This window comes from Delphinapterus leucas, chromosome 1, assembly GCF_059928025.1.
Source record: "Delphinapterus leucas isolate spDelLeu-1000000601 "Yukka" chromosome 1, BTC_Dleu_Yukka2, whole genome shotgun sequence".
Classification (NCBI taxonomy): Eukaryota; Metazoa; Chordata; class Mammalia; order Artiodactyla; family Monodontidae; genus Delphinapterus; species Delphinapterus leucas.
In genome coordinates this window covers 184645549-184706532 of record NC_143129.1, presented here as the reverse complement: position 1 = coordinate 184706532, position 60984 = coordinate 184645549, and the positions used below count along the sequence as shown (strand labels likewise).

At 44.1% G+C, this 60984-nt stretch overlaps 1 protein-coding gene and 1 pseudogene across 4 annotated transcripts; one reads left to right on the top strand and one right to left on the bottom strand.

Moving 5' to 3' along the window:
- Positions 1-19145: 19145 nt before the first annotated feature.
- Positions 19146-35174, top strand: PARK7 (Parkinsonism associated deglycase). Of its 4 annotated transcripts, none has more exons than XM_089901863.1 (7): positions 19146-19210; positions 20310-20427; positions 21829-21930; positions 23760-23819; positions 24689-24758; positions 28598-28684; positions 34805-35174. In XM_089901863.1, exons 2-7 carry the CDS (start codon positions 20338-20340, stop codon positions 34963-34965), a joined length of 570 nt encoding a protein of 189 aa, XP_089757989.1. In that variant the 5' UTR covers positions 19146-19210; positions 20310-20337; the 3' UTR covers positions 34966-35174. The 4 variants fall into 4 exon arrangements, with proteins under 4 accessions (XP_089757989.1, XP_022454283.1, XP_089757988.1 ...); XM_022598575.2 differs by having other exon boundaries at positions 19202-19303; XM_089901862.1 differs by lacking the exon at positions 19146-19210 and adding an exon at positions 19214-19292.
- A 10248-nt stretch (positions 35175-45422) lies between these two features.
- On the bottom strand, positions 45423-48521 carry LOC149750840 (ferritin heavy chain pseudogene; annotated as a pseudogene).
- Positions 48522-60984: the final 12463 nt, after the last annotated feature.

Genomic DNA, 60984 nt, shown 5'->3' with positions numbered 1-60984 from the left:
GAAAGATAGACAAAATGAAAAGGCAGAGGACTTTGGACCAGATGAAGGAACAAGATAAAACCCCAGAAAAACAACTAAATGAAGTGGAGATAGGCAACCTTCCAGAAAAAGAATTTAGAATAATGATAGTGAAGATGATCCAGGACCTTGGAAACAGAATGGAGGCAAAGGACTTCCCTGGTGATGCAGTGGTTAAGAATCCATCTGCCAATGCAGGGGGCACGGGTTCAAGCCCTGGTCCAGGAAGATCCCACAGGCCGCAGAGCAACGAAGCCTGTGCACCACAGCTACTGAGCCTGCATTCTGGAGCCCTCGAGCCACAACTACTGAGCCCATGTGCCACAACTACTGAAGCCCACAAGCCTAGAGCCTTTGCACCATAACAGGAGAAGCCACCGCAGTAGGAAGCCCATGTACTGCAACCAAGTTGACCCCCACTCACTGCAACTAGAGAAAGCCTGCGCACAGCAAAGAACACCCAATGCAGCCAAAAATAAAAGAATGGAGGCAAAGATCGAGAAGATGCAAGGAATGTTTAACAAAGACCTAGAAGAATTAAAGAACAAACACCTAGAAGAATGAAAGAACAAACAAACAGAGATGAACAGTACAATAACTGAAATGAAAAATACACTAGAAGGAATCAATAGCAGAATAACTGAGGCAGAAGAACGGATAAGGGACCTGGAAGAGAGAATGGTGGAATTCACTGGCACAGAACAGAATAAAGAAAAAAGAATGAAAAGAAATGAAGACAGACTAAGAGACTTTTGGGACAACATTAAATGCAACAACATTCGCATTATAGGGGTCCCAGAAGGAGAAGAGAGAGAGAAAGGACCAGAGAAAACATTTCAAGAGATTATAGACGAAAACTTCCCTAACATGGGAAAGGAAATAGCCACCCAAGGCCAGGAAGCGCAGAGAGTCCCATACAGGATAAACCCAATGAGAAACATACCGAGACACATAGTAATCAAACTGGCAAAAATTAAGGACAAAGAAAAGCTATTGAAAGCAGCAAGGGAAAAGTGATAAGTAACATACAAGGGAACTCCCAAAAGATTAACAGCTGATTTCTCAGCAGAAACTCTACAAGCCAGAAGGGAGTGGGATGATATACTTAAAGTGATGAAAGGGAAGAACCTACAACCAAAATTACTCTACCCGGCAAGGATCTCATTCAGATTTGATGGAAAAATCAAAAGCTTTACAGATAAGCAAAAGCTAAGAGAATTCAGCACCACCAAACCAGCTCTACAACAAATGCTAAAGAAACTTCTCTAAGTGAGAAACACAAGAGAAGAATAGGACCTACAAAAACAAACCCAAAACAGTTAAGAAAATGGTCATAGGAACATACATATCGATAATTACCTTAAATGTGAATGGATTAAATGCTCCAACCAAAAGACACAGGCTTGCTGAATGGATACAAAAACAAGAACCATCTATATGCTGGCTACAAGAGACCCACTTCAGACCTAGGGATACATACAGACTGAAAGTGAGGGGATGGAAAAAGATATTCCATGCAGATAGAAATCCAAAGAAAGCTGGAGTAGCAATACTCATATCAGATAAAATGGATTTTAAAATAAATAATCTTACAAGAGACAAGGAAGGACACTACATAATGATCAAGGGATCAATCTAAGAAGAAGATATAACAATTATAAATATATATGCACCCAACATAGGAACACCTCAATACATAAGGTAACTGATAAGAGCTGTAAAAGAGAAAATCGACAGTAACACAATAATAGTGTGGAACTTTAACATCTCACTTACATCAATGGACAGATCATCCAAAATGAAAATAAATAAGGAAACAGAAGCTTTAAATGACACAATAGACCACATAGATTTAATTGATATTTATAGGACATTCCATCCAAAAACAGCAGATTACATTTTCTTCTCAAGTGCGCATGGAACATTCTCCAGGATAGATCACATCTTGGGTCACAAATCAAGCCCAGTAAATTTAAGAAAATTGAAATCATATCAAGCATCTTCTCTGACCACAACGCTATGAGATTAGAAATCAATTACAGGGAAAAAAACGTAAAAAACACAAACACATGGAGGCTAAACAATACATTACTAAATAACCAAGACATCACTGAAGAAATCAAAGAGGAAATCAAAAAATACCTAGAGACAAATGACAATGAAAACACGACGATCCTAAATCTATGGGATGCAGCAAAAGCAGTTCTAAGAGGGAAGTTTATAGCTATACAAGCCTACCTCAAGAAACAAGAAAACTCTCAAATAAACAATCTAACCTTACACCTAAAGGAACTAGAGAAAGAAGAACAAACAAAACCGAAAGTTAGCAGAAGGAAAGAAATCATAAAGATCAGAGCAGAAATAAATGAAATAGAAACAAAGAAAACAATAGCAAAGATCAATAAAACTAAAAGCTGGTTCTTTGAGAAAATAAACAAAATTGATAAACCATTAGCCAGACTCATCAAGAAAAAGAGGGAGAGGACTCAAATCAATAAAATTAGAAATGAAAAAGGAGAAGTTACAAGAGACACCACAGAAATACAAAGCATCCTAAGAGACTACTACAAGCAACTCTATGCCAATAAAATGGACAACCTGGAAGAAATGGACAAATTCTTAGAAAGATATAACCTTCCAAGACTGAACCAGAAAGAAGTAGAAAATATGAGCAGACCAATCACAAGGAATGAAATTGAAACTGTGATTAAAAATCTTCCAATAGGGCTTCCCTGGTGGTGCAGTGGTTGAGAGTCTGCCTGCCGATGCAAGGGACACAGGTTCGTGCCCCGGTCCGGGGCGATCCCACATGCTGCGGAGCGGCTGGGCCCGTGAGCCATGGCCGCTGAGCCTGCGCATCCGGAGCCTGTGCTCCGCAATGGGAGAGGCCACAACAGTGAGAGGCCCGCATACGGAAAAAAAAAAAAAAAAAAAAAAAATCTTCCAATAAACAAAAGTCCAGGACCAGATGGCTTCACAGGTGAATTTTATCAAACATTCAGAGAAGAGCTAACACCCATCCTTCTCAAACTCTTCCAAAAAATTGCAGAGGACGGAACACTCCCAACCTCATTCTACGAGGTCACCATCACCCTGATACCAAAACCAGAAAAAGATGTCACAAAAAAAGAAAATTACAGACCAATATCACTGATGAATATAGATGCAAAAATCCTCAACAAAATACTAGCAGACAGAATCCAGCAACACATTAAAAGGAACATACACCATGATCAACTGGGATTTATCCCAGGGATGCAAGGATTCTTCAATATATGCAAATCAATCAATGTGATACACCCTATTAACAAATGGAAGAATAAAAACCATATGATCATCTCAATAGATGCAGAAAAAGCTTTTGACAAAATTCAACATCAATTTATGATAAAAACTCTCCAGAAAGTGGAGTGGGCATTGAGGCAACCTACCTCAACATAATAAAGGTCATATATGACAAACTCACAGCAAACACATTCTCAATGGTGAAAAACTGAAAGCATTTCCTCTAAGATCAGGAACAAGACAAGGATGTCCACTCTCACCACTATTATTCAACATAGTTTTGGAAGTTCTAGCCATGGCAATCAGAGAGGAAAAAGAAAAAAAAGGAATACAAATTGGAAAAGAAGAAGTAAAACTGTCACTGTTTGCAGATGACATGATACTTTACCTAGAGAATCCTAAAGATGCCACCAGAAAACTGCTAGAGCTAATCAATGAATTTGGCAAAGTTGCAGGATACAAAATTAATGCACAGAAATCTCTTACATTCCTATACACTAACGATGAAAAATCTGAAAGAGAAATTAAGGAAACACTCTCATGTACCACTGCAACAAAAAGAATAAAATACCTAGCAATAAACCTACCTAGGGAGACCAAAGACCTGTATGCAGAAAACTTTAAGACACTGATGAAAAAAATCAAAGATGATACCAACAGATGGAGAGATATATTATGTTCTTGGATTGGAAGAATCAATATTGTGGAAATGACTCTACTACCCAAAGCAATCTACAGATTCAGTGCAATCCCTATCAAATTACCAATGGCATTTTTTATGGAACTAGAACAAAAAGTCTCAAAATTTGTATGGAGACACAAAAGACCCTGAATAGCCAAAGCGGTATTGAGGGCAAAAAACGGAGCTGGAGGAATCAGACTCCCTGACTTCAGACTATACTACAAAGCTACAGTAATCAAGACAATATAGTACTGGCACAAAACAGAAATACAGGTCAATGTAGCAAGATGGAAAGCCCAGAGATAAACCCACACACCTATGGTCAATTAATCTAGGACAAAGGAGGAAATGATATACAAAGGAGAAAAGACAGTCTCTTCAATAAGTGGTGCTGGGAAAACTGGACAGCTACATGTAAAAGAATGAAATTAGAACACTCCCTAACACCATACACAAAAATAAACTCAAAATGGATTAGAGACCTAAATGTAAGACCGGACACTATAAAACTCTTAGAGGAAAACATAGGAAGAACACTCTTTGATATAAATCACAGCAAGGTCTTTTTTGACCCACCTCCTAGAGTAATGGAAATAAAAACAAAAATAAACAAATGGGACCTCATGAAACTTAAAAGGTTTTGCACAGCAAAGGAAGCCATAAGCAAGACAAAAATACAACCCTCAAAATGGGAGAAAACATTTGCAAACGAATCAACAGACAAAGGATTAATCTCCAAAATATATAAACAGCTCATGCAGCTCAATATTTAAAGAACAAACAACCCAATCCAAAAATGGGAAGAAGATTTAAATAGGCATTTCTCCAAAGAAGACATACAGGTGGCCAAAAACACATGAAAAACTGCTCAACATCTCTAATTATTAGAGAAATGCAAATCAAAACTACAATGAGGTATCCCCTCACACCAGTTAGAATGTATATCATCAGAAAATCTACAAACAACAAATGCTGGAGAGGGTGTGGAGAAATGGAACCCTCTTGCACTGTTGGTGGGAATGTAAATTTATACAGCCACTATGGAGAGCAGTATGGAGGTTCCTTAAAAAAATAAAAATAGGGCTTTCCTGGTGGTGCAGTGGCTAAGAATCCGCCTGCCAATGCAGGGGACACGTGTTCGAGGCCTGGTCCAGGAAGATCCCACATGCCGCGAGGCAAGTAAGCCCGTGCGCCACTACTACTGAGCCTGCGCTGTAGAGCCCGCAAGCCACAACTACTGAGCCCGTGTGCCACAACTACTGAAGCCCACGTGCCTAGAACTCGTTGTCCACAACAAAGAGAAGCCACTGCAATGAGAAGCCCATGCACCGCAATGAAGAGTAGCCCCCTCTCGCCGCAACTAGAGAAAGCCCACTCACAGCAAGGAAGAGCCAACGCAGCCAAAAATAAATAAATAAATTAAAAAAAAAACCCCAAAACTAAAAGTAGAATTACCATATGACCCAGCAATCCCAATACTGGGCATATACCCAGAGAAAACCATAATTCAAAAAGACAGGGCTTCCCTGTTGGCGTAGTGGTTGAGAATCCGCCTGCCGATGCAGGAGACACGGGTTCGTGCCCCGGTCCGGGAAGATCTCACATGCCGCAGAGCGGCTGGGCCCATGAGCCATGGCCGCTGAGCCTGCGCGTCCGGAGCCTGTGCTCCGCCACAGCAGAGGCCACAACAGTGAGAGGCCCGCGTACTGCAAAAAAAAAAAGTTACATGCACCCCAATGTTCACAGCAGCACTATTTACAATAGCCAGGTCATGGAAGCAACCTAAATGCCCATCTGCAGATGAATGGGTAAAGAAGATGTGGTACATATATACAATGGATTATTACTCAGCCATAAAAAGGAACAAAATGGGTCATTTATGGAGACGTGGATGGATCTAGAGACTGTCATACAGAGTGAAGTAAGTCAGAAAGAGAAAAACAAATATCGTATACTAACACATATATGTGGAACCGAGAAAAATGGTACAGATGAACTGGTTTGCAGGGCAGAAATTGAGACACAGATGTAGAGAACAAACGTATGGACACCAAGCGGGGAAAGTGGCGGAGGTGCTAGTGGTGTGATGAACTGGGAGATTGGGATCGACATGTATACACTAATATGTATAAAATGGATAACTAATGAGTACCTGCTGTATAAAAAAATAAATAAAATAAAATTCAAAAGGAAAAAATGAGCATCCCCCTCTTGCCACAACTAGAGAAAGTCTGCACGCAGCAATGAAGACCCAATGCAGCCAAAAAAATAAAAATAAAAATCAACATGAGATTTAAAAAAAAATTAATCAAATCCCTCTCAGAGGCCTAGGATGCGATAAATTCTTGCATAATCTGTTATTATGCAGGAACATTCTGGAAATTGTAGCTTCCCAGGAGTCCCAAGTGTCTATTATCTTGATGCTACTTATGCTCCCTTTTGTTTTGGAAGTCCTTGTGAATTACCATGGAATTCAAAATAGTTGCACAAGAAATCTGAGGAAGGCTTTGCAATATTAAATGATTCATGCGACTGTTTAATCTCCACATATGTAGGAAGTAGCATGATAACTGTAATAGTGGTTCTTTACAGGAATTAACTAGAAGGACATTGAACCCCAGAATGGCAAACACTTTTAATTTTTATAAAAGTATTTAATAAAATTTAATTAAATTTCACAAAATAAAAAGGTCAGATATATTTAAACAAATTGGATATGTGATTTTTATCAAGTATACTATTTTAATTTTAATAGATAATTTTGAAACTTTCAGAAGAAAAATACTTTTTTTTTGGCTGCACCATGCAGCTTGCAGGATTTTAGTTCCCCCACCCGGGATTGAACCTGCACCCTCAGCAGTGCAAGTGTGGAGTCCTAACCACTGGACCGCCAAGGAAGTCCCAGAAAAATAACTTTAAAACAAACATGAAAAAATTTTAACTTAATTTAATTTAATATTATGGACCAAATATATACTAATTTATGAATTGTGTGTCTTTACCACCCATGCAAACATTTCTAGGCCATCAAAGAACGTAGACACCTGTAGTAATTAAATCCAGTCATCTTTGATATTTTCGTACCTTTGTTACATAAAAGCAATAATTTTTTTATTTTGTTATTTTGAAGATTTCTCTGTTGAAGTGGAAAAGAACACATTCAACACTGGCTGGGTTTGCCACTTATTTAGATGTAGGGTGTATGAGCTCCATTTCTACGCTTGCTCAAGGCCCACAAGTGGTGGTGAATGTGTTGAGAGGCACATAGTAGGCAGTCAAGAAACCTTTCTTGAATGAATGGAGTGATTGATTGAATGAATGAGTGAATGAATGAATGAATAACTCCAGTCTCAGAGTCTGCCTACTTCTTCACGACCTAAGGTTTTACTTCTCCCCCTCTTCCTTGGGAAATCGTTCTGGTGTGTAAACCCCAGCCAAAGCTGTACGGTTTTCCTTTCTCACATTTGCTTTTCTGTAAATGGCTCACATTTACTGAGGGTTTACTACCTGCGAGGCACTGCTTTATGTTTACATAGTCCCCTAAATTATACCTCACAGCATCCTTCATCCCTAGGGCACGAGAAGCTGGGTAGCCTGCCCAGTGTTCCCTGGCTGGAAAGGAGCCGAGAAAGGGTTCAAACTCAGCTGTTTGGCTCCACAGCCCATGCTCCTACCAAGGACTCTTAACCTTTCATCTTGTAGACCTGACGCTTGTGGTGTCCCACAGAATAATGTTCTTAAGTTTGTAAATATAATACAAAGGATTACAAAGGAGACCGATTGTATTGAAATATACTTACCAAATATTTAAAAACCGATTTGTGATGTAGTAATACATAGACTTCTTCATGATCACATACCTTCAAATTCACCTTTGGGTAAATGGTATTTGGGGATATCTGCAAGAACCGTAATGTGATATGAAAATAACTAATTTCTATTGGTGCAACACCACAGGTACTGTTTCTTTGTCTCTGTTTGTGAATTTTTTAATTCAAAATTGAAGGCTAGGGCTTCCCTGGTGGCGCAGTGGTTGAAAGTCCACCTGCCGATGCAGGGGACACAGGTTCGTGCCCCGGTCCGGGAAGATCCCACGTGCCGGGGAGCGGCTGGGCCCGTGAGCCATGGCCACTGAGCCTGCACGTCCGGAGCCTGTGCTCCGCAACGGGAGAGGCCACAACAGTGAGAGGCCCGCATACAGCAAAAAAAAAAAAAAAATTGAAGGCTAGGTTTCCATTAGAGATTAGTGAAAATGAAAGATGTAGTTGACCCCATCCAAATTCACACACACCTGAACTTTGTGCCCCTTGGGCATCTGCAGAGCCCCACATCACAACCCCTGTACCAAGGCCCTTTGCTGCCTTTCAGGCCAAGATAAATGTCTTGTTCTGAGACAGGTACTCAAAGCTTAAATAGGTTTAGCTCTGGGAATCTGCTCTGACTCTAAGAAGAGCCATTTGCACTTTATTTTTTTCAAATCCTTCCATGAAATCCTGTCACTGTATCTCAAGGCAAAAACTTTAACTATACAATTTCTACCCCTCATCTTCTTCACCAAGATGGTATATCTTTATGGCATATCATTTTCTCTGTTCCTCTCCTGTGATCCCATCACCACTGAATTTAAACAGATTGCAACTACTGATAAATAAATGTTTTCTAATCTTAATAATAGTAAATACTTATGGGTTGCTTCCTGCATTGCAGTAGTGTTTCAGCACATTATTTTATGTAGCCTCTTACCAATTCTAGGAGGTAAGAACTAATGTAACTCTTCTAATGCTAAAGAAACAGAAGCTGAGAGAGTTCAAGTAACAGCCAAGTATTAATGGCAGCATTTGAGTATTTATTCTAGGCCAATGTTCTAGCTTTGTCTTTATAAACTCTTTTAATCCTTATGAGAACACTTTGAAGTTATCCCTGTTTTATAGGTGGGGAATCCAAGGCATGAAGGATAAGTAATTTGCTCAGGATCACTTAGCTAGCATGGGGCAGATCTGGGCTGGACCCCAGACAGGCCACACTCAGAGCAAATATCAATACTTTCCCACCACTCATGCTGCCACATTTAAGGAATGAGGAAGCCAGGGATGGAATGAAGTCTCATTCCAAGGTTGCCTTAACATTTGGCCACCGGTTGTGACTAACTCAGGAACTGCCCGTAATGGAACTACTCATTCCTGTGAATGAATAAAAAGATGTGTTGACTCAGCAACCAAGACTGAGACCGTCAACTCAGTGGTTTGAGAGCTGAGTCGAAAACCACAATCTCATATACATGAATGATTGCCAAGAAACTGACAGTTTAAACTTTGAGAAATGTTACAAAGAGTGGAATCAATAGCCCATAGTAGCCACTTTTTAGAGGGAGCCAAACTAACCGAAATAATAGTAGTAACAAAATTCAAAAAAATTTTAAAGTTAAGAGCTTGTCATCAAAAACTATTAAGTAAACAAGTGTTCTGTATTTTTAAATTCTGCTGGAGAGAGTTGCCATGAGCCACTAAGGGTTGGGCTGCAAATGACAACTGTTGCCACAGCAATATCACTCCAACAAGCAACGTGACCTTGAAGTTCATGACTTAGAGCTAAAGGTCAAGTTCTGCCTGTAGGGTATTGGCTCCCTGCCCCTAGCGTTCCCTTTAGCCCTTGGGAAAGTAGGGGTTTTAAAATGTATCTGATTATCTCATAAACTCAACTTTTGTCAACTAACATTCAAATATTTTCCCTGCAAATAAAAAGGACAACATCAGGAGATGGATTTTGTTTCCTTCCTAAATTTATTTTTATAATTTTTATTGGAGTATAATTGATTTAAAATGTTGTGTTAGGGACTTCTCTGGTGGCACAGGGGTCAAGAATCCACCTGCCGATGCAGGGGACACGGGTTCGATCCCTGGTCTGGAAAGATCCCACATGCCGCGGAGCAACTAAGACTGTGGGCCACAACTACTGAGCCTGCACTCTAGAGCCCACGAGCCACAAATACTGAGCCCGTGTGCCACAACTACTGAAGCCCGCATGCCTAGAGCCCGTGCTCCACAACAAAGAGAAGCCTCCACAATAAGAAGCCTGCACACCCCAACAAAGAGTAGCCCCCGCTCGCCCCAAAGAGAAAGCCCGCGCAAGCAACAAAGACCCAACACAGCCAAAAAACAAAAAAATGTTGTGTTAGTTTCTGCTATACAACAAAATGAATGAATTAAACATACACAGATATCCACTCTTTAATATTCTTTTTCCATATAGATCATTGCAGAGTATTGAGGAGTTCCCTGTGCCATACAGTAGGTCCTTATTAGTTATCTATTTTATGTATAGTAATGTACATATGTCCATCCCAATCTCCCAGTTTATCCCTCCCCCCCTTCTCCCTGGTAACCATAAATTTGTTTTCTACATCTGTGACTCTATTTCTGTTTTCTACATAAGTTAATTTGTATCATTTTTTTAGATTCCACATGTGATATCATAGATCTTTCTCTGTCTGACTTATTTCACTCAGTATGACAATCTCTAGGTCGGCCCATGTTTCTGCAAATGACATTATTATTATATTTTGTTCTTTTTTATGGCTGAGTAATATTCCCTGGTGGTCCAGTAGTTAGGACTCCATGCTTTCATTGCCAAGGGTATGGGTTCAGTCCCTGGTCAGGGAACTAAGATCCTGCAAACCGCGCAGCATGGCCAATAAATAAATCAATCAATCAAAAGCACATTCCCTCCGAACTTTTTTTTTTTTTGCGGTACGTGGGCCTCTCACTGTTGTGGCCTCTCCCGTTGCGGAACACAGGCTCCGGATGCGCAGGCTCAGCGGCCATGGCTCATGGGCCCAGCCACTCCTCGGCATGTGGGATCTTCCCGGACCAGGGCACGAACCCACGTCCCCTGCATCGGCAGGCGGACTCTCAACCACTGTGCCACCAGGGAAGCCCCCTCCGAACTTTTTAAGAGCAATCGGTATTATCTACCAAATAATTCGACTCACTGGAGTGATGTCAATCCATTTCTTCCTCCAAGAAATCTACCTCCTCGTCTTCTGGGTTTCCATTCTAATGGAAGATCCCTGCATTAACCATTGGTTTTCACTAAGATTTTTTTCAGTGAAATGTCGCCACACTAAATAACAGTTCCAACGTATGTGTGTGCAAACTGTGAACACTTTATATATGCCTACTGGGTCTATCCCATCCAAGCCACCTCCAAGTTTCCTTGTTACTGTCGTTATTCTCCATCCCTTATCGATTTAATAAATTCAATCCAACAAGCATTCTTGAATGTCTAATGTAAGTGTGTCATGATCTAACCCCCTACCTTCTCCTGCTTTGAGTCCCACCACTCCCCTCTGGTCTGACTCCCTTGCTGTTTTTTAACATACTAAACACACTTCTGCTTCAGGGCCTTTACGCTGTTCCCTCATCTAAAATCTCTTCCTCCTGCTTTCTATATGACTTCATCTTACTCAGGTTTCCTCCTCAGGAGAAAAAAAAAAAAAAAAAAGGCTTCCTTGACCACTCTCTATTCCCTGTCATTCTCCATCTCCTTTGGAGGACATTGTTTTTTCACTGCTGTGTTCATGGCACCCAGAGTAGGACTGTGCACATGACAGGCCCTCAGTAAGTGCTTCTTGAATGAGTTTTGCTGTTTTGTGAGGCATAGAAAGATAAGGAACCATCCCAATAGCTTTTACAACCGAGAGAGGGAGGAAGAAGTTTATACACATTAAGTAAGGCCACACAGCCTTATAGATTCTATATTAGGAGGACAAAGTACTATGGGAATATAGAGAAAGTTTCCTGGAGGGATTGGCACTGCGACTGGGTTTTGCAGGATGGATAATGCATTGAAAGTATGGTTCAGAAGCATAGGGGCATTCCAGCAGAAGCATAGGGGCATTCCAGTTAAGAGGGAACTGCTATGTGGAAGCATGAAGAAGGCAAGTACAGGGTATATTCAAGGAACAGATAAAGTGAGCGAGGGAGAGTAAGAGGTCAGAATGTGGAAGATCAGGCAGAAAAGAGGTTTGAACCACAGTGTGGAGGGATTTGAACGTCCTTGGCAAACCTCCTATTGATTTTAATCCCCTACATAGCAGCGCACTGCCAGAGTCCACAGATCCATAGAATGTTGCAGACATGCAAAAGGTCTCCAGGTTCTCACCCTGGTGCAGCCGCAGTTTAACAATCTGTGGAGTACGTGGGCCTCAAGAAAAGAAAGGGATACAAGATGCAGTTAACAGGTAGGGAGTCAGGAAAGTTCTGCTAGGTTCAAATGTGTGTTGCTGGGTGGAATGTTGATTACTTTGCACGTTGAGAGAAACGTTGGCATAGCTCCTGGATTATATGAAGACATTACTGAAGCAGAATTAAAGAACTACAACAGGAAATAACAAAAAGGGACTCAACATTTCAATTCTTTTGAGCTTAGCGTTTTAGGTAAGAGAGATCTAGGGCCTCACCAAGCTATGGACAGGCATTACTATTCACATTTTACAACTGAAAAGGGTTTTTTAAAGCTTTGATAACCCATATTGAAACCCTAATCAGATCTTACTCTACTTCCAGAAATAAGGTGCCAGTAAGAGCAGAGCATAGCAGCAGCTGTTTTCCGGGAGAAAAATGAGAAACAAAAAACGGAGCCCACGGCAGAGCCTTGTTTTCCCACAGGGCTCTGCAGGTTTTCCAATAAGTTATCAATGAGGTGATGAATACATAGGATGCTGCAGAGCCTGGGTTTTGATTCTTCAAAACACCCATGGCTCCAGAGACCGGGGACAGGGTCAAGGTCGTCGTTCCCTCGCGCATCCACCGCCCGCTGCCACCAATCGGCCACCGGAGACAATCTGGGACGAGTAGGTGGGGAGCGTCGATTTCCTGCCTCCCCCTCCCAGAGCGCAACCTTCCCCGGAAGTCCGCAAGGTCGTTAAGGGGCAGCAACCCCAACGTGACTGGCCGCGTGGTTCAGGGCCCGTTCTTGCCGCCCACAAGGAGGGGACCTGAGGGGTCACGTCGGGCAGCGGCTAGACGTGGCCACGAACGCAGGCAGCGTCCCAACACCGCAGGCTCCGGAGCCGCGCGCCGCCCCCGCCTCCTCGAGCCCGACCCGCCCCGACCCTCCCACTGCGGTGCGGCTCGACCAATCCAGGCGCAGCACGACCCAGCCGACGGAAGTGGGTCTGACATCACTGCGGGTCAGCCGGCCCGTTTCCGGCGCTCGTCTGGCCGTGGGAGTTGTGCGCTGTGGCACACGGGTAGGGGGCTTTTCACACGGGGTGGGAGCAGAGGCGAAGGCATCTTTCGGGCCCTCACAGACCTCGGTGTCAGAATTTCCCCCTTTGAGCCAGCGCTGCTTCAAATGTCAGGGCTCGCCCACTCTTCTCCGGTCTCGCCAGCCTAACCTTTTGGGGGCTCGTAGGGGAAATTCGTGGTTCCTGTCGGACCTCTCTAGGGAGTGCCCTGAACCCAGCCTTTACTGGATATTGAAAAAATACATTTATTTGATGCCACAAATGGGTTCTTTATGCCCAGTAACTGCAATTAGAGCTTCCAACCCCCCAACCCTCCCCCGCCTTTCAGTGAAGAGAAAGCAGGTGAAAATAAAATGACGTGGGAAATAAGATTAAAATAGGAACAAGAAATTGGTTGAAATCACATCGTGAACTTCAGTATTCTACAAATGTAAAGTATTAATCTATAGCCATAGTCAAGGAAAGGAAGGAACGTCTTATAGGGTGAAATCAGGATAACACCTGCAAGAATTTATCGAACACCTGCTATGTGCCAGAGGCTGCAATAGATGCTAGGGATTCAGCAGTGACCAAGACAGGAAGGTCCTATCATGGCGTTCACAGGATTAAAGGGAGACATAATAAATAAGTAAACAAAAGATAAGAAAATGCTGAATAAGTGCTATCAATGAAATAAAAGGATACATTCATAGAAAATGAGTGTTATTAAGCAAGATGTAAGTGACCCATGAAAAAATAATAAATAACCTCGCAGCAGTTTCTTTGCTATTTATTGTGATATGGCTACTTCCAGGAAGTTGCTTTGTAGAACCAGTATCAGAAGGGCCATGGTTGGCTGTTGGCTAATGTAGGGGCCGCAAAAACTTTACCTTCTTAAGGCCTCTGGCTGGACCTGATAATTAAATTGACATTAAGATTTAGAAAAAGCATGCAAATTAATATAAACTTTACCATGACCTGAGAGATTTTGTAAGGAATTGAAGACCCAAAGAAGAAATAAAACCTAGGTGTATATACACTGGGTTGAGCAAAAAGTGGGAATTGTGGGAAAGTAGAAGAAAATGGGGGAAATTAGAGGAAGGTGAGAGTTATTTTAACAAAGTCTCTTTGTACAAATTCTAACAGACCCTTCTCCCTCTCTGGTGATAAGAATGTTTCTTTCTTCTTGGTATAGGGAGGGCAGTTCCTACATAAGAGCATCATTTGCTTTGGGGAAGGAGAAATGGGAATCAGAGTGCTGATTGTTTTTCATATGCCTTTAACTCAAAATAATCGATATGCTAAAGTGGCATACTTGGAGGTGGCACATCCTAAAGTCCTTCACTAACATTAGCAACACCATTTCTCCACTGTTGGATTGTGAGCTCCACAAGGCAGCTCAAGATCTCTTAAATAAATGTTTCAACAGCTGCAAGAAACTGACAATTTTAAGCTCCTTGAAAACAGGGAGAGTCCTTTAGTATGTACTTGCTCCAATGCCTAAAGACTTGTCAAATGTTGAATTAAAAATGCAGTGGATAGGATGGCATTGTTCTACCTGGAAAAAAGGGACTGAACTAAGGGATGTCTTCATTTCCAGTACTGCAGCAAGGTTTTTTGGTAAATGGTTTGATTTTTGGCTTAGTTTTGTAAATGTGTGATGAGAAATAGGTATGAACTCTAAGGTTGAAAGAGTGTTGAGTTGCTGACTTATTAATAAGTAATATTGATAGAGTCTATGGTGGGTAGAGTGTGAAATCTGGCATCAGAATATCTGAATTGGACCAAGACTCTGCAGGACCTTATACAGTCACTTCACCCCTCTGGACCTCAACCTCTGCATCTGTGAAATGAAAACTATGTTAATACCTGCCAGGAAGTCTATATATAATGTCTAAAATCAACACGTGAGAAATAACAGTATTAGCGTATTGTTTTAAAATTGAGATAATTACCAGAAGAAATCATTTAAAGAGCTGAAAATATTTGCCTCTGGAGAGCAGGGCTGAGGAGTATGAAGGACAGAGTCAGAAGGCTGCTGTTTTTTCCTGATGAGCCTTTGAAGGCAGTCATCAGTGGGCTATCACTGTGCAACAAAATCTGGGTACTGCATTCTGTTCCCTGGGGGACAGTCTCTTCCTATGGCAAGGCAAAAGTACAAGCGAGCAAACCTAATCCTCAGGTCAGTGCTTTTCAAGGCTTTGATCAGGTCATGTCTGTTAGACAAAGCAAGGACAAACCCAAAGTCAAGGGGCCGCAGGTGGAGAGGAAAGAGGAAATATTTCTGAAAAATAATCCAATCTACCCTAAGTAATAATTTGGGTTTTTAAAACTGTACGTAACGTGTTCATTTGGCAAAAATTCACACTGACTCAGGTCCATTTCAGCTCCTGATGGTGAGGCAGATGTCCCAGGAGTGTTAACCCAGATTCTTTCTCTCTCTCTTTTACTGAACCTTTGTCTTGCCATTTTTATTCTGTCCTGGTTGTCTCATGCTGTGGCAGGCCACCGGTATGGTTGTCTCCTTACAAGAGTTTACCATGGGCTCTAGAGCAAAACAGTCTGTCTTCTCTTAGTTTTCCTTCCATCCACCTAAATCCCTCCTTGGTTCTTTTTTTTTTTTATAAAACGAATTTTTTTTTTTTTGGCTGCATTGGGTCTTCATTGCTGTGTGCAGGCTTTCTCTAGCTGCAGTGAGCAGGGGCTACTCTTCGTTGCGGTGCTCAGGCTCTAGATGCGCAGGCTTCAGTAGTTGTAGCACACGGGCTCAGTAGTTGTGGCTCTCGGGCTTGGTTGCTCCACAGCACGTGGGATCTTCCCAGACCAGGGCTTGAACCCACGTCCCCTGCATCGGCAGGTGGATTCTTAACCACTGCGCCACCAGGGAAGTCCCTTCCTTTGTTCTTGAAGTGTGTCTGACCACTTGTCTCCTCTCCTTCTTTGTCTCTATTTCCCACACCCCTTCAAAATTAAAAGGGGGCAACTTTTGCCTGCTTTCTTCACAAAGAGCCAAAGGTGAAGTCATTCCAGAACTCCCCAAACATTTTCTTCTTAAAACGCAAAATGACTGGAGGCGCTTAAATTTTTTGCATGAGTGCAGTGCTGCCTAAATTAATATAGTTACAATTTTTAAAAATTAAATAAAAACCACTCACCACCATTGTAGGGATAACATGAAATATATGAAAGTGTTCTGCAAATAAAAATGGCGTGTTATTTCTTGAAAAGAAACAGGTTTTTAATATCTAAATCAAAACTTTAAAAACACTGACATTTAAAAATACTGTTTGATCTCATACATTAATGGTGAGAATGCTAAGTGGTTCAACTTGTACGGAGTTGCTCAAATTTATTTCCCACTTCTGGGAATTTACCCTCCAGTTATCCTTGCACAAGTAGGACATATGAACATGGTCAGTCAACGCAGTGCTTTTGGCAGAAAACGACTGGAAATAACCTAAGTGTTAACGATAGGGCACCAGTAAATAATCTACGAAACGTGTCCACAATGGCATACTATTTATCCGTGGGGAAAAAAATGAGGAACTTCTTGATATGGAAAATCTTCAAGATATTCTTAATATGGTAGTGGCAGCAGGTAGGGAAGTGCAGAACAATATATAGAGTCTGCTACATTTCTATGAGAAAGAAGGAAAATAATAGTATATATTGGTATTTGCTTGTGCATGCATAAATAGTGGAAGGATGCCCAAGAAACTAAGAACACTGTTACCTAGGAGGTGGGAATGGAACTGGATGGGGACCCGGATAGGAGTTGTCTGTTCAGTGTAACCGTATCATTTTGGATTCTGAAACCAGTAAAAGTATCACTAACCAGACTTTTAAAAACATAATTTGAGATTGTTGACCTTAAAACAAATAAAATAATAAGACCTTTAGCTAGCCAAGATGAGTTTACTTGGGAACAGCAGAGGAATTGCAATTCAGGACAAGCCAACTATGGTGAAAACCACAGGCAAGTTCAAGGGAAGGTCAGTTTTTACTAGATTTTGAAGGAAATTGGGGAGGGCTGTGGCGGGTTTTTTACTGGCTGCAATTACAGGCAGCTTGTTGCTGTGTCAGAAGGAAATTTTCTTTCTTTCCCTGGGGCCTGTAAGATGCAGTGAGTGACACGTGTGTTAGAACCCTCCCTTCATGGTTTCCCCAGCCCATTTTGATTTAGGTTTCCTTTGTGCATTTTCACAAGATTGTAATTTCAATAAATTAATTAATCAAATACAGACATACTTCATTTTATTGCACTTCACTTTATTGTGCTTCGTAGACATTTCATTTTTTACAAATAGAAAGTTTGTGGCAACCCTGCATCAAGCAAGCCTACCAGCACCATTTTTCCAACAGCGCTTGCTCCCTTCGTGTCTGTGGCACATTTTGGTAATTCTCCCAGAATTAAAAGTGGAACCTGAAGATGTAACTCAGTTGCTGCGATTTCATGATCAAACTTTACCTTAAGGAGATGAAATGTTACTTCTTTTGGATGCGCTAAGTAAGTGGTTTCTTGAGCTGGAATCTACTAATAGTGAAGATGCTCTGAAATTATTGAAACGACACCAAAGGATTCAGAATATGACATCAACTTACCCGACAAAGCAGTGGCAGGACTTAAGAGGGCTGACTCCAATCTTAAAAAGTTCTAAAGCATTTGGTAAAATGCTACCAAACAGCACTGCATGCTGTAGAGAAATCCTTCATGAAAAGAAGAGTCAATTGATATATTTTCATTGTTTTAGTTTAAGAAATTGCTACAGCCGCCCCCAACCTTCAGCAAGCATCACCCTATTCAGTCAGCAGCCATCCACATCCCAGGCTCCACCAGCAAAACCCTTTCATCAGCAAAAAGATTAGGAATCCATGAAGGCTCAGGTGATGGTTAGCATTTTTTAGGAATATATATATATATAAAAAAGCATATACTCTTTTTGGACGTAATGCTATTGCGCACTTAACAGACTACAGTATAGTGTTAATATAACTTTTATTTGCACTGGAACACCAAAAAACTCGAGCGTGTCGCTTCACTGTGGTGGTGGGGGACCCGACCTGCAGTATCTCTTTTTTTTTTTTTTTTTTTTAACGCGTAGGCTCAGCGGCCATGGCTCACGGGCTCAGCCGCTCCGCAGCATGTGGGATCTTCCCGGAGCGGGGCACGAACCCGTGTTCCCTGCAGTAGCAGGCGGACTCTCAACCACTGCACCACCAGGGAAGCCCTGCAATATCTCGTAAGTACACCTAGACGTGCCTGATTTACGTGCTCAGCTCCCTCCCTAATTCTGTGGATGCAGAAGCAGCTTTGGAATCTTTAAAAAATACTATTTTGAGAAACGAATACACCTGAAATTAGCCTCCGTAACCAAGTTAGTCACAGGGGATCGGGTGACAGAGCGCAGGGAGACCCTGAAGAGTCCTAATAAAGCGGGGGCGACGAGGGAAGGCGCTCCAGGAAACAGGAACAATGCAGAGGGAGGCCTAAGTGCACAGATGAAGCGTGAAAGGAACAATTCTACTGATATTTTGTGAAAATGAGTATTTAAAGGAAGCCGATGCACTCTCCAGACCGGCACAGCAAAAAACGTATGGGCTGCGGGAAAAAAAAAAAAAAAGGGTTAAATTCAGCGTGAGCCGGGGGCACGCCAGACCGTGCCTCGGACGTGGGAGATTTCGGCAGGATACGTGAGTCCACAGGCTTCCCGCGGTGCCGGTTGTTCCAAATGGAATCAATCTCAGGAGCACGATCTCCACGCAGAAGGGTAGGCGCCTCCCACTCGTTCTCCAGGGTGGGTTCGGCCGGATGTGACGTAACGTGATGCGAGCGACGTGCGTCTGCGCAGTGCGAGGCAGAGGAGCCGGGCCGGACGGCGCGCGTCTGCGCAGTGAGGGGCAATGGGAAGCCGGACGGCGCGCGCCTGCGCAATGAGGGGCTGAGACCGGAGCGTGGCGGCGCTCGTGCGTGCTGGTTTGCGTGCATGCGTGCGTCCTGGGTTAGTCCCCTTCTGCCTCTGTCGTCCTCCGGGTAGAGGTGCCGCTGGAACGGGCCGAGTCTCCGCGTCCCTGGGAAGAGAGGCGAGGTTCAGGTCGGGGTCTTGGGGAACCCGGCGTGTGCGCAGGCCGTGGCGCCGCGGGCAGCGAGGGCGCGCCGGCCGCCCGCTGGACCCTCGGGGGGTCCCGGAGGCGGCGCGGACCTGGCAGGCGTCTCGAAGCGTTTGAGGAGTGGGCGGCCTTCTGACATAAGCAGAGGACGCCGTTAGGCCGCCAGCGTAGTAGCAACGCTGAAGCTGCCGGAATTTGCGTGCATAGCATCCCACCAGCCGGGAGCTAGTTAATCCTGTGTGTGTTAGCATCGTTTTACCTAGATCAGTTCACGGAAGACAAACTCTGCGGAAAGAGAACAGGCTAAAAACTCTTCAGACCCTGGCTTAGCAGCCGTCGTTTACAACGGCGTTTGCTAAGTGCAGAGAGAGAATCTAGCTGCATTGAGCGTAGTGAGGGGGAATTACCATTTTTCTCCGTTATTTAAAAAAAAAAAAAAAGTATGTTCAAATATTTAACACTGTTAACCTCCCCCGAATTTTTAGTGCAGTTATTGGAACTAAAAAAAAAAATCCCCTCCAAAAATCTCAGGAGCTAATTGCTAAAGAGTGTATTTCGTTTCTCACCCAGGTAATAAAGTTTAGTCGTTTCTCTGTGAAATAGTACTTGAAAAAAGACGACTTTGTACCTCCCCCGCGTCGTGTGAAATGAAAGACCCATGTACTTGTGTCTTGGAAAATTTACATTTGCAATATATTACTAGGAATTGGATTTTTAAAAACATGATAAAAGAAAATCTAAACAACACCAGCGTGTTGGCAACCTTACTGAGTTTTCATCTCAAAAAACATCAATTGAAATGCTGTGAAAACCAGCGTTAATCTAAAATGCATTTTTCATGTTCAGTTGTGTTTGTGTATCAAAACCTTTTCCCTAGGAGGCACTTAGTTACTCTCCTTAAAAATGTTCCTAAGATTGAAGTTGTTGGCTCTTACAGAGTCGCAGTGAAAGTTTTTCGAAAATCTTTTTTTTTTTTTTTCTTTTTTTCAGTTACATCTTTAAAAAATCCAACATCAAAATGGCTTCAAAAAGAGCTCTGGTCATCCTGGCTACAGGAGCAGAGGAGATGGAGACGGTCATCCCTGTCGATGTCATGAGACGAGCTGGAGTATGTCCCCCAAAGTTTTCTAGCCCTCCTCTCTTTTAAAACGTTTTTGGATTTTTATAAGTCATTTTGAATAAAGTAATGTTCCATGTACTTTATGAAGTATTTCAAACAGACATGGCAGTACAGGGACTGATTCCACCTGTTTATCTACTGTGCATATTTACTACTTGTTAACATTTTGCTATATTTTTTTCTGACCTGTGCCTTGAAAAACAGGTGCTTTAAAGGAAGAAGGCATTGCAAAGCCCTCTTTGTAAATTTCCCTAATCCCTTTCCCTTTCTTGCCCCAGAGGCAACTGCTGTCCTCACAGTGACCTATGCGTGTCTTTAAAGTAGCATTAGAGTGTGGTTCTCATTTTGCATGTCTGTGGTATAAACCTATATATACACATATAACCATAGTGAATACTTAAATAGCATTTACTGAGTGGTAGGTATCATTCTAAGCACTTATATAAACTTTTTTAAATTTTATAACCTTATGAATTATTGCCATTCTCATTTTACAGTTGAAGGAACTGAGGCACAGAAACAATCAATAAAATAATTAAAGTGCCCACGTTGTAGTAAAAGTATAGATCCAGTTTGTTTATTTAAAAGTGCTGCGTAGAGAATTCCCTGGCGGTCCAGTGGTTAGGACTCCGTGCTTCCCCTGCAGGGGGCACGGGTTCGGTCGCTAGTTGGGGAACTAAGATCCCACATGCCGCGCATGGCATGGTCAAATAAAAGACAATAAAATTGCTGCTAAGTACTGCACTGTAGGGATATGCCAGTCTACCCATTCCTTTATTACACTGTTTCACAGCATTCTAAAACTGTAATATTCTTGTTCAGGTTTCATTGTTCACAGGTTTAGCAGTTTTTCTAGGCTCTATGCCTAAAAGGAATTGCTAGTTGCGTGGTTGATGTTACTAGATTTTGTCAGATGACTATCCAAAGTACTGCGATGTGGGCCCACCAGCAGTGAGGAAAATTCCCATTTTTTCCAGTTTTGTCAACTTTGTAAATTTTTGCAAGGCGGAGTAGTACTTCGTTGTTTTAACTTGTTTTCTACCTGAAGAAAATACCAGGAGGGTTGAATGGCAGCAGTACCTTTGCCAGGTGGATTGTTGATATGATAGGATGATCATATAACTTATCCCCTAAACCAGAGCACTTGTGGGAGAAAGGACGCTAAGCAGACGGGGTGCTGGGACAGCATCTTTAATTCATACTGTTCCAGGCAAAGTGGGACAGACCTAGTGATTAAGTATATTTAGCCATCCTAATAGCCTAAGGTCAGCATGGTTTGGTTGCAGTATTTCCTGCCCAGTTATTTTAAAACACAGGGCAGCTGTGGAAATGTTACTCTAAATTTATGTTTCAGTGTTCTTAAATACCATGATGATGTCTTTCTCTCAGATTAAGGTCACCATTGCAGGCCTGACTGGAAAAGACCCGGTACAGTGTAGCCGAGATGTTGTCATTTGTCCTGATGCCAGTCTAGAAGATGCAAACAAACAGGTTTGTTCCATATACTTGGAATTATTCCTTCCTCTGGCTTCTTTATCAGTTTCTTGAACTGTCTCTTGGCTACATCTAAGACTGTTGTTAGCACAGACTTATTTTAAGAAAGTTACTTTGCTTGGACGTCTTCGGCACTAAACTAAGCCCTGGGAAGTGAAGGACTTTGCCTTTTTCCACTGTGTATCCACGGAACCTGGCAGGTCCCTGATAACCACGTGTGCTCAGTGTGGGTGGATGGGTGGGACCCTTTCATCAGTGTTCTGGCTCATACAGGCAGCCTGTCCTCCGCTTATAATTATGTTACTTAATATAAAAGAGTCAAGTGGACATTTCCCATTCATTTTTTACTCTTTACTTGAAAGCTAGTTCTTATCTTTCCTTTATCAGTGACACAGACGTGGTTGTGTGATTCATGTTACATGGAACAACTCATACTTGATTTGTGGTCGGATTAAGGGAGGGGTAAGAGGTCCCCAGAAATTGGTCACTTTTTCATTATTGCGGTTCTTCCTTTTGAGGGGGACCACCACTTCCGGGAATCTGTCAAGAGCTGTGGTCCCTTTCCTCAGAAGCATGCCCTCCGCTACGTATACCAGACAACTTTGCACACGGTTTCACCGGGCTCAGGCTTCAGGGGCCGGTGTGACAGGAGTGTAGGCTGTACCCTGTTGGAGCAGAGCTGTGGCAGAAAAGCAAGCAGAGCCCTCTCATGGACGGCCATCTCTGCCCTCCTGGGGAACCTGGAGCCTGATTTCCCTATGCCTCACTCTCAAATGCATAGAAAAAAGTGTATTCCTTTCTAATAAATCCAGATATTTCAGATTTATTTGCTAGACTGTGGAGTCTAAGAATATTGGTATTTCACATAAATTGGTGAAACTTTCTAAATAGCAGGTTAAAAATGAGAGAGTAGGAGTAAATATTCCTTCCCTGTTCCTTTTTGTCCTGTGGCGTCTGGGTATTTTAGAACAGGTGACATCTTGTGTCTATTTAGTGTTTAGTTCAGTTTCCAAAAGGAGTGGAAAAAATTCTGTACTTCACAAATCTTGTTCTAAGTTTTGCTTGGTTTTCAAACAACATAGGACATTTTATAGTCTTTAAAAGTAACTCTAAATAGTATATGTTGGACTAAAAATGTAAATTTTCATTTCATTTGCTTAATGACTAAATTTTTAAAGCTTTTAACAATTTAAGATACTGTATTAAACCAATTTCTGTTTGTAACTTCAGCAAGTTTGAAATCATTAGACTTCTAGGGTGTTTTGGTATCTGGGATACTAAAATATTACATCATTTTTATCCTCCAAGTTCCATTTTTCATAAGGTTAAGAAAAACTTTTTGTGCCTTTTAGAGTTTGTTTTGTTTTTAGTTATTTATTACTATGTACATTCTTGTTGAAAACAATTCACGCGGTGTAGACAAACGCAGAGTCAAACGCTAAATGTCCCTTTCTTGTTCTTGCCCTCCCCCCACCCTGCCTCAGTTGGCGATCTTTTGTCCATGAGTGTCTGTATACTGTACACATGTATGTGGGGGCACTGAGAGGTGTGTACACACATGCATCTACATGCGTGTGTATATTTATTCTTTGTACAGGAATGAGATCATGATAACGCCTGCAGTTCTGCAGCATGGACATCGTTTCATGTTACTGTATACAGATTTTCTGCAGTTTTTACTAGTTACAGTATCCCATTATAGAGAAACCCCTAATTTAATTGTTCTTCTGTGAACAGCTTTTTGCTCTGATGTGAAAGTGTTCCTGCTTAACGCACACTTCAAGTGAAACATCTTCACGTCCTTTTTCATTTTGGAACTGTTACAGGGACCTTACGATGTGGTGGTTATGCCAGGAGGTGGTCTGGGCGCACAGAATTTATCCCAGGTAAAGCTGGGGGGCTTCAGCCCCTCGTATTCTGCTGGGTTTGCTGCTAAAATATTTCAGGAAGGAGGCTGTGAATAGATTAGGAAAAGGTGAAATTAACAAAGTGCTGTTCTAGCTTAATTTTTAAAAAAAGTTTCTAATAACATTTACTATAGAAGTAAGTGGAATTGGTGAAACAGTTATGAACAGATTCTGTGAATACAGTTCAAATGTAAGACTACTTGTTTTTTCCCCCAGCCGCAGCAGAATGATTAATTTTGTGCTTGTGAGAAGGGTTAAGCCTAGAAAGATAAGAGATCGGCTGTCTACTCAACCATCGGGGTTAGGGAGGTTGCAGGGGGCTGGAGCTGCCAGCTTGAATGAAAAATGGCATAAAAGAAGCCGCTGCTGCTGCTTTTTGTCTTGTGTGAAGAGTTAGCCTGCAGGAAGGAGAAGAGAGAGAGGTGGCAGGGGCAGGGCACACAGAAGCTCATGAGGCAGGTGGAATCAGACATTTGGGGCTGCTGAGCTCCGCTCCCTACTTTGCTGTCGGAAAACACCCAAAACAGCACATTTCCTCCCTTCTGTGTCTTTCTCCCTAGAGTACAAAATGGCAAGGGTTAATATGCCCAAGGGAAATTGCTTTTCTTATCTTGAAACATCTTTAAGAAAAGGGTACCTTTTTCTTATAATAAATGCCTTGATTGGGTTTAAGGATGTAGAAACACTACGCGTTTGGTAGGTTTTACATTGATGATTTAGCGGTATTGTTGAAAAATCGATTGAAGACCTTGTGGTTTAAGCTAAAATCAGGTTCTGCCAAAGTTACCAGCCAGAGATTGGCTGCAGCTTAATGACAGCTTGCTGTGTTTTTGGTTTTCTTTGACTAGTCCTCTGCTGTGAAGGAGATACTGAAGGAACAAGAAAAGAGGAAGGGCCTCATCGCCGCCATCTGTGCGGGTAAGTACAGAGCCGTCCTGTGTTCAAGTGTGGTGTTGGCTTTCTTCAAAAAATACGTGACGGGGTCGTCTTTAGTTATAAGATCGTGTTCCCAGTACTTCTTCCCCTTCCTAAGGCATGAAGGGCATCTGTATCGGTGTATTTAGTTTGGGGCATGAGGCTGATGTCATCTCAGAAATTACTACAGTTCCGTTTTCTGCCTCTCCCTGCCTTTGGTCTACGTTCTGTGAAACTTAAGTGTTTTCCCTGTTTGGTGGACCTGGAGGAGAACGTGGCCCCTCTGGCACTCAGTAAACAGCTTGTTACGACAAATCCCCGTGCCAGGAAGTACTTCTGCCCGCACAGGGTCAGCAAGAATTGGGCCAGCGTCAGAGCTCTGACCTGTGCTTGCCCTGGGGGGCTTCCTGCCTGGTCCCCAGTGTTGAGAGCTGGGTCTTAGGTACTGTATTCTCTGCCACTTAATTTAGAGTAAGGCTGTTGGTGCTTTGTCGATGTCTCCACATCTTTGAAACCTAGTAATACTTTGGCTTTTGATACCGTTTTAAAGTCCATCCTTCTTGCTCTAATATCAGGTGATATTCTGCCATCTTGCGTTTTTTTCATGGTGTAATTTTGGCAGGTGCTTTCCTTATTCATAGGTCTTCATTAAATGTTTGTCAAAAGGAGCAAATAGGGGCTTCCCTGGTGGCGCAGTGGTTGAGAGTCCGCCTGCCGATGCAGGGGACACGGGTTCGTGCCCCGGTCCGGGAAGATCCCACAGGCCGCGGAGCGGCTGGGCCCGTGGGCCATGGCCGCTGAGCCTGCACGTCCGGAGCCTGTGCTCCGCAACGGGAGAGGCCACAACAGTGAGAGGCCCGCGTACCGAAAAAAAAAAAAAAAAAAAAGAGCAAATAAAGAGATGAATGTATGGATGGTTAATTAAAATGATGTGTTGATATTTTCTTCAATACAATAGACTTTTTAAAAGAAGGTATAGGCCGGGGATCTGGGGACTGCATTACAGCAGTGGTTCTTGGAGTTTTTTCAGAGGGTTCGTAAGGGCAGAGCAGATACTATTAACACATTATTTGCCTTTTTCCTTCTTATTCTCACGAGAGTGCCATCAGAGTATGACGATGTCATCATTCAGGCCTGGCTTGTGCGTTCGAGCATTCTTATGTTGTAAACCTGTCCCAGTTTTAATTTCTAGCATGGCAGATACTGATAAATGTAACTCGTATAATAGCTAGAGGGGTCCTAAGACCCCTTTACATGTTTGAGAACCTCTGCATTAAAGACCGGGAAGGACTGAGGGGCAACCACCTGGCAAGCCCCGTCCTTGGGTTCCGGTCAGCACTGACCTCTGACCCGCCCTTGGGGCTCGGGGATTTCTGTCTGCTGAAGGACGCTGCAGCTCAAGCAGCCGCAGCCCCCCTGGTGGAGGAAGACAGAGGTGCTGTCGTTCATGCAAGGGCTTAGTCCACCCCCCTCCCCACGTGCTGACCCTCACCTCTGCCTCATTCTTAGTGCTTTACCTAAAGGAAGAAAGGAAGGGTTTGGGCTGGGTTTGTCCTCTTAGGACTGTGTTGCAAGTAAAAACCGCCTATCAGTTTGTCATTTTGTGTCACCAAAGGAGCAGAATTATCAGCCACATCTGGTTCAGGGTTTTGTGTTCAGGCAGACTTGAATCCCACGCTGCTAAGACACACAGGCCTTGTCGTCATTTACATCCACATTGTAAAGTGAACGGAGCTAGTGACCTGTTGTCCTGTTGAATGTCCTGCACTGCCCCTCTGGGTGCTGCACAAAGTAGGAGAAGCGTGATGGCGTGTGGAGGAGATTGCAGCGAGGTTGGAACGAGTGATGGGAGAGATTCGGGTGTTTAAATCAGCAGATGAGAACAAGATGATTCTTAAATGTTGCAGTTAGGAATTGGGAACGGTTTATTGAACTGAAGGAATGTTAACTTAACCCCTAATATGGAGTGAATGGGAGAGACAGAAATTGGAAGGGAGGCTGCCTTGAGAAGAAAATAAAACGAGATTCACTCTGGGTGGGGCAGGGGAAGGAAGCCTGGCGGTGAGGAGCAGGCTGCGGGCAAGCGCTGGGCTGCAGGTGCAAGCTGGGGGCGGTTGCCGGGCATGCTGTTCCCTCTGTACATCACCACACGGTGGCGCTGTTGGCTTACGCCTCTGGGCCTCCCAAGGCGATTCTGTCCACTGGACCCTCTCTTTTCATCCACCGGAATCTCAAGTAATAGGAGCAGTTAAGTGTCCCCTCGAGTTTTCCAGCTGGGATTCTGAAGCCCCGGCAAGCAGTAATTATGAGCTTACCGTACAGCTATTGATGTTATAGGCAGCCATTTTATCACCTGGAGGGAGCGGCCTAAAGATTCCTCGCTCACTGTATGACCTGCTGTCCTCATGTACGATCAGTCCTCGCTTGAAATTTGCTTTAAAATATATGATGTAGGAAATTATTTTTTCTTAAAATCTTACAAAATAAGAATTAAAGGTAATTCATGAATACATCAAATAAAAATTGAGATAATTACTCAATTTTTACACACTCCTAGGATTTGCTACCAAACATAGCTCTCATATGCAGCATACAAGTAAGGAGGAAGGGGGCGTCAAGTATATTTAAGAGGCTTTCCAGTTAAGATATAAGTGAGGACTTGGTATGAAACTGACACCTGACGTTAAGACAGAAAGCTTATGTAATTACGTATCATTTGTTTGATCTTCCTGTTAGTAGCAGGTAAGATCTGAGTAGCCTGTAGGTAGGTCCGTTATATAACCACTTTATCCTTGGAACGGTGCTGTAAAACGAAAGGTCATGAGAGCAAGTGCTTGGGTTTGCTGGAGTTAAAGTGTGCAGAGTCCGTCCTGGGATGTTAACCACAGTGCCCTAACCATTTAGAAGGCCACGGTGCTCTTCTGAAGTTTTTCTAGGTGTGACATTAGGCCTTAGAAAGTTTTTCTTCTGTTATTTTTTGGTGGCTTAGAGGAAAAAGGTAGAAAAACTACTTTTCCAAAAGTTTTAAGATAACAAATAGGGACTTTTTTGTCTTAGTCCCTATTTGAGGACTGTGACCTACAAAATATGCTTGTGATTATCAGTGAAGTTGACCATTCATAAAAATCTCAAGTTAGCAGCGGCATATTTTTTTTTAACCTTCATTTTAAGAGGGAGCATGTAGAGGACCACGGGGCATTTGCGCAGGGTTCTTAAGTGCGTCGTTGTAAGACAGAAACGCCGGTGCCTTTGTATCTCAGACGTGGGCATTTCACAGGTGTCTCCTTCGGGGCTGGGACAATGTTCCATTCATTTTAATAATCCTACCACCTGATACATTTGGATAGACAGATGGATGAGTGCTAATTTTTCATTCTCAAGTAGAAAAATAAAACTAGTTTCTACAATAGCAGTCAAGCCCAGGGGTTCAGAGAGTATTAGTTGCCTTTAATATGTAACTAAATCTTCCATGTGCAAAGGGTAAGGCGGGACGTTTTGCCCTCCATGGTCTCCCCCTCCTTTGTACCCTGTTACACTTGCAGCCTGTCCCTCGAGGGGGCATGTTCTATTTATCTGTTTGCTCCTCAGCTATAAAAGTAGATATTTTTGATTAAATGGTTATTGATATGTTTTAAGTTTGTACGTTTTTGCCGCATGTGCTCAGCAGATGGTTTATTATAAACATACTTTACCTCTCATACTAAGAAGTGTTTAGTTTCAGAATCATAAGTATATTTTAGGTAAGAGCCCCTGATTTTGAAGAATAGTTTTGCTGCTGTGATTTTTAAAACATGGGTTTTTCTGTGTCTACATTTAAGTCTTTTTATTCATCTTCTTTTTAGGACCTACGGCTCTGTTGGCTCATGAAATAGGTTTTGGAAGCAAAGTTACAACACACCCACTTGCTAAAGACAAAATGATGGACGGAAGTAAGTACAGGCTTATATTGTAATGTGCCAAAAGACCTATTCAGAAAGCTGTGCTATATAGCGTTGTCTCCCACTTGGTAGACAGTAGTACATAGGGATTCTCTGTGGGTTGGGGTGTGATGTGTTCCTCACTTTCTTTGCAAGTGTTTCAGTGAGAGAGACGGGCTAATGGTGTGGGTGTCTACGTGTGCACCCCCTGACGTTGTGGGTCTGCAGACATGCACCCTAACGGGAACGCAGGCGCTGAGCCAAAGGCCGGCCTGGCTCGGAGTGGCGCAAAATGCCAGTTTTACTCAATACTTTGCCAGCGGCCTGAGGGTAAATTTTAAACCTTGATAGCGATTTCAGAATGTGCCCTTTTGCCCACAGTCGAAAGTAAAATGGACATTGCTCTCTTCTTCCAGAGGAGGCCCGGGTGGCGGGCAGGCCTGTTCCTTCGCTTATGGGCTTCTTTTATAAATATCAGCTAGATGTTTAACTTTTATTCATTTATTTTTATGAAAACAATTTCTATTCATGGTAAAAAAAAAAAATGCAAACAGTACAGAAAGGGGTGAAGTAAAAGGAAGTGTTTCTCTTCTCTCTAACTTCCCCAGCACCTTTCTACTTTTCACATTTAACTTCTATTAAGTTTTCCTGTGAAACTCTAGAATTTTCTCTGCACATACTCATTATCCCTTGCAGTTTAATATTGTTACTCACATGAGATCTAGTAAGTACATCCTACAGCTTGCTTTTTTAACCTAATAGTATAACCTATAATTGATCAACTTTTTAAAAAATTCTCATATTGTTGCTTGTCACTTGGAGATTATTTTTAAAAAGCACGTCATCGTCTCTGCCCTCCAAGAGTTAACAGCTTGCAGAGACATGTGCATCAGACTTAAAAATATGAGGCAGTGTGTAATTAACAGCAAAACAATGTAACCAAGCTCCTGGATGTACAGCTGTGTAGCCGCTGCTTCTCAGTGTGACATTCAGAGCACCAGCCAGGTAGTGTCTTTTGTCAGGTGGTATCTTCCTCTGTCCCTGGAGTGCATATCACAGGGAGGCAGAGACCCTGGAACATGCAGAGAGAGAGGAAACTCACGCTGGTGTGGATAAGTGCAGGGAATCACAGATTCCCACTTAGAAGGCAAAAGTGGTTCAACTGGCGTTCAGCCAGCAGGGAGACCGAGTGACCGGCTCTGTTTAAAACACCCACCAACCAAAAACCAGTGGCTAAATAAAAAGACTAATAGTTAGGGAGGGTGGGAGGGAGACGCAAGAGGGAGGAGATATGGGGATATATGTACACGTACAGCTGATTCACTTTGTTATACAGCAGAAACTAACACACCGTTGTAGAGCAATTATACTCCAATAAAGATGTTGGAAAAAAAATAAAAGACTAATGGTATCAGAAGCGGATTTGAAAACAGCTGCGCGACTGATGGATTTTCTTGTCTATCTCTGTTCTGCTCTGGACTTATTCTGAACTAAAAGTAGGGCAAGTACATTTTTTCTTATGTTAATGCTTTCATCGCAAAGTAAAGTGATGCATTTTTCATTCACTGCCTTTTTAAAAAGATTAATAGACCTTATCTTTTAGAGGAGTGTTATGTTCACAGCAAAATTAAGCAAAAAAGTACAGCGTTTCCCTAAACCCCCAGTACCCCACCCCATCCCCCTCACCGTCAGCTTTGTTTCCCCCACCAGGCGGTGCCTTTGCTGCAGTCGGATGAACCCGCGCTGCCATGTCATCGTCACCCAGAGTCCATAGTTTATGTCCGGGTTTACTCGGTGTTGCAGATTCTGTGTATTCTTAAATCTGATCCAAAGTAGTATTTTCTTGGAAAATCTATGAGTTTAGTTGGCAGAAAGATACTAAGTTGTCAGTAAAACCATCTTTGTGAAAATTGATTTTTTCTTTTAAAGGCTCTGGTTTCTGGGCATTTTTTAGTGTAGGGATTTAATTTACTTTGAGCTAATGGAGGGGTTTTGGAGGGTTAGAAAGGACAGAATCGGGCTTCCTTTAGTAGTTACGACACATGAGAAGGAAGAAGGAGTGGAACGTGTTCCCTGTTATCTGCACGTGTATCTTTGTGGCTCTTTCCTTGTAACGCCTCAGGAAGTTGAGGCTGATCAGAACTAGAAAAAGATGAGATCGTTAACTCTCGGGCACCTACAGGGTATATTCCTGCATGTTATCTCGAGCCTTGCAGCCCTGGTGCCCAGCAAGGCAGGTGTTGGCTTCACCTCGCCTGGGGAGGCGAGGCCACTTGTTGGAGCCGGGCCGGAACTGGGGCCCCCGCCTCTGTCCTGGTGAGGCCCCCCACACGCCTAAGTTACCAGCATTGCATTCTGTCCTCTTACGCGTAAGTCCTCTTGTAAGAGAAAAATGTTTGCAGTTTCTGCCCCTTTAGAACATTCTGAGAGGTGGAGCTGTAATCGCTTCCTGGGTGTCTCCTCCGGGAGGCCCTGTGTCTCGTCCTCCGTCCTCGTGGTGAACGTCGTGTTAAGATCAGTAGGCCTGGCTGTGTGCTGAGTGCTGGGGACGCCGCAGTGAACAGGCTGCCCTTGCCTGGCCATGTCTGCGGCAGTGACACCACCGCTTTCTGCTGGCGTTTGTTTGGTTCGGCTGGGTTCCCATGATCATCCTGCTAGGTTGGTATCATCCCCATTTTACAGAAGAGAAAAAGGAGGCTCAGAGGGGTCAGACAGCTACTGAATGGCAGACCTGGATTTGAACCCAGAACTGCTGTGCTCAGGGGTCGGCGGCTTTTCCTTGAAGGGCCAGATAGTAAATATCTCGGGCTCTCTGGGACGCCCCATCTCTGTGGCAACTCCTCCACCTGTGGCGCCCAGACCACGTAGGTGAGGGGTGTGCAGGTAAAAGCTGCCGTTAGTTGCTGCCCCCCTGGCCCCTGGCCTCCCCAGGTGTTTGATCTCTGGGCTTTGAGAGAGGCTTTGGGGTGTTTGCTTAAAGTTAACGGAATGAATGCCTCCTGCGGGTTGGCCGGGAATTGGCTGGTGCACGGGGAGTTTTCTTCATTGTCGCCACTAGGTGGAGGTGGTCCGTAAGTAGACCTTTTGCTCTTCCTGGTTGAGATTCTTAGAACCATGGAGCCTTTAAACATCTTTAACCAGTTTAGGCTGTATTTGTAATATTTTACCCACAAAGAGGTTGTTAAGTGAACCATTTAGAGCCGTGCCTCCCGCTGACCTGTCCGTCTCAGCTCCAGGAGACCCAGCCCAGCCGGTTTCCTAGTTCAGCATTTAAAATGATCTTTAACCATCAGGAAATGAGGTTAGATTAGGAAAACCTCTCGCCCTCAAACCAGGGATCCACTTTTCTTCTAAAAAAGTGTAACTAGGAAATGTTTCACGTACTGTAGTCAGTTATTTCAGTGGGTGACGTGATTTTTAATGAGGTTTAGGAAGACATAAATCACTGCAGGTGTTATTCATCCACTTTGAAAGGACATGAGCATCAGGACGTGGTTTCTAAAGCTCGTTAACGCAGCAGAAGCATCTTGCTCAGGGGACTTCTTTTCTTTTCTTTTTTTTTTTTTTTTTTGGCTGCGTTGGGTCTTAGTTGCAGTGCGCAGGCTCAGTAGTTGTAGCGCGCGGGCTTAGTTGCCCCACGGCATGTGGGATCTTAGTTCCCTGACCAGGGATCAAACACATGTCCCCTGCATTGGAAGGTGGATTCTTAACCACTGGACTGCCAGGGAAGTCCCAGGAGACGTTTTTCTGTATGTGTTCACTGAACAGGCATTTCCTGAGCTCTTCCTTAGGCTCTGGGAACAGAAAAGGGAACAAGATAGAGCCACGTCCTCAGGTGTTCTGGGGGGGGGAGGGACTGGCAGGAGGGCTGCACTGAGCATGGGGGAGGGGAGGGGAGGGGTTCAGAGGCGGTGTGTGCCTGGCCCTCCCTGCGGGGACTGGGTGTGGCGGGATCCCACAGAGGACCCTCTGTCCTTCGTGTCCCACGTCACTGAGTGGCGCCACCACCCGCCCACCCAGTCGCCCAGGACAGGCGACTGGGAGTCATCCTTGATGTCTCTCCACATCGAGTCTTTCCCCAAGGCCTGGGCATTTTATCTCCAAGGTACATCTCAGACCTTCATTTCCTCTCCGTTGCCGCTGTCCCATCCATGTCACCGTTTACTCCCACCTGGATGTGGCTTCTTTTCCGTCTCCCCTCTGGTTCCTTCTGGTCCAGTCTCTGTGCGCAGGCCAGGCCCCGGGGTTTGTGCACCGTGACGTGGAGTTCAGGGTCACCTCAAGGTGCTGGAGAAAGTTGGCGAAGGCTTCTCCTGGGGGAACTGGGTGTGCTCTGATTTGCGCTTTGGAAAGGTTCCCGTTTTGGTGGTGCTGAGTGTGGAGGGAAGGGCAGCCATAAGGGAGGCTGGACGCAGAGGTCCCGCAATAAGGCAGCAGGCGGAGGAACATTCATTCATTCTTTCGTTTACCTGGTCCTCGGGGGCACCTCCTTGGTGCCATTAATACCCTGGGCCAGACGGGCAGGTGAAGGCTCAGCGTTTTACAGAATAGACAGTAAACAGGGGACGTATTGTTTCCTCGGTGCTGGGAGGGCGCTGTGATGGAGTGACCTGAGGGACCTGGTTTAGAGAGGGCTCACAGGTGCCCTCTCTGAGGGCTTGGTGCTGATGCTGAAATTGAAAGAGCAAGTCGCTGAGAAGAGCTTCCTGGGCAGAGGGAGCAGCCCAGGCCCCCCGTGGGGCCGGCAGCAGCTCCCGGCACGAGAGGGCAGTGGGGCAGGCTGCATGGGGCGGTGGTGCTGCACGCGCGCGTGGAGGGAGGGTCTGCTGACGCCTGCCTGGCGTGGAGGGTGAGAGCTGTGGGGGCTGGTGCGGGGAATCCCAGCTTTGTGCCCTGAGACTTGCCCGGAGGTAGTGTCGTTTACTTCCTGGGAATATAGGAGAAGCACGTTTCTTATTACATTTGCAAAAATACAGCCAACTGGGGCCACAGAGGAAAATAGTCCCTGACGAGTGAGCGTGGTCCCTCCTCCGCGCCTCCCTCCCCGCTCCCGATCCCTTATGTGTAGTTTGTGCTTGTTTGATTTTGAGGCAGCAGAGCGCGTGTGTGTGCGTTACCTAGGTAGTCTGTATCACAGGTAGTTTCTACCTTCAACACCAGTTCACCCTCATCCCCCTTTCCTCCAGCATTTTGTAGAGAAGGAAAAGTAATTTTCCCTCTACCCTTCTGAGTTCTTAGTTGAGACCCCTGAAAAAAAAAAAACAGATTGACCAGAGGAAAACAAGTTTAACATGTATACATGGGAGATACCCAGGGAAAAATGAGTAACTCCCTGAGATGGTTTAGAATTCTGGCTTAAATACCATCTTAATAGAGAAAGGAGACGGGGAGGTAGGCCTCTCAGGGGAGCGTAATTGGCTTTTAGGAAAGTTGAAGGGACCCTTCGAAGAGTAGATGGGAGGAATAGTAGTTGTGACAAAGTTTGTCTGGGTGTGGTGTCAACTTCTAGTTTTCTCTCCTGGTTGATGAGACTCCCGGGAGGGGATTTCTGAGTTCCTTCCGGATGATCTGTCTTTAGGCAGGAAAGGAGATTCCGAAGAAGCCACTCCCTCTCCCTGCCTGTGTTGTTTTTCAAGTGCTTTTAGCTCAAAATAATCAGTAAAGCAAAGCAGCCTATTTTGGGGTGGCATTTCCTGAACTCCTGCAGTCATACTTTCGAGTGCGTATTCTCTCCCCTTCACTTCACAGAATTGACACTTGCGTGTGTTGTGGAATAGAAACTTGAATGCTTAGCATTCACTCTGGCATCCCCCTCACACATACGATGGCTTTTGCAGCTGCGTTGAAGTCACATGTGTTCACACACTTCATTTCAGCGGTTGGTGGCGCCTCCTGCTCTTTGCTGTGCGTGGCAGCCTCGGTATCTTCCCGCTGTGCTCCGAGAGCTGGGAGTGCCGGAGGGTCGCGAGTGACTGGCCACCTCGTTGTTGTCCTGGGGTTTTTTGCTTGTTCTTGTTTTGATTTTCATGAGACCAGAAGTAGTGCTGCAAGGGAATGGGACTGCTGAGTGGCGTTCCTTGCTGTCCAGCATAGCCCACTGGGACATAACCCTTTTTTGTTTTTATTTCGAAGATCATTACAGCTACTCAGAGAACCGCGTGGAAAGGGACGGCCTGATCATCACCAGCCGGGGGCCGGGAACCAGCTTCGAGTTTGCCCTGGCGATTGTCGAGGCGCTGGCCGGCAAGGACGTGGCCGAACAAGTGAAGGCCCCGCTGGTTCTTAAAGATTAGAGCAGAGAGGTTTGGTGATGGGTAATCCATCCTCACCGTGTTCGCTTTAAACAAAAGAAGTGGGATTACTGTGCAGAGAGGCCGTCATCACCATCCCCCCTCAAGTGTGGCTGTGACGTGACAGCTGCACAGAGATTCCTCAACCTGCACTTGTGTCCCCACATTTCTGAACCTTGATTGCAGAATAAATGGGGCATTTAGCAAAACTACTGATGGCTCCTTCTTTCACTTCTGGTCTCTGTTTTCTTGTGTGAAACCAAGTGATTGTCAGCTTCGTTTGAAGCTCTTAACTATTGATACAGCTGCTGAAATAAATGAGTAGGAAACGCATTTTACACAGCAGGGAGGAAAAGCATAAAACAGAGATTGAAAAGGCTTGTGACTTCTCTCCCGTCCATTAACTGTATCTCTAATGTGCGACTAAAAGATACCAACGAAGTTGGCTGCACTGGTGAATTTTTGTAAGCTAATCCCTCGTCTCCCATTGCAGAGAAGAGTCCTGAGATGGAATTGCAAACTTCCCAAGGCTGGCCTAGCCTGCCCTCCCTTCCTTGGGTAACAGTAACAGTACCTGGCTGTTTCACCCCACGAGCCGCCCGGCTCCCGTGTGCAGTGGGTGGGATGCACACCAGGGCTGGGCACACAGCCCAGGCCCAGCCAGTCAAAGCCTGACGCACCCTGACCCAGGTGGGACCGTCAGCCAGTGGGATTCAGTGCCAGGGCCTGCACCCTGCCCTGCCCGCTGGGGTTCTCTGCTGGGTGGTCAGGAGGGCTGGCAGTGAACCTGGAGGAAGAAGGCCTGGCCGAACGTGGCCTCCAGCACGACCGGCGGAAAGCTCAGAACGTGCTTGACCCAAGATCCATCTGCCCCGAAGCAGGCAACGCCTGGACTTGCGAACAGGAGCCAACAAATTCCCGTGGCCTTTTTGTCTCACTATTTATGAGTGACTGATGGGACACACAGGAACGAGGTAGTGGGCAGGCTCCTGAAGGTGGAGGGCCGAGCCGCTGAGTAAAACTGCCGTACCACCAGTGTGCTTTGCTGCCTGTCCCCCCTGGCCCCCCACCCCACCCCCGTCTCTCCTTCCCCCCTCCCTCCTGTTCCTCCTTCCCTCCCTCCTGGCCTTTTAGACGTGTGGGCTGTGAGGTTTCTGTCGCAACTACTCAGCTCTGTCCTAGTAGCACAAAAGCAGCCACAGCCGCTCCACCAGGCAGGCAGGATGGCCGTGCAGCAAAACCTTTATCAAACCGGGCAGCAGTGGGGATTGGACCCTCGGGCTGCAGTTTGCCTACCCCTGAACCAGAAGGCAAGGCAGATGTTACTGATGAAAAATGCAAACGGAATTGCAGGTTTTGATAAGCACTGATGGTGTAAAGAGGATGCCGGGGGGGAGGGAACAGGAGAGACTGCATGAGGGGTGGGGGGCCTCTGAGGTGAGGTTTCAGCTGAGACCTGAGGAAAGGTCAGGTTTGCCCCTTCAGCAGCCGTTGGCTGTGCTGGACCTGCTCTGTGCCCAGCCCATTCCTGGTGCTGCAAGAGCCATTGGGAGACACAGTCTGTCCTCTTAGAGCTAATATGTGGGATTGCGAGAGATTGGAAAACATCCACGTTCTATGAAGAGAAGCAAGGTAAGGGGGCAGTGACGGGGATGTTTCCCGCAGGGTGTATATAGGAGACCTCTGTGAAAAGGGACCTGAGGGGAAACCTGGAGAGATCCGGTGTTGAGTAAGGCAGGTCTGCTAAGAGCATTCCAGGAAGAAGAAACAGGAAGAGTAAAGGCCCTGGGGCAGGATCAATGGGGTGTGGAGGGCGGCTGGCTGGGGGTGGGGTTGGAGAGCTAGCTGGCACCTAGATGGGGAGCCCTGGAGGAGGACCCTGATCTCTCTCGGTTCAGAGGTTCTCTGTTGAGAGGGGACCCCATGGGGAGCAGGGGGGAGGACCCCAGAGGTGGGCGCCCATGTGGGTGAGAAGGCCATTCCCATGTTTCCAACTTGAGCACAAGGTCAAATGGAGGTTTTGTGTCCTGAGCTGGAGAAGGAGCCCGTGGGGTAGGAGGGGTGAATTTGGAGTGCAGATTGATGAATTCAAGAGGTCTATAAGATACACTTTCAATAAAGAAAGAAAAACTCAAAACCTGTTACTTTGAAAGTCCCAGTTTACTGACGTTTAAGTAATTCATTGTTAAGAGTGAACAGTAAAAATTCCTGCGTGACTTCCCTGGCGGTTAGGACCCTGTGCTTCCACTGCAGGGGGTGCAGGTTCGATCCCTGGTTGGGGAACTGAGATCCCGCATGCTGCGCGGCCAAAAATTAAGAAAAAGAGAGACAAGTCATGGCGTATCTTACTAGCAGCCCCTACCTCTGATTAAGCTCCCTGGAATTTGAGTGATCTGCAGGAAGGGAACTATTTAAGAGATTAGCTCTTTGAATTTTTGTGCCTTTGGGGCGGCAGGGAAAGGTGATTCCAGATGGACAAAAAGGAAAGAGCATTTTTAAGAGACTCAGTTTATCAGACTCCAGGCGATATAGCGAAGATTCCCCCCCCTCCCGCCCCCCGTCCCCCCCCCCCCCCCCACCGACAGTGTTTGGGGCAGGGGCTCCAGGACCTGCTTTATCTAAACCTTAGACTTTTTCTGGCCAGGTCAAGAATTACTGGCTTCAGGCAGATCGATAGCATCTAAAAGCCTCCACCCTGTCAATCTGCCGGCTTCTTTCCTATGCTAAACACACCTGCTCTCTTCCTTCTAGGAAGTAGGGGGGCAGGGGGTGCGGGACAGTGGTGCCGACAAAGAGAACTTGGGAACTGAAGGAGGGGGGCGGCTGGCTACATTTCAAAGTGACCTGGACTTGGAGTTTTAAGTGTGTGGCCCATCCAGCTAGACAGGCCTCCTCACCCAGGGGTCACCCCACTTTGGGCATCATTTCCTTCACTCTCACCTTTGCGACAGTAGCTGTGGCTTCTGGAGCTCCGGTGTCTGCCCAAGGCCGCTTGCAGAGTTAGGGAGGAGATGGGGTCTGGAAGTCAAATCTCTTACCCGGAGCCCAGCCCGGGTGAGCAGCTCAGGGCCGTGGCTTTCCCGGCACTGGGCAGAGGTGGCCAGGCTCGGCTGGCCAGGGGGTCACTGTTGCCCCAGGGAAGGGACGGCCAAACTGCTCTTGCAAAGAGTTAGTGATTGTGACTGGTATCTGGTGAAAGCCTGATGAATAAATGAAGGAGGGGCTTCGGGCGGTTGTTTCCCGGGGGCTAAGTAGTACAACAGGGAGGGTCCAGGGCGGACCAAGCATCCAGCTGGGTGGCTAACCTTTCACACTGGATGCAGACAGAGTCATTACATATGTCACTGTTCTCCCGCTGCTTTTTCACTGATTGTTATCTTAGAGAACCTTTTCTCTGCCAGCATGCGGAGATCTACGTGCTGGCTACATCATGCAACTCAATTCTCCCAACGTCCTGACAAAGTGGCCATTGGCATCCGTTGTAAAAAGAAGAGAAAATTGTCGTCTCTCGGTCCTGTGCTGTAGGGTTGTCCGAAGATCAGAGGCAGCCATGAAGGGGGGAAGTACATTTCTTAAACTGTGAAACATTAGATGTAAAGTATGATTTTAGTGTAGCCGACTCTATCATCTTAGAGTCTGGTTGTGTGTTCTATATTCTAGGCTGTTGCTTCCCTAAGGAATGAGGAGAACATTCAATTTTCCTGAGCAATCATCTCATAGTTTTGATTTTTTTTAAAAAAAAATATAAAACAACTCCCTGCCTTTGCCCTTGGTCAGGGGACCTGGGTGCCAGAGGAGCAGCAGGGGGGTCAGGGCCACTGACATACCTGCCACAGCGTCTCCCCACGCGTGTGAGGTCAGAGTCAGTGAGGTGCACAGGAAGGGGCTGAGGAGTATCTGGGCTGAACACACCCTGCTGGCTCCTAGCGTGGGATCCTGGAGCTAGCTCCTCCCCCCAGACCCCAGCTCCAGCCTCAAGGCACCCAGGGCCAGAGGGCCAGGGCTCTCTTGAGGCCAGGCGCTGCGGCAGGATTGCCATCACCATCATTATCACCATCGCCATCAGCGTCACCATCTTTGCTTCCTGCAGCCCGCAGGGGCTGTTTCAGGTTCCCCAAGTCCTGGGCCAGCTGCTATCCATCGTCAGATCAGATGCGATCCCCGCTCCGGGCCTCACAACTCAGCTGCTTTATTTTGCTTTTTCAGTTCTGCGTGTGATCACATTCTCGGGTTTTCTCTTTTAAAAAGTTTATTTTTTGTTGTTTTGTTTATGAATTCAGCCTGCTCTTGGAGATTTTTCCTTGGATTAAAAATAACATTAGAGTGGAAAGTTCATTGTCTTAAAAAAGAAAAAAGTTGCGGGTAACAGAGGAGCCATATGCAGACACAGACCTTGGGTTGGCGGTGACGGAATCCCGCCCAGGATCGGGACGCTGGGCCTCGGTCGATGTCACAGCTTTGCTTGAGAGGTTTTCTTAAAAGCCAAGCAAAAGTGAGTATGCCGTAAAGGTTTCTTTGTTCAAGGGGAGAATAATATTTCACAGAGTTTACTGAAGAGCGAGTTGTGCTTTGTTTTAAAAGACACATGGAATGTAACCGGTGTCAGTCCTGAATTCCTGCGTCCTGAGGGCTTGTCCCTCCAGCCCCTACCCCACTCCAGCCTGTTGTGGGGAGGTCTTGGGGCCCACCTGCCTTGAGCCTCAGGCCCCCAACGTGATGTGTGGTCAGTTACACAAAAAGCAGTCTCTCTCCATTAGCCTTGCTGAATGACTAGCCCTGGGGATGTAGGGAGATAAGGTGGCAATCTTGTTAGGGATAACTTGCCAGGTGAGAGGCAGGTAAAGGATGATGAGGCAGAAACTGATAGTCATGCCTTAGAGCCTTAGACCATCCCCTTGGTTTGCCTTAAGCAGCGAATCAATGCAAGAATAATGGACAAGTTTGCAAGCAAGAATGAACTCACCCTCTTTTTTAATACTTGGTTATGCTTCTCCTTCCATCATCCAAGAATGACGGAACGCTCAGCCTACTTACGACAGAGTAAACTGCCTCTGGATTGTGGATAATACTATGTCATTAGCCCATGAGACATCTAGCTAAGTGCCACCCGAGTCTTCAAGCACTTTTTAAAAAATTTAATTATGCTGCATTCTACAATTTATCCATTGTATTGCTAATGAGCGTTTGGGCCCTTTCCAGTCTCCCAGGGTTTTGCTCGTATCTCCTGATGCATATGGGCAAGAGTTTCTCCAGGGTAGACATTTTGTTAAGGACCACTTATTTTAGTATTTGCTTTTCTGTTTCATGGACCCCTTTGGTACAGTAGTGAAGTCTTGGATGACTTTTTAGAATAACATTTTAAAATACATTGGATTACAAGGGAAACCAATCGTATTGGAATATAGTTTTCAAAATGTTAAAAATACAAATTTGTGATAAAGCCGTACATGTCCTCCTACCATTAAATGGTCATATTTAGCCATCGGTCTAACAACAACCATAATTTCGAAGTTCTGGTGAGCATAAACGGTATTCTGAGATATCTGCAACAAACTCAATGTGATACACAAAATCTGTATTCTCTTAGTTGGTACAAGTCACAGGTACAGTACTAGTAACACAAAGGTTTGGTTCCTAATGGAAGGAAATAGCAAGTTTCAGTTAGAGATTAGTGACAACACAGACATACTTTTTTTCCCATTCGAGCACACAGACGCCCCCTGAACTCTAACCACGTGCCCCAGGTTAAGAAGTCTTGCGCTAGGACACGCTAAGCCACTTCCCAAACAGTTCTGGGAATTTATTCTCCACGAGCGGTGAATAAGAATGACTGTTGCTTCATATCCTGTCACCATTAGCTACTGTCCAACTCTTAAGTTATTGCCAATTTGGTGGGTGTGAAATGGTATCTCCTTGAGGCTTTAATTTGCATTTTCCTGGTAACTCAGGAAGCATTTTTCTTATGGTTTCTTCTGTGTAATGACTCTCTTTTGCTCATTTTCCCGTTGGGTTTTCATCTTCTTGGTTTGTGGGAATTTTTTATACATTCTGAATATTAATCGCTATCATTTATATGAGAAGAAATTGGGAGAAATGAGTGAACTGCTTTTGATTTTAGTTTAAATAAAGAAGAAAAAAAACCCTGTTATTTATTTGTTTTGCAAATGTCTTCTGGATTGTGGCTTGCCTTTTCACTTGTTTTTTTTTAAGATTTTTTTTTTTTAATGAAGTGTAGTTGGTTTACAACGTTCTGTTAGCTTCAGGCATACAGCAAAGTGATTCAGTTATATATATCAGATTCTTTTCCTTCATAGGTTATTACAAGATATTGAATATAGTTCCCTGTGCTATATAGTAGGTCCTTATTGTTAATCTATTTTATATATAGTAGTTTGTATCTGTTCATCTCAAACTCCCCCTTTGGTAACCATAAGTTTGTTTCTATGCCTGTGAGTCTATTTCTGTTTCGTAAATTAGTTCATTTGTATCATTTTTTAGTTTCCACATATAAGTGAAATATGAGATTTGTCTTTCTCTGACTTACTTCACTTGCTGTGATGATCTCTACGTCCATCCACGTTGCTGCAAATGGCATTATTTCATTCTTTTATTTATGGCTGAGTAGCCTTTTCATTCTTTATGGCATCTCTGATAAACAGAAATTCTTAATTTTAATATAGTAGAATCTCAATGTTTGTCTTTATAGTTTGTGCTAAACTCTTTTCTATCTCAAGATTGTAAAGATGTCCACTTGTATTGTCTACTAAATTTTTTACAGTTTTGCATTCCACCTGTAAGCCTTTAAGCCATCTGGAATTAACTTTGTGTATGTGTGAGGTATGGATCTGATTTCTCTTTGTTCCAAATGGTTAATTAGTTGTCCCAGCACGAGTTGGTGAATGGTCCATCTTTTCCCCACTAATCTGCGATTCTAGTTCTGTCCTAACTCAGATTTCCATAGCGTTTATCTTTGTTCAGGGGCTCTATTCTGTTTCATCAATCTATTGGTCTGTCTGCAGCAGTACCACACAGGCTAATTTCTTTACCTGGTGGAGGTAATTCTCCCAACATCTTCAGAAGTCCCTTGGCAATTCGTAGCCTTGGCTCTTCCAGATAAATATTAGAATCAGCTTATCACGTCTCACAAAACATACCATTGGGATTTTTTGATTTTTCAATTTTTGATTGAATTTGTAGAGCAATTTAGGGAAAGTTGACGTCTTTCTGATGTTGATCCTTCTTAACTAAGAACAGAGTATACTCTCTACCTTTTTGTGTCTTCTTTAATATCTGTCTTTAATAAACTTTTCTGATTTCTCTATCAAGAGCTTGCACATCTTTTGTTAGATTCTTTAAATCTTTCTCCCTTCCCTTCCCCCTCCCCCCTTCTTCTTTTTCCTCCTCTCTCTTTTTTCCTTTCTTTCTTTCTTTCTGTCTTTCTTTCTTCTGATATGTAAATACCTTTGAAAAAATGTTTTCAGATTGTTGCTGGCATATAGAAATGCAGATACTTTTATATATTGATCATGTACTCAGGCTTAAATCATGTACTCTCTTATTCTAATATAACTAGCTATAAATAATTAGCTATAAATTATACAGAATTTTTTATGTAGACATTCACATCATCAACGAAGAATGACAATTTATTTCTCTCTTTCCAGTCCTTAGATGTTTGGCTTTATCTTGCCATTCTATCCTGGTTAGGATCTGAATTTAGTAAAATTCTAAATTCAGGTGGTAACAATAGCCATCTTAAGTGGTACTGGATTTTTTTTTTTTTTGCGGTACGCGGGCCTCTCACTGCTGTGGCCTCTCCCGCCGCGGAGCACAGGCTCCGGACGCGCAGGCTCAGCGGCCATGGCTCACGGGCCCAGCCGCTCCGCGGCATGTGGGATCTTCCCGGACCGGGGCACGAACCCGTGTCCCCTGCATCGGCAGGCAGACTCTCAACCACTGTGCCACCAGGGAAGCCCTACTGTAGAGTTCTTTTGTTGTTGTTATGTTGTTATTAGGTTTCTATTTTTGTAACAAATTACCACAATTTTAGTGGTTTAACAACACAAGTATATTATCTTACAGTTCTGAAGGTCAGACCTCTGACACTGGTCTCACTGGGCTAAAATCAACGTGTGGGCCGGTGTGTGTTTCCTTCCGGAAACGCTAGAGGAGAATCTCTCTCTTTGCCTTTTCCAGCTTCTAGAGGCCCCCTGCAGTCCTAGGCTCCTGGCCCAGTCCTCCATCCTCAAAGCCAGCAGCACAGCATCTCCCTGACTGTTCTTCTGTGGTCACATGGCCCTCTCTGACTGCAGCCAGCGAAGTTTCTCCACTTTTAAGGATTTGTATGACTGGTTTGGGCCCACCGCGATAACCCAAAATTATCTCCCATTTTGAGGTCCTGAGACTTAATCATATCCTCAGAGTCTCTTTTGCCATTAATGGTAACCTCTAGGTTCTGGAGATTAGAACAGGGACATCTTTAGGGGAGGGGAGGTGGTGGGTGGGAGCATTATTCTGCCTGCCGTCATCATATTCTTTATTAGGTAAGGAAATACACTTCCATTCTTTGCGTGCTAAATTTGTGTCATGAATGGATGTTGAAATTTATTAAATGCTTTTCCCACAGCAGTTGAGATCGTTAAAGGTTTTTGTCCTTTGATCTGTTAATGTGGTGAATTAAATTAGTAGATTTTCTAATCTACTAATCTCTTGCATGCCTAGATAATGTTTTATCTTTATGTTTTTATCTTTTTTATTCATTACCAGATTCTGTTTGCTAAGTATTTATTTTAGGATTTTTTTGCATCTGTTTGCTAAGTATTTATTTTAGGATTTTTTTGCATCTCACGTGTAAGGTTGAACTGGAAGTTTCCTTTCTTGTACAATTTTGGTATCAAGCTTGTGCTAAGGTCATAATTTGAGTTGGGGAATATCCGCCCCCCACCCCCATTTTTTTCTTTTCTATAGAATCATTTGTGAAGGATTAAACTTATATATTCTTTGAATGTTTGATGAAATTTCCCTCTAAATCAATCTAGACCCAGTGTTTTCTCTGTGGTGAGATTTCTGTTTTAACTGAGCTGAAATTCATATAACATAATATGAACCATTTTAGAGCATGGAATTACTGGGTTTTCTATGGTTCAGTCACTGCGTTTAACTGCTTGAGGAACCACCATTCAAATTCTTTGCAGGCAATAGGATTAGTCAGGTTCTTTTATCTTCCTGAGATGGTTTTGGTAAAGTTGTATTTGTCTAGGACTTTATCTTCATTACTTAAGTTTTCAAATTTATTGGCATAAACTGGTTTATAATCGCTTAGAATGTTTTTAATCTTGGCAACCACCTGGAATCGTGTCCCTCTTTTCATTCTTATTATTGTTTATTTGTGCTTTCTCCTTTTCTTTTCTTTGACTAATAATCATGCAAGGGATTTGTCTATTTAATTAGTCTTTTCAAAGAATCAACTTTTGGCTTTGATAATACTTTCTATTTTACGTTTTCCCTACTTTTCAGAAATTTCTTACTCTTTCCAGACTTTTCAACCTCTACACTTGGATGCTTGGCTCCCTAATTTTGAGATTTTCTTCTTTTCTAATATAAACATTCAAGGCTCTACTTTTTTTTAAAATGTATATATTGATATCAGTTTTTGTTAGCATTTGGTTCTGATTATTTCCGAGTGCCTGCACCTTTTTTTCAATTTATCCAGCTATAATTTTGCTGTTGATTTCCAACTTAATTGTAACGTGGTCAGAGAGCCTGGTCTGTAGGGCAACAGTCTTTTGAATTTTGTTGAACCTTACCATTTGGTCAGTTTTGTAAATATTTCATGTGTGATGGAGAAGAATGGGTCTTCTCACACCCATCAGAATGGCTAAGATGAAGACAGTAGGGTAATATTGAGCATGGATGATGGGGGAGCATCTGGAACACTCACGCTGCTGGTGGGAATACAAATTGCTACAACCATTTGGGAAAATGTTTTGGCAGTATCTGCATAATAACTAAACGTGAGCTCGACCTACTCAGCAGAAGTGTGTACACATGATCATCAAAAGACATGTCCAAGAATGTTCATCTCAGCATCATTTGTATTCGCTGTGAGGAGGAAACTATCTGAACGTCCACCAGTGAAACAAGAGATAAACATCTTGTGGTTTATTCATATAATGGAAGAACAAAGAAGACATTTCTACATGCTTAAATCTCACAAACATAATATTGAGCCAAAGAGATACAAAAGAGTACTACTATATGATTCCATTTATATAAAGTAAAAAGGGACAAAATTAATCTGTGGTGTTAGAAGCCAGGATGATGGTTACCTATAGCATGGATTGTGACTGGGGGTGGGGCAGAGCAGCAAGAAAGGGGGTTCTGGGGTGCTCTAAGTTTCCATCTCCTGATTTAGTCCAAGTCCTGGATCTGCAGTGTGTCCACTTTGTGAGAAATCGTTGAGTCATATATATTTGGGGGGGGGTACCAAATTACTTTATTTGAAGGAATGGTACTAAGGAAAGGACTTGTAGATATTTTGGTACAACTTACAGAAAAGGTAAGGTAACCCAAACATGCATGCACTGCCTTTGTGACCAGGGAAGTCACCCCTGTGGCTACGGGAAGCCAGCCTAAGGCTTAGCTCTCATTATCACTATTTCCCAGGGTGTGCTTGTCCAAGAGATACTGTGCCATGCCAGATTCGGGGGCCCCCATCGTGCACAAGTTGGTTACGTGGTCACCCAATTCTTTAATGGATTTCACCTGCTCATTCAGATAATGAGTCTCAATGAAGTCACACCAATGGGGGTCATTTTTCTCCGTGGCCAGTCGGTGCAGTTCCAGTAGTGACTGAGTCACACTTTTTTCCAAGTGTAGCGCACATTCCATTGCATTCAGCCCATTCTCCCAGTCATCACGGTCTGGTTTCTTGATATCCTGAAGGAAGATTCGGCCACCCCGTTGGTTCTGCAGCTTCATGAGATTCTCAGCATGTTCCCTCTCCTCACAAGATTGGTGAAGAAAGTATTTGGCCAAGTTTTTCAAAGCCACATCATCGCGGTCAAAATAGTACGACATGGACAGGTAGACGTAGGAGGCGTAGAGCTCCAGGTTGATCTGGTGGTTGATGGCAGCCTCCGAGTCCTGGTGGTAGTTCTGGCGCACCTGCGAGGGGGACGCGGTCGTCATGGCGGGCGGCTGAGGTGAAACGGTGGCGGTGGCTGCGCGGCGCTGTAACGACAGCGGCGGGGACCTTGGGGCGGTCGGAGGGCGCCGTGAGGTGGTGGCGAGGGCTGGCTCTGAGCGGCCGGCCGGAGCGGGGGACGAGCGCCGGGTTCTGTCCAAGCACTGTTGAAGCAAGAAACCGCGGCGACTCTCCGCGAGGACTGTCAAGTCATATATTTTTGATCTGTGTTCTCTTCTCTATTTATGTTCTCATTCAGTTAAAAGTTTAGTTTAATAATGTCTAGTCTTGGGCTTCCCTGGTGGCGCAGTGGTTGAGAGTCCGCCTGCCGATGCAGGGGACACGGGTTCGTGCCCCGGTCTGGGAGGATCCCACATCCCGCGGAGCAACTAAGCCCGTGAGCCGTGGCCGCTGAGCCTGCGCGTCCGGAGCCTGTGCTCCGCGACGGCAGAGGCCACAACAGTGAGAGGCACGCGTACCGCAAAAAAAAAAAAAAAAAAAAAAAAGTCTATTCTTGGGAAAGAATCTGAAAAAGTATATATATATATATTCTTAATAACTTTGCTGTACACCTGAAACATTGTAAATCAACTATACTTACTTCAGTAAAAACATCTATTCTTTAGTTGCTGGGTGCAATGTTTATATATTCATTACATCAAGTGTGTTAACTGTGCTAGTCACATCTTCTCTGTCCGTACCTATTTCTTATATGCTTGATATGTCAGTTACTGAGAGGAGTCTGTTCAACTTTCCCACCGTAATGGTGGCTTTGTCAGTTTCTTCTCCTAGATGCGTAAATATTTGCTTTGTATATCTTGAGGCTATATTATTAGATACATATAAGTTCAGAATTGTTATCTCCTCCTGGTAAACTGGATTTTAAAAAAATCACTGTGTAGTAGTCCTCTTTATTGCTTTTTGCTTTAATGTCTATTTTGTCTGATTTTTTTTTGATAATTTTCTGTTTCTGTTTATTAATTTATTTATTTACTTTTGCTGTGTTGGGTCTTCGTTTCTGTGCGAGGGCTTTCTCTAGTTGTGGCAGGCGGGGGCCACTCTTCATCACGGTGTGCGGGCCTCTCACTATCGCGGCCTCTCTTGTTGCGGAGAACAGGCTCCAGACGCGGAGGCTCAGTAGTTGTGGCTCACGAACTCAGTTGCTCCGCGGCATATGGGATCCTCCCAGACCAGGGCTCGAACCCGTGTCCCCTGCATTAGCAGGCAGATTCTCAACCACTGCGCCACCAGGGAAGCCTTTGTCTGATGTTTAATAAGCTATTTCAGCTTTCTCTTGGCCACTACTTTGTGGTTTACCTTTTTCTATATTTTCAAATTTTTAGTGTCCTTATGTTTTGGAAGCACCTCTTGTGAATAGCATAGAGAAGAATTATTTTTGAAAAAATCTGGCCCAACAATGGTTTTTTTTTTTTTGGCCACACCACGCGGCATGCAGGATCTTAGTTCCCCGAACACCCGCCCCCTGCAGTGGAAGTGCGGAGTCTCAACCACTAGACCACCAGGGAGGTCCCCAACAATGTTTTCTTTTAACTAGCATTTTTCTTCTGACTCCCATTGTTGCAGCTGAGAATTTAGTCATCTAATTGTTATTCCTTTGTAGGTGATTTTTTTTTTTCTCCTGCTTTGGCTGCTTCTAAAACTTTTCCTTTCCTCTGGTGTTTTGCACTGCAAATCCTTTGTGGATTTATTTCCTTCCTTCCTTCCTTCTTTCCTTTTAATCTGCTGGGATTTATTAGAATTTCTGGATTTGAGCCTTGGTATATTTCAACAATTCTGGCAAATTCTCATCCATTATCTTTTCAAATATTGCTTCTTCCTCATTCCCTCTTGTCTCTCCTTCCAGATAATGTAATTTACCTCCTTTTATAATGTTTCATATCTCTTGACCTCTCTTTTTCCATTTTTTTGTTTTGTTTTTTTTAGGTTTTTTTGCTTTTTTGTTTTTTTTTGCGGTACGCAGGCCTCTCACTGTTGTGACCTCCCGTTGCGGAGCACAGGCTCCGGACGCGCAGGCTCAGCGGCCACGGCCCACGGGCCCAGCCGCTCTGCGGCATGTGGGATCTTCCCGGACCGGGGCACAAACCTGCGTCCCCTGCATCGGCAGGCGGACTCTCAACCACTGCGCCACCAGGGAAGCCCTGTTACATATAAATTTTACTTTAAAATGTTTTATTCTTTTTCAAATCTATTTGTTGTATGCACATGTTTATTTATTTAAATATACAAAACATATGTGTTTTTTGTTTTTTAAAAATTTTTTATTTTATATTGGAGTATAGTTGGTTAACAGTGTTGTGTTAGTTTCAGGTGTACAGCAAAGTGATTCAGTTACACATATATATGTAACTATTCTTTTTCAAATTCTTTTCCCACTTAGGTTGTTACACAGTATTGAGCAGAGTTCCCTGTGCTATACAGCAGGTCCTCATTGGTTATCTATTTTAAATATAGCAGTGTGTGTCTGATAATTCTCAAATCCAAAGGCTTTGCAGTTCTGTCTCTGCTGTCTGTGGTTCCTGCTGTTTTTGTTTATGGTGCTTTGTTTCCCTGTGCGTTTTGTGGTTTTTGCTTGGGAAGTGTTCATTTTCCTTTATTTTATTGTTAATTCTATAGGATTCTTTGAGGTTCAGACTGAGTTTGAGCTCTTCCCAGAGAGGGTTTACACTACTTCTGAAAGTCACCTGAGGGGCCCTATCATTCTAAGACCTGAGTGGTTGTGTGTGTTACCAGTTTCAGAGTTCAGTGCAGGAAATAGAAACCACTCAGTGTATTTTAAGCAGAAAGGGGTTTAAAACAGGGAATTAGGTGCTTATAAAATCACTGGAAAAACTGGAGGTGTGGTAAATCAGGAAACCTCCCCTGGAACTATTGAGTTGAAGACCACATCAATGTAGTTTTGATTCAGGCATAAGGAAGCCAGAGTTAGGAGGCCACCGCTGCTGCAGCTGTTACCATAATGACCATATCTACCCACAGAGCTGCTGATAAAACCCTGAAATGCTGAGTCTGGCCACTGCCAATCTTTTACACTCCTCGTCATGACCTTGGTTGCCAGTGGAACGACAGTCTTGGCCTCAATTCCAGCTACCGAATCTCATGCAGGCCCATGCAGTTGGGAGAACCTAATTCATGTCTAGAGTCTAGCTGCAAAAGAGCATCAGAAATTAGGCTTTTACGTTCCAGCCTCTACAATACAGGAGTTGAAAAGTGTGCTGAGTCCATTGATCATGACCTGCTCAGAGCTACTGGGTAGCTTCTCACCGCTCTGCAGCCTCTCAGTTCTTGTTACCCTTTTGTCAGCCTGTGCCTAGTGTATCTTTTCCATCCCTGTATTTTGAACCTGTGTGAGACACTATTCACTGGCTACGGAACATTCATTTCAAAATCCCTTATCTCTTGTCTGCCTTTACTAACTAAGCTGGGGTGACCTCCCCTCTTGCCAGCTGACAACAGTTTTTTGTTTTTTGTTTTTTTTTGCGGTACGCGGGCCTCTCACTGTTGTGGCCTCTCCCGCTGCCAAGCACAGGCTCCGGACGCGCAGGCTCAGTGGCCATGGCTCACGGGCCTAGCCGCTCCGCGGCATGTGGGATCTTCCTGGACTGGGGCACGAACCCGTGTCCCCTGCATCGGCAGGTGGACTCTCAACCACTGTGCCACCAGGGAAGCCCTGACAACAGTTTTGATTACTGAAACACCAGCAGAAGTCGAGAACTCTGGGAAGGTTTTTGCTTTTCCTGAAAGAGGAAGCCATGTGACCAGTGTTGTTTTTTTCCCATTCCTGCTTTCAATGTGGATGTAATGCCTAAAGCCTGGCAGCCATTCTGTGACCATGAAGAAAAGGCCAAGAGAACTGCTGAGATACCACCCCTACACTGACGAACCAACGCCAGCAGCCACATGCTTCCAGACTTCTACAAGAAAAATAAACCCACTGTTAGCCACTGTAGTTGGTGTTTCTGTTATTTGTATTCAAAAGCAGTTCCAACTAACGTATAACTTTCTTTTTACGTGTGTCTTCTGTGAATAACATATCAATTTGGTTGTCGTTAATCTGAAAGTCTCTATTTTTAATGTCACCTTCATCTTTTTTGCTGTTGTTTACATAAATTTTATTTTATTGAAGTATGGTTGATTTACAATGTCCTATTAGTTTCAGGTGTACAGCACAGTGATTCAGTTATACATACATATCTACATACATATATATTATTTTTCAGATTCTTTTCTCTTATAGGTTATTACAAAATATTGGGTAGAGTTCCCTGTCCTTGTTGGCTATCTATTTTATATATAGTAGTGTGTATACGTTAATCCCAACCTCCTAATTTATCCCTACCCCCCTTTCCCCTTTGGTAACCATACATTTGTTTTCTATGTCTGTGGGTCTATTTCTGTTTTGTAAATAAGTTCATTTGTATCTTTTTTTTTTTTAGATTCCATATATAAGCAATATCATATATTTGTCTTTGTCTGGCTTACTTCATTTTGTGTGATGATATCTCCGTCCATCCATGTTGCTGCAAATGGCACTATTTCATTCTTTTTTATGGCTGAATAATATTCCATTGTGTGTATGTATGTATGTATGTATGTGTGTGTGTGTGTATATATCTCACATCTTCTTTATCCATTCATCTGTCATCTGTCAGTGGACATTTAAGTTGCTTCCGTGTCTTGGCTATTGTAAATAGTGCTGCAATGAACTTTGGGGTGCATGCATTTTTTCTAATTATAGTTTTCTTCAGATGTATGCCCAGGAGTGGGATTGCAGAATCATATGGTAGCTCTATTTTTAGTTTTTTAAGGAACCTCCATACTGTTCTCCATAGTGGCTGTACCAATTTACATTCCCACCAGCAGTGCAAGAGGGCTCCTTTTTCTCTACACCTTCTCCAGCATTTATTATTTGTAGACTTTTTGCTGATGGCCATTCTGACCAGAGTGAGGTGATACCTCATTGTAGTTTTGATTTGCATTTCTCTAATAATTAGTGATGTTGAGCATTTTTTCATGTGCCTGTTGGCTATCTGTGTGATTTCTTTTTTTTTCTTCTTTTTTTTTTTTTGTGGTACACGGGCCTCTCACTGTTGTGGCCTCTCCCGTTGCGGAGCACAGGCTCCGGACGCGCAGGCTCAGTGGCCATGGCTCACAGGCCCAGCCGCTTCGTGGCATGTGGGATCTTTCCGGACCGGGACACGAACCCGTGTCCCCTGCATCGGTAGGCCACGAACCCGTGTCCCCTGCATCGGTAGGCAGACTCTCAACCACTGTGCCACCAGGGAAGCCCTATCTGTGTGATTTCTTTGGAGAAATGTCTGTTTAGGTCTTCTGCCCATTTTTTATTGGGTTGTTTGTTTTTTTCTTATTGAGCTGTATGAGCTCCTTGTATATTTTGGAAATTAATCCCTTGTTGGTTGCATCATTTGCAAATATTTTCTCCCATTCTGTAGGTTATCTTTTTGTTTTATTTATGGTTTCCTTTGCTGTGCAAAAGCTCAAGTTTAATTAGGTCCCATTTGCTTATTTTTGTTTTTATTTCCATTACTCTAGGAGATGGATCTAAAAAGATATTGCTGCAATTTCTGCCAAAGAGTGTAAATGGGAATTTAATTCATACCCCTTTTGTGATTACTGGAATGTTTTGACTTATTCTTGCTATCTTATGTTTGCTTTTTACCATGATTTTTCATATTAAATTTCTCCTCTTACCATTTCTTGGATTGATCATTCTCTTAAAGTTTCATTTTCTTTTTCTTCAAGTGTTTTAGAAGGTGTACATCCAATTTCTACCATCCCACTTGGGACAATTTTCCAATCGATTTTCTTTTTGTGCTGTAGTTTGAATACCTTCTACTTACCTGTTTTTATGTTCACATTACGATCCTTTCTTTTGCAGTATCCAATCAGCTTTCAATCTCCTAAAATTTTTTCTTTCAGATATAGCATTTTTCAGGTCTAAGATTTCCATTTGGCTCTTTTTTAGTGTTTCTATATTGCTCCTAAAAAGTCATCCCTATACCTTCACCCATTATATCCATCTTTTCCTGTCAAATCTTTAACATATTTATAATAATTATTTTTGAGTCTTCGCTAATTCTAGTGTCTGGCTTTTCTGTGGGTCTGCTTTTTTCTCTTGATTATGGGATGCAGTCTCCTGCTTCTTTGCGTGTCTCATAAATTCTGATCGTACACTGAACATTATGGGTGATACATTATGACAGACACATAGTTTCTGTCAACTTCCTCTGAAAAGTGATGAACTTTGTTCTAGAAGGCCGTTAAATTACTAGCAGATAAACTTGGTCCTGTGGCAGCTTAGTTCTAGGCTTTGTTAGGGTATGTTTATTTCAGTTTTGCCCTCAGTGCGGGATATGGGCCTCACTTCTAAAACATGGCCTTTCTGGGGTTTTAGTATAAAGCCAAAAACCTCGAACTAGGGTGGACTTGAATTCTAAACTCTGAGTCTGCAGTCGGGCAGCTGCTGAAATCTTTGCTCGGTCCTCTGCCTCTCCACTTGGCACTTTCAACTGGGCTCCTTGGAGGCATGACCCATAATACATACCTGGTTCAGCAGTCAGCCCAGGCTTGAAGGGGTATTTGTACACAGATCTGGGGGCTTCCTCCTTTCTGGATCTGCCCTCCCTCAATTCCCAGCTACTCTGGCAGCCCTTAAATCCAGCTTCTGTCTTTTCAGCCCTGTAAGATGAGGTGGACCACCCCGAGATTCCTTCCGTCTAGGGCACTGTGCCTTCACCTAGTTGTTTTTTATGTTTTTCCCGAGTTTCTAACTCTCAATAGCTTCTGTGCTGTCACCTGAGGTGGAACTTACCCTCTAGATTTTTTTTCTTTTGAGACTGGAACAGCACAAGCTTTATTCAGTGGGCAAAGAATGGAGAAGCGGGAACCTACTTCAGAAATCGTCTCCTATCCTCTAGATTTTTTTTTTTTTAATTCCCATGCCACTCTCTATATTTTACAGCTTCATTTTTAACGGTTTCCTAGGGAGCCTGACACTTCTTATTTATTTATTTAGGCTGTGCCGGGTCTTAGTTGCGGCACGCGGGATCTTTTAGTTGCGGAATGCGGACTTCTTAGTTGCGGCATGCGTGCAGGACCTAGTTCCCCGACCAGGGATCAAACCTGGGCCCCCTGCATTGGGAGCGTAGAGTCTTACCCACTGGACCTCCAGGGAAGCCCCTCCTCTAGATTTTTAATGTACACTAATAGTATTCAATAATATCCAGAATTAATCAATTCTATTCTCTCCTCCAAAAAGACCAAAACCTGAGTCTGTTTTCACTTCCCTTCTCATTCTCCTTTTCCTTGAATTAATCCGGGATCTTAGTTCTCTATTATTATTCATTTTTTAGCTATGCATAAAAACTATTTAAACTTCACTATAAGCTGTAATGGCTGCTCTGTTTGCCACTGCCCATTGGATACCATAGCTACCTCCTTCTTGGATTCTTTGTGTCTTGCTATGTGGCAATCCTTGAGAAATTCATTCAGGGAGCAAATCTGAGAGTGACAGACTTCCTGAGGTTTATATGCCCCAAGTATTTAGCTGTGACCTTTCACGTGAATGCTAATTTGGCTGAGTAAAGGACTCTGGGTTTAAAGTCATTTTTTCTTAGAACCTTGATGACATTGCTCCATTTTCCACCAGCGTCCTATGTTGCTGGGGCTCATATAATTCTTACTTCTTTGAGGGTAATTTTATGCTTATTTTCCTTTGGAAACGGTGTTGTTTTTTGTTTTTGTTTTTCTCTTGGTATTCTGAAGTTTTGGGAAATGTGTAAGGGTGTGTCTTATTTCCAAGTAAGTCATTTTGTCACCCGAGGGCCCTTTCCATGTGAAGACCTGTATCTTTCTTCAGATCTGGGAAATTTTCTTCCATTATGTTTTAATTATTTCTTTCATGGCACTCTCTATTCCTGTCTCCTCAGATTCTAAATGCCTCTTTACTTTTCTCCTCATCTGCTGTTCCTCGGACTTTTCCCATAATACCTTGGCTTTGTGTCTTGTAATATTGTGTCTGAGGATTATTTTCACACCTGTTTACTTTGTGAAATCTTTGCATGGGTGCTGGTCTCTGTTTATAGAGTTGTGTGCTCTTCTTGACATTCATTGGTTTTCAAATGTTTGGTGATTTTTAATCTTATGCTCCTATTTGTGTTTGAAAACCCCCAATTCTGCTGTCTGTGGATCCAGGCTCTGATCACATGTGCTTGGAAGAGGAGGGTCTGTGCTTCTGACAGGGTGTGCAGTGGGGATGGGTCCTCTTCATCGGGAAGGGCTTTCCATCCCACCTAGAGACTTCCTGCTGCCTGGGGCCTTGCCTGTCTCTTGGACACTAATGCTCTAGCCTGGAGGCAGACACTCACTGGCACGGGTTTAGTACAGGGAAGGGAGTGGGAGCCGCCAGCGGATACTCCGAAAGCGGTTCTCCAGATAATCACCCTGACTACTGCCCCAGGGCTGCTTCCTGTTCCATTTCCATAAACACAGAACTTTCTCAGAACTCTTGGACTGCTTTCACAGAAGTCACTGCCTGTGAATATTTTAGGCTTCCTTTTCCTTAGATCCTATTTCTCCATCAAACCACACCTATCTATTCTGTGTCTTTCATGAATTCCTGAAACAGTCCGGTATGCCAATAGACATTTTGGGTTTTTACTTACAGTTTTTTTTGTGTTTTTTTTCTGGCGGGGGGCCTCGCCGCGTGGCTTGCGGGATCTTAGTTCCCCAACCAGGGACTGAACCCAGGCCCACGGCAGTGGGAGCGCGGAGTCCTCACCACTGGACCACCAGGGAGGTCCCAGGTTTATTCTTGACTTCAGGGGACTCCAGGATATGTTTACCAGGGAGGCAGGAGGCCCACCTGCGTTGGGCCATGGATGGGTCCCCACAGCTCGCCTGCATCACATTCCTGGTTATGGACCACAGGGTAGGGGCTCTGCACCCCTCTGAATAATACAGTGTCTCTTGTCCTGGTTGAGGTTCAAACTTAAAGGAGAAAGACCTGCTGACATCAGGATTTGCAACCAGGAGAGGGGTTGAAAACATATCCTCAACATTAGGCTACAGAATTTCAGAAGAAAACCTTTCCATGAAATTCCCACCTAGAACCAGTTACGGGGAATTGAGGTGATAAATGAGTCCAGAAAAATATACAAGGGCTTCTAAGTCAGCCACAGCTTGCGTCAGGACACAGTGATGTAGAAATAACACAGCAAAGTTTTACGTGCAACTCAGGGTGTGGCATGTATGTATGATTCAGAAAGAATAATATGAGTTTGTATAGCTGGAAATGGGGATTTGGGTGGGGATTAAGCGACGACAGAATTATAATGCACGCCGGGTGGGACGGTAACACCTCTTTTTGCCTGTAAGCCTGTTCAGAGAAAACTCTGTATCCAGAAAGCTGTCTTTTTAGGATTACTGAATACATAGAACCATTAAGAATATGATTTAAGAAAAAAAAAAAAGACATGAATAGAAGATGTCTATAGACTGATGATACTCCAGGTTTTAGAGGAAAACATTGAAAATGAGGATTTGGGGCTTCCCTGGGGGCGCAGTGGTTGAGAATCCACCTGTCAATGCAGGGCACACGGGTTCGAGCCCTGGTCCGGGAAGATCCCACATGCTGCAGAGCAACGAAGCCCGCACGCCACAACTACTGAGCCTGCGCTCTAAAGCCTGCAAGCCACAACTACTGAAGCCCGAGTGCCACAACTACTGAAGCCCATGCGCCTAGAGCCCGTGTTCTGCAACAAGAGAAGCCACTGCAATGAGAAGCCCGCAACAAAAAGTAGCCCCCACTCGCCGCAGCTAGAGGAAGCCCACGCGCAGCAACAAAGACCCAATGCAGCCAAAAATAAATAAATTTTTTTTAAAAAAAGAAAGAAAATGAGGATATCAAGTGTACAGCAAAGTGAATCAGTTATACGTATACATATATCCACTCTTTTTAAGATTCTTTTCCCATATAGGTCATTACAGAGTATTGAGTAGATTTCCCTGTGCTATACTAGAGGTTCTATTAGTTGTCTATTTTATATATAGTAGTGTATATGTGTCAATCCCAATCTTCCAATTTATCCCTCCCCCCCTTACCCACCGGTAACCATAAATTTATTTTCTACATCTGTAACTTTAATTCTGTTTTGTAGATAAATTCATTTGTAGCCTTTTGTTTTAGATTCCACATATACGTGATATCATCTGATACCTGTCTTAGTCTGTCTGACTTACTTCACTCAGTATGATAATCTCTAAGTCCATCCACGTTGCTGCAAATGGCATTATCTTGTTCTTTTTAATGGCTAATATTCCATTGTATATATGTACCACATCTAAATCAACTATAAAAAATGACAATTTCAGTTTGGTAAATCAATTTCTTTATAAGATCCTCATCAGTAACCAAATAAGTGCCAACCTATTACCGTTAAAGCGTGCGGATTCTTGCAAAAGGAAAAAACTGAACTGATTCAGCATCCAGTAAGCTTGGAAGAAAAAAAAAAAAACTAGCCTCGAAAACAAAAATAAAAACAGATTTCTGGCTGCTGTCCACAAAATCCTCCCACACAGCTGACTGATGACAGGTTGAACACCTGTTGTGTTACCTGCTCCCATGACACACCTTTCTTTCCTCAATGAGCCTCTGACGTGTGCCAAATCAGGATTTTGGTCCCAGCGACAGTGACTTTCTCGCGCGGCTCCGTACAAGTGTCTTTTTTCTTTTCTTCTTTTTTTTTTTGGCCATACCACGCGGCATGCAGGATCCTAGATCCCCAACCAGGGATCGAACCCGCCGCCCCCCCCACCCCCCGCAGTGGAAGAACGGAGTCCCAACCACTGGACCGTCAGGGAAGTCCCAAGCATCTTTTCTTTTGAACCAGGTCGCTTGCTTGTAAGGCAGATGCTGGTAGCTTCACGCAAGATCTCCGTGTGCCCAGCACCGCCACTGGCAAAGGGCACGTTTCTGATAACTGGTGACTGTTAACACGGTCAGGGAAATGCAGGAACAGGTTCAATTAGTCAAAGTGGCATCCGTGAGCCACCTCTCAGGCCAAAGCTACCTTGAGTGGGGGGAACACGGCTGCCTGGGGCCTCGATATTGTGCTTTTTTGCACTGACTCTGCCGCGATGCCCAGCAGTTTTCTGCTGTGCCAGTTAGGGGGCAGGTGGAAAGTTGAGCTGGAAAGACCAGAAAAGTAGAGCCTGAAACCTTGATGGGAGGAAAAAATTGTGGCAGTGCTTGCAGAAGAGCCGCCTGGGTAAATGGACTGTTGTCTTTGGAAGGTGGTTGTCATAATTCGTATTGAAATGACGCACGGGGCTCGGAGAAGCCTCCCTGATCCGGCTGCCCAGGCAGTGAGAACTGTGCCCGCGCTATCTTCACAGTTCTGGGATCTTGTGAGCCGGGCCACCTGGGCTCCTGCGAGCCCCAGACGTGTAATTAGAGCCTCCCAGGCCGGGGCGATACGCAGACAAGTCTTATCATGCATGTGGGCTGCTGTGGGTGCGCTGAGCCGGGGCTCCCAGGTCTCCCTGAACCTCAGGATCCGGCCCTGGCTTCTGCTTAGCCAAGAGCTGTGATCGGTTACTAGGTAGAAAACTGTGTACAGGACACTAGTGCCTGCAAGAACCTCAGCACGGCCGAGGAGTTGGCACAGGCAAAATACAGCTTCCTGTGTGCTGAGCCCAGGGCCACTCAGAGCTCAGGCCTGACAGACAGACTCATCCTGCCTTACAAAAGAGGGGAGTGTACAAAAGTCACGCGGTCCCAGGGGAGGCGCTGGGCTAAGCCCTCATAACTGCGACATGAAGAAACATGTGATTAAGATGTTTACTTGACATGGATCCAAAGTTATTTCCAAGGAATGAAGGTGCTGCCTTTTCCCATCGGGGCACAGAGTTCAAGATGACGAATGCTCGTACGTTCCCAAGGACCAGTCCCTTGGTTATAACCCCTCGGTTCCCCCTTTTACTTTGGTTGGGGGAGGGAGGAAGAGAAGATTTACGTGCCATCATGGATGCTGTTTTAGAGAACTTGCTACGGGTGGGCTTGCTTTGGGTTCCAGGCCATTTGATGGGATCGCAGGGTGAGGGATGACGGCATAGTGGAGGCACGTGTAAGCCCAATGGCCTGCCAGCAGCTCTCTTTCTAGGCAGGGAAAACCTTCCCAACCATCCCCAGCCCCCTCTCCATCCCAAACCCCACCTGCGGCCCTGCCAGGTGGCCATGGGCCTGAGAAGCAAAGGGCCGTCAAGGGCTGCTCTGATGTGAAAGCATTTCTGCAGGTGCTGGAAAACGTAAACACTATACCTACCTTTGCCACTGAATTCTGGGCAGATCACGTGAAAGCCGAGGTGAGCCTGTCTAAACATGCTCTAGTAACACATCTGGGCTGCTTAGGTAGAAGTATCTTGAAGTTTGATACATTCAAGTGAAAAGCAAGCATGAAAATTCACACCCTCAGATTGCATTAGACATGCTTCAGTTACGTTGTTTCGCTTAGTACAATCAGGCTAGGTGATTTCGGATGCACTTGAACCTTCTGCCCTATTCTCTCCTCTCTCTACTTTCCAAATAAAACACCAAAACTTCTCTTAAAAGGTGTATGATTCAAATGTGGAGAGGAAAAGGGTCAGAACGTTTTTCAAATGGTCTAGTCTGCAAAGCAAACCAGTCTCTGAGTGTATCTTAGTTTAACCTAAGCTTATTTTCTTAAAAACAAGAATCCATACCACCACCGTGCCCCCCACTCCCAAGCTTTAGTACTGGATTGGAAATTCACAGTTTGCCTCCTGGTTTGTTACACGATTCAGATTCAAAGGTGTGGAACCTCAGTCTGTCTATCCAAAGGCCTTTAAAGGAAAAATCATTCAAGAATCCTCAAAGTTTGAAGTAATATCTTTACTAGAGCTAATGCAAATTAATCTTGTGGAAAATCTTGGCAGGTCAGAACCAACCTGAGTCAGTTTTATCTTCTCAGTTGCTGTTACCATAATGTAGATATTTTTACATGGCAGCATAGTTTTAAAGTTTTATTAGCTTTTCACAAAATGCCTAACAGAATGCTGAAATGAATTTCTAAGTTAATTTTAAAAAGTAGGCCCTAAGTCCATTTTGATAGTAACTATTGCTAAATAAAATACTGTGTATATATATATATATATATATATATATGTGTGTGTGTGTGTGTGTGTGTGTGTGTGTTGTGGCAATGTCAATTTCCTGGCTTTGATTATGGACTATGATTATATGTTATCGTTGGGGAAATCTGAGTAATGGGTACAGGGGACCTCTCTGTACTGTTTTTGGAACTTTTGAATCTATAATTAATCTCAAAACGAAAAGTCAAAAACAAAAACAAAAACAAAGCTATGTATGAAATAACCATGCCAGGAGCTTATTTTTAAGAAAATGTCTCCATATACCCTAATATAATAAATTATGTGATGAAATTAAGAACTAAAATAGAGGGACTTCCCTGGCGGTCCAGTGGTTAAGACTCCGTGTTTCCACTGCAGGGGACACGGGTTTCGATCCCTGGTTGGGGAGCTAAGATCCCGCAAGCCATGCAGTACAGCCAAAAAATAAAATGAATAAAATTTTTAAAAAAGAACTAAAATAGAGAATAGCTTCATATATATTTTGATTCTTAAACCAGTAGGTGGATGTAGTTCTCTTTTCTCCGACTATGAATTGCTCTAGAAAAATCTATGGCTCTGTTGTTTTGACTAGGGCCCCTAGCATTGAAGAAACACCCTTTTAAAAGATCTTTTCATAACACAGTTAAGACACCCCTTGAGACCTAAAGAGAAATAAGCAACGCGTAAACAAGATTAAACTTCCATTAGAATGTGGAATTTAGTAAGATCGGCAAGGCATACTTGATTATTGCAGCCTAGAGAGACTTGGAATTTAATATTATCCAGATTTTGGGTTGACTTAACAAAGGAGTCCTCTTGAACTTAGCTTCTGCTTTCTGCCATGAAACGGTCCCTCATAATAAATTCCTTCTGTTTGCATAGGGCTGGGCCCTGCTCTGCTGTGGTCTCCCATTGATGGGGAAGGGACGCTCAGGGAATCCTTCCCGGAGGACGTGGGAGGTTGAGATGAGCCTGCACTTCCTGACTTTAGGCCAGAGCTTTGTTAACTAGGTAAGGCCCGTCTTTAAGTGAGGACTCGACAGGGCACTCAGTGGCAGCTGAGAGCCGGCTGTCTCCTCGCCCGTAACGGTCTCATCAACACTAAGAGAGCAGGCCCAGGGCTGCCCTGGGCCAGGGGAGCGCTTAGAATTCCATCTGCTCTGTGTGCTGGCCAAGGACTGAGTTGGCAAGCGGTGCTATGGATAGCGTTCTGGTCACTAGTGGCACTGGCCAGGAAGAAACAGGAAAAGACAATAGTCTCGCAAAATCAAGGAACAACATGAAGGTGAGAGGGAAGCAAGTACGCAATGAATTAAAGATGGTCTTGACCACAGTACAAAGAAAAGGCAGTGGAGTGGGAAAAACAGGCAAAAACTACGAGCTGCACATGGTGCGGTGTCAGTGCCGTGATCAGGAGCCCCCGGGGGACAGGCACAGTGGCCCGGGCCACACATCTGGGTCTGCCTCCCACCTGAGATCACCACCTGCTATTTCTACCTCCAAGTATCTTCAAAGCCAGTGTTTCTCCGTCTCCACCGCCGGACACTCGGATCTCAGTTCCGACAGCCTCTGTTCTGAAGCCTCCCCCTTTCCAATCCGTTCTGCATGCAACAGCCCTTGGTCTTCTTGAAACACATCCCATCCCATCC

What these genes read in the sequence shown, in the direction of transcription:
- PARK7 (XM_089901863.1), top strand. Translation starts at nt 20,338, where the DNA reads ATGGCTTCAAAAAGAGCTCTGGTCATCCTGGCTACAGGAGCAGAGGAG. An exon ending in TAGAAGATGCAAACAAACAG is followed by an intron (nt 21,931 to 23,759) that starts GTTTGTTCCATA and finishes GAACTGTTACAG; the next exon opens with GGACCTTACGATGTGGTGGT. An exon ending in AGACAAAATGATGGACGGAA is followed by an intron (nt 28,685 to 34,804) that starts GTAAGTACAGGC and finishes TTTATTTCGAAG; the next exon opens with ATCATTACAGCTACTCAGAG.